General features: G+C 48.1%; 2 protein-coding genes and 1 long non-coding RNA gene across 3 annotated transcripts; 1 reads left to right on the top strand and 2 right to left on the bottom strand.

The window, feature by feature from the left end:
* Positions 1 to 24,481: 24,481 nt before the first annotated feature.
* Positions 24,482 to 25,489, bottom strand: LOC149338998 (uncharacterized). The gene is made up of 2 exons (XM_089550388.1): positions 25,299 to 25,489; positions 24,482 to 24,611 (listed from the first exon to the last, which is right to left on the bottom strand). The coding sequence occupies exons 1-2, from the start codon at positions 25,483 to 25,485 to the stop codon at positions 24,604 to 24,606; spliced, it is 195 nt and encodes a 64-aa protein (XP_089406514.1). The 5' UTR covers positions 25,486 to 25,489; the 3' UTR covers positions 24,482 to 24,603.
* A 7,532-nt stretch (positions 25,490 to 33,021) lies between these two features.
* Positions 33,022 to 45,665, top strand: LOC149338997 (uncharacterized). The gene is made up of 2 exons (XM_089550387.1): positions 33,022 to 33,208; positions 45,548 to 45,665. Exons 1-2 carry the CDS (start codon positions 33,022 to 33,024, stop codon positions 45,553 to 45,555), a joined length of 195 nt encoding a protein of 64 aa, XP_089406513.1. The 3' UTR covers positions 45,556 to 45,665.
* Positions 45,666 to 57,346: 11,681 nt separating this feature from the next.
* LOC149338996 (uncharacterized) lies at positions 57,347 to 64,617 on the bottom strand. Its single transcript, XR_016283773.1, has 2 exons — positions 64,169 to 64,617; positions 57,347 to 57,678 (listed from the first exon to the last, which is right to left on the bottom strand). It is a non-coding gene; the product is annotated as an uncharacterized LOC149338996 (long non-coding RNA).
* Positions 64,618 to 71,930: the final 7,313 nt, after the last annotated feature.

The raw sequence follows: 71,930 nt of genomic DNA, 5'->3' as shown, positions 1-71,930 counted from the left end.
TCTTGCTGCATGATCGTAGGATCTGGTGTTGCTCGCACGTGACATCTGATGTCGCTACCATTCAATATCTGTCGGGCAGTAAACATAGTGTGGAGTTCATTTACCATTACTGAGCCCTGTATAACGATATCAGAGAGAAGTAGGTTTACGTTTGTTAAGACTGCAAGCAGCGACAGCGATAGGCACTGGTCGGCTCGACCAATACCTAATTGTTCTTTCCCTGTTTTGCAGCTTTTCAGTCTGGAGAAGAAAGCCAGACTCAGCATCACACGGAAGACTGGCCATCGTATTGGACAGTTCACACTTGGTTAAGTGGAGTGCCATCGACTACGTCACATGACTGCCGCTAAAAGACAAGAGATCCCTTCAGCCCTGGCATTATTGCACGCAGCGGCTGCGGTCAAAGTGGTGTATTCCCTGACAAGATGAAAACTGCTCGCGTCTGTGCTACCTAAAAGCGGATCTAGAAATGTCTTCACAACCTACAGACCTACCTCTATATTACCTGTTTTTTCGAAGATTCCTCAGTGCATAATCAATAGTAGGCTTTAGAGCTTCGTGTCAAGGAAAGCCATATTAGAGAAGCAGGAGTATGGTTTTCAGCAAGGAAAATCAGCGGAAACTGCGTTGCTGGGTATTAAAGAACAAATACCAAAGGATCTGAAAAATCAGCTTTGCGCTGTGGGCCTATATTATTGTTTTAGTAAACCATCTCATCCGGTTAAACGTGGTTGTACAATAAACTTCGTAAGTACGGCATTCGCATAATCCGGCTTTACTTAATCAAAGTGTTATTTGCAAAACCGTCGTCACTTTGTAGAAATTGACAACTTTACATCACCTTCCAAACTGATACAGTACGGTCTGCCACAGGGATCAATCTTGAGTCCTCCTTTACTTTTTTTAGACATCAATGACATGTTATGAATACCACAAATAACGGATACATTGTACGCTTATGATATCAGTATTTTTTTTTCAAATACCCGATATAACGAGCGTATTAACAGATGCGAATAAATTGTGGGCGCAGCTATCCATCTAGTTATCTCTCAATCAGCTAGCCATTAACACAGATAAAAGAATCTATATAACCTTTTTAGCCAAAAGAAGGAATTAAACTCTTACCTAAGGGTGGAATTTTTGAGGCAACAAAGGCAGTACAGTGAACATGCAAACATTTCTAGGTTTGCTTTTTATTTTAGCCTTAACTAGGCACAAGACACTCACAGCATTTGCACCTGATATCGCAGAGTCAGGGTGCGCTAAACAAAGTCAGGTACATGTTGCCCACGTGATTCAAGCGAGAGTTATATTACGCAATGATTTACTCACTGCTGCCATGATGCATGTTAGTCTGGGGTGCAGCTTCGAAAGGTCATAGAGAATGCCTTCATATCATGAAAAATAAAGAAATTCGTTTAATCGAAAACTTGTCTGTACGTGAACATACTCAATTCATTTTGAATAAAAACAAAATGCTCGCCTTTACAAAGATATTTCGCCAACTCATAACGGTACGAGTAAAGAGAGGAATAAACAGTGATCAATCGGGATTCCACAGAAAATAGCAATGTTCTGAATGTGTTCACGACCTCAGGGATGTCGCTTAGAACATCAAACAACTGAGAACATCTCACGCGATGCAGTAAATGAAATGTAGCCGACGTGCTCAAGCGCCCCATCGTACGCCCTTCTTGAAGTTCTTGGTCTTCACCGGTTGTGTTGGTCCAAACCAAGAATGGGTCCGTATGTTTTTGTGTAGACTATCACGCCCAGAATAACATCACTCGAGCGGATATTTATCTCCTGCCTCGGATTGACGACGCCCTCGACTGTCTGCAAGGTGCTCAGTTTTTCTTTCTTCTCGACCTAAGATACATCCCTGCCTTTCCCTCTCTATCCATCTATCGACCTCAGATAAGAATACTGGCACAACCCAATGCATGAGGATGACAAAAAAAAGACAGCTTTCGCTACACCCGATGGCTTGCACGTTTTCCGCGTCATGCCATTATGTCTGTGCAATGTCCCGGCCACGTTTGAAGTAATCACGTAAACCATTCTCTGCGGCTCGAAATGGAAAACTTGTCTCTGCAATCTAGACGGCACTGTCATGTTCTCCTCGACTTTTGCTGAGCACCTTGTTTGCTTCGTTGAAGTTTTATGCGCACTTTCCGGGCGTGCCTTCAGGTAAACATGAAGAAATGTTGTTGTGCATCTACTTCTATCAAAGTTCTTCGGCCAGTACAGTCAGATGGCTGTGCAGCCTGACCCTGACAAAGTTGCAGCCGCTCCACAGTCCCTCCGCCCAAAGCGCGTTAAAGACCTGGGCAGTGTTCTGGGACTAGCGTCATACTTCCTTCCCTAAATCTGCTGTTTCGACTACATCGCTGCCCCTTTTCATGACCTGTTGGCGTCGGAAAGCCTTTCGTTTAATGCAAAGCCTGCGAAACAGCATTTGAGACCCAAAGCAGGCTCTTGCACCTCATTCGATACTGGCGCACTTCGATGACAACACCCGAACAATTTTCTACACGAATGACAGTGGACACTTCATTGATGCCGTTCTTTAGCAGCGCCAGCGCTAATCGAGCGAGCAAGTGTTTGCCTACGCCAGTCGTACCATGACTGCAGCGGTTCAGAACTGTACGATAAGAGAACAAGAATGCCTCTCTTTTGTTTGTTTGGGCCGTTAGAAAATTTCCCCTCAAATTGCAGGACCGCCAGTTTATTGTCGTCACTGACCATCATATCATGCCCTTTGCTGGTTGCCGTCACAAAAGACCTTGTCCGGGCATCTCGGACACTGGATTTTCCGCCTGCAGGAATTTGACTTTACTGTCACACACCAATCGGGAAAAATACACAACGACGCCAATGCGCTCCCTCGCTGCCATCTCGGCTTACCGCCACCTGCCTGCGTGACTGCCCCTTCTCCATCCCTCAACTCTGCTCATTCAACGGCTATGTCGACCTTGACAGCCGCATCCAGTTATATCATTCCAGCACTCAGTCCCGGCGATCTCGCCTCTCCACAGCGGGCCGACCCTCACTTTCGGCCTCTCTTCGTCGCCTCTGTGGCGATACGCGACTTCTCAATGTCCGTCTAAGTCGTGACCTTCTCTCCTTCAAGCTGGTCCACGACATCCTTCTCTGTTCTGGCGCAATTATAGCGCACTCGGTCAACCATGGGTACCTGAGAAACCCTACCTCTTCGCAGAGGTGTTTTGCAGGCATTTCACGACGAATCCATGGCCGGCCTCTTAGGCTTCCAGAAAACGTATGACCGCATCAAGCACCGTTTCTATTCGCCTGGCCTCTTGACCTCTCCTGGCCAATATACTGCCTCTTTCGTCCAATTCACACACCGCAAACGCCCCCCCCCCCCCCCCCCCGCCCATCTACCTTCACCCTCGAAGGACCTTTCTTCCCTGTCGAGCTCCCCCCCCCCCACTCACCTCACGACTTCTTCCCCTCTCTACTACGAAGAATTTACTTCCTGTCTTGCCTACTGCCGCGCCACTGCCTGGCTGTATAGTGACGCCTACCAAGTCGCCCGCAAATGCACCTATGACTTCACACACCGTGCTGTGTCCTTTTCCCCTGGCGATCAGTTGTTGCTGTAGACTCCAGTGCGAACCCCATGCCTGTGTGAAAAATTTCGAAGTTCCTTTATTGTTCGGTACACTATACTCGAAAAATTGTCCCCTGTGAACAATCATGCTGCCCTTGTCAATCCTATAAATGACCATCGTTACCGCTGTGCAGAGATCATCCAGGTTTCGCGCTTAAAGCTCGTTGTCCGTCGCCCTAGTTCGCTATAACCTGCGCTCGGGCCTGTAGTTTAGGCCGTCAGGGAAGAAAGTGTACGCACAGTGCGCGACATCGGCTTCATATGTACATATCAGTCATCATCGTGCGAAAGTCGCCTTTGTCTGTGGATACATGTGTTGGTCATCATTGCGCATCTTCGTCTTTGGAGGAGTGGCCGCCGTTATTTCGAGTGTGAATAAAGCTCACTTCGTCCTTCCTCACGACACTTATATTATTATTTTTATTTTTATTTCAGATACTGTCAATCCCATTGGGATTTTTACAGTATGGGCACATAGTAAGTGGTACAAAGTGAATACAAATGGAATGGTATACATTAAAAACAGTTATTTGCAAGTAATTACATGAGTATGGGAAAAAAAAACACAGATAACAGAAAATAAAACACATAACGAAAGAGCATTTTTTACAGAAAAGGGTGCAATTTTAAACATTGTAAGTAATATGTTCATACAGATGCTGTTATATGCAGTGATACGAGTGGTCTGTTGTACTTGAATAATTATGATTTAATTATCTATTTAATTATCGCGCAACTGTTCTTCTACCAGAGTTACAAATTTCTGCAAAGATGTATTAGTAATGATAGACGGATTCAAACTATTCCATTCTCTTATGGCAAGCGGGAAAAATGAATATCTGAAACAGTCGGTTCGGAATGCGTACTCTTTAAGGGTTGATGGGTGCTTATGCCGGGAGGGTCTGGATTCATCTACAGATATATATAACGAAGTATCTATGTTTAATGTGTTATGAACTAATTGGAACAATAATTTTAGTCGTGCTAGCCTGGCGCGTTTCTGTAAAGTAAGAATACATGCTTGATTTAGTAGTTGGGATGGTGAATCACTGGTCCTGTATTTCTTAAAGATAAATCTAATTGCCTTTCTCTGCACTCCTTCTAGTTTGTTAATGAGCTGTTGTGTGTAGGGAAACCAAATCGTATTTCCATATTCGAGAACTGATCGTATAAATGTGTTATATGCTAACAGTTTGGTCTCCGGTGGCGCTTCTCGAAGCCGTCTTCTAAGGAAGAACAATCGTTTTAAAGCAGATGATACTATGTTGTTAATATGTGATTCCCATCTTAGATCATGTGAAATTATTAATCCAAGGTATTTGTGTTCATGAACTCGGGTGAGCGGTATGTTATTGATGCGGTACACATAATCTGACCTTTGTTTTTTACGGGTTACAGATAAGAAGGCTGTTTTTTTTAATGTTCAATTCCATTTGCCATTTGTGACACCATATTACCACTTCTTGAAGGGCGCTGTTTAAATCATAGTGGTCATTTATAGAGTTAATTTCGTTGTAAAGGATGCAGTCATCGGCAAAAAGTTTAATTTTAACTTGTATGTTAGAGGGCAGATCATTAATGAAGATAAGAAATAAAAGTGGAGCAAGGACGCACCCTTGGGGTACTCCCGACGTAACGAGCGCAGTAGAAGAAATTTCATTGCTAACTACAACATACTGAGATCGGTTAGTTAAGTAGTCCTCGATCCAGTTGATAATAGGGCTGTTACCTAAAGTTCTGTATCTGAGGCGCCATGGCTATAAAGCAGGATATGTTGCAGCAAAATGAACCCCGTTTTGCCGTGCGCATAGCAATAAAATACAACACTGGAATACAGCTCGGCTGAGAGCCCGCAGCCCCAGTGGGCACTTCGAAGCAAACAGCGGAGGTTACATGTGGGTGCTACGAAGCGTCAGACGTGTGCCACAGCAAAGCGCTGCACATGTCCGCACAATGCAGTGTTGTAGCTGAGCAAAGGGATTGTTTAGGCGTGTTGGTGAGTCATTTTAAAAAGTTGAACCGCAAAAACAGAGAAGGCATGGAACGAAGACGTTAGAAACACGAGTCTTCTACGTCCTCTCTGTTTGTGCGCTTCAAACTTTTGTAGCACTGTATCCTGGACTGCTTAGCGACTGTTCGATTTGACAGACCCTTTTTTTGTTCTTCAGAGCACCCACTCAGAATAAACATCAAAGAATAATGTACTATATACAGTTTCGCCGTGGTACACGACCAGAAGCTAAAAAAGGGAAAAAGCCCACCAAAAGTGAGCTGGAATGTGTGTGACAAAAGGGTCATAAAAAGATTGTTTCAGTCTTTCTTTTATTTTTGTAGCGTTAATACGTTTGAAGCATATGACCCCATTTTAATTTGTTTATAATTAAATTAATATTATAAAATACAGGAATTCATTTATGCTGTTCTTGATTTGTTGAAGAGTCCATTTGCAATAGTTGCATTCGCATTCCGTCGATATGGGAAGAGTGTTGAATGTTTTCTGCCGCTAACTGCGCCAATTCCTTTGTTCTTACTGACACAGAGGTTGCTTTAACTGCAGCACGCAATCAAAGTGATTGCGCTGGAAAGATAGGAAAATGTTTTTAATGCCAGTGACGTTTATACATCATATATACCTCGTATAAAGTAACTACGTCCAAACATTGTGTTGTTTTTTTGTTTGTTTAGTTGACGGAAGCGCACTCCGGGAATCCCGGAAACGAGGCCGCCAACCTTTTAGCCCGAGGTTCTTTAAACCGGGCTCAGGTGGCCTCGGATCGGGGATTCACGAAGGATCGCATGCACTCATTCAGTGAGCTGACCCAGGCATACAGAGCCTCTCGCCAGCTCTACCCCCCGCCCCACCCCTCCCTAGATAACAGACACGCAACACTCTGGCGCAGATTACAAACACATACTCTCCCCTCGCCCCTTACCCTAACCCACTATCATCCCTCCTTCCCCACTCCTGCTTGCGCCCTATGCCCAGAACCCTTCGCTTCTTCCCTCCACATCCTTTCCCTCTGCCCGGCGGACCCTCCCCCGCGGGACCTAGAGAACCTCAAGACCTGGGAGGACTGGGAGACCCTGCTGCATTCGGAGGACCCGGCCGTGCAGACCATCGCCACCGGCCGTGCTGCCAGTGTTATGGACCTCAGGAACATAAACACTTGAGTGCAGTGGGGTCGTGCGGGGACCCTGGGGCGTGCCCCGACTTCCTTTGTAAATAAAGTTTTCTCTCTCTCTCTCTCTCTTCGTCGAGGCAAACGGCGTTAGGGTGCGCCTCCCGAGGCCTCGTATCCGAATTTAATAGCACACTAGACACAACAGCGGTCATTCACGCGATAGGAAAGAAAACCATAAAGAAGCAATCTCATTGAAAACACAAAATTAATCAAAAGCAATGAACATTAAAAGCCAAGTTGACCAATCCGTTATGCAGCATATATATAGTCAAAGAGGCCGGGCAGAGGGGCTCAGTCCAAGTTAGATAGCCGGCTTCTTACAGCCGGATGGTTCTATGAACTGTTTCGAAACATTCTATATACAAGGGAACACAGTATATATGAAAAGAAAGCTGATAATATAATTTATCCGGGATATAATTTTTATTTTTACTGAATAGCTTCTTCTTAAATGCGTATTGCAAATCATTCTAATTCTGGAAACAAGTTCTATAGTGCGTGAACCTGGTATTTCAATGACTGCATCGCGCAAGGTGTTCGGAGTCGTTTCGTGGTATTAGTCACATTCCCGAGGTCGCAGACACTATCAGAACGTGACTATTTACTAAGAATTCTCGGTTGACCAAAATTTATTCCTCAATATACTCGTAGCGCTAAGTGTTGGCGAAATATGTTTGCAAAGGTGAGCATTCCGTGTTTATTGAAAAACACTTGCGTATGTTCGTGTACATATAAAGTTTCCATAAATCAAGTTGTTTTGTTTTTTGCATGACATGAAGACGTTCACTATAACCTTTCGAAGCTGTACGCCAGACAAAAATGGCTGGAAGTGCAGAAGGGAAAAAAATCAGGGGGCACATTGACTGTCTAAAGTTCGTAGAGGCGAAAGCGTTTTCCGCACCACTTTCAGTGCTTCTGTGGCACTGGTGGCGTCACATATAATTCAGTACTAATTACTAAGTGATGACAAATCACTAATTAATGGTTACTTACCGATTAATGCCTGAATACTAATTAACTGCTAATTAAGCTTAAGCTTAAGCTTCGCCTTTAGGAGTGGAACGCGACAGCGTGTTGTAGCGCTGCCAGGGAGTCCACGGAACGCCACCACCCGTTCGGCGCGATGCCTTGCCGTTTCAACGCAACGGTTTTTGAGGAAAGGAAATGGCGCAGTAAATCTCTGTCATCTCGGTGGACACCTGAACCGCACCGTAGAGGAACGGAGGAAGTGGGAGTGAAAGAAGAAAGACGAAGATGGCCCGTAATGAAGAAAATGAAAATTGTATTTGAGGAAAGAAAATTACGCAGTAACTGTCTCACATATCTCGGTGGACACCCGTCAAAATTCAGGGGGGGGGGGGGTGCACTTTTTTGACCTAAAGTGTGGTCACTGATGTGTGGTTAAGATGTTAAGCTTCGCCTCTAAGAGTGGAACGCGAGAGCGTCTTCCAACGCTGCCAGGGAGTCCATAGAACGCCATCGCCCATTCGGTTCTACGCCTCGCTCGTCGGTAAATTGGTTTTTGAGGAAAGGAAATGTATTTCTCTCTCATATCTCGGTGGACACCTAAACCTCGCCGGAAGGGAAGGGAGGAGGATGGCAGTGAGCGAAGACACCGTATTCACTAGACATGCCTTTGTTCATTCCAAACCATCGAGCTGGCATGGCGGAGTGGATAGCATGCTCGTCTCGCACTCCGAAGACCGGGGTTCGATTCCCGAGCTCGACCAATTTCTTACTAGGCTTTATTTATTTGTATGGCCTGACTAGAGAAGTTAATTAGGCTAATTGGGTAATTAAGCAATTAACTAAGCTCTGTCCCACTTACTTGGAGCATCACTATATGGTCCCTTCAATTGGTTGAATGGTTACTAGCCAAAGTACAATTGGCCCCGTTTGAAATTGGCGCACTGTGACGTCACGATCGTTTCGACCAACTGAAAAGCGTGACATTCTCTGTCGACAAGTGCTGCTTACAACGATGAGACATTAAAGGCTTTCGCCTTAAAAAGGCGGGGTGTTAACCAGAAAATTTTCCGGCTGGCTACTCTGCACTGGGGAAGGGAATGGGGGGACTAATGACGGAAGAGAGAAGGAACAGGGAACGCAGTCACAATCTGTCAATCAAGGCAGTCTCTCTCGCAAAAAATCAAAACAGTTCCTTGTCAATCTTGATGACAGTCGACTGTTGTCACCACGGACCGAGGATCTTCGCCTCCGTGAAATGGCGAGGATCAAGGCGGTCCAGAGCACAACGCAGCTTACGTCTTTCGTTCACTGTGCCCTCGAGGGCTGGGCGTTGCCTTCACAAATCAGTATGTTTTCCGGATCGCGATGGCCGACAGCCTTTCTTGTGTAAAATGTGTCTGTGAAGAGACAATTTTTTATCTCCTGCATACGCCAGACTAACCTGCAGTATAGAAGCAGGGAGTAAATCAATGCGCAATACAACAGTCGCTTGAACCACGTGGGCAATATGTACAGCCCCTGTCAAAAGTATACAGCCCAAGGGGTTTGCTTCTAAGCTGTTTAGCGCGGTTCCCTAAGCACATCTAGCAGTCCAAAGCTTCGGAAAATTAAGGACGCATAGCCATTCCTCTTTCGTGAGATTACAGTCGCTGAGGATGCATTACGAGGCTTACTGCAGGCCTCACAAGCAAACCGCTTGGGCTGCATACATTTGACGGGGCTGCACGTGAGTTTGTTTAGCACACACGAGCTTTCGATATGCAAATGCAAAATGCGCCTAGTTAACGCCAAAATGCAGCAGCGAACCTAGAAATATTTGTTTATTCCCTTGTGGTGCAGTTTTTGCCTCAAATTACATATTCAGTCAAGAGTTTACCGCCTTGTGTTTGGCCCAAAAAATTATATATTCTTTTATCTGTGTTCATGACTCCGTTTCTGAGAGAACCAGTTTGCTGCACAAGCAATGTATTAGCATCGGTTAATATGCTCTTTATTACGGAGCCTTGAAAAATTAATTTGGCTTCAACAGCGAATATTGAATCACGTGTTCGTGGTATGCATCCATATCAATAATGTATAAAATAAATAATTTGAACCCAAGATTGACCCCTGTGCCACACCAATCTGTTTCAGCTCGGAAGTGGTTGTAAAGTTGTCAAAGCCTACCAAGTGACGACATTTCTGCAAATAACTTTCAGCTAAGCCGAGCGGGGATTATGGGAATGTCCGTAGTTATGAAGTTTATTCTATAATATATCCTGCTTAATCGAATCAAATGCTTTCCTAAAGCCTAAAAATTTGCACACCGTGTAAAGCTGGTTTCTAATATTCATTACTATTCACGCTTTATTGCGCAGCAACGCTGTTTCCTCTGATTGTCATTTCTGAATATCGTACTGCTATTTCTCTATTTTGTCTTTCTATGATACGAAGCTGTAAAGTCTACTATTGATTCTGCACTAATGAAACTGCGAAAACACAGGTAATATGGAGGTAAGTCTTCAGTTTGCGAGAACACTCTTAGATCAACTTTTATGCTTTGCGCAGACGCGAGCAATTTTCATCTTATCGGCGAATACACCACTTTAACCGCTGCCGCCGCGTGCAGTATTGCCAGGCCAGACTGGATGTCACTTATTATAGCAAGAGACATGTGACGCATTCGATAGAGATCCAGTTGATCAACAGTGAGCTTGTCGATACGGTGGTCAGTGTTCCTCGTAATGCTGACTCTATCTTTCTTCTCCAGACTGAATACCTTCAAAACAGGCCAGGAACAATTCGTTATTCGACGAACCGGCCGCTGCCTTTCGCTGCCACTGCGTCCAGTCATACCAACCTTAACCATACTTCTCTCTCATAGCATCCTGCAGGGCTCAGTGATGGTAAATGAAGTCCACACTATGTTTACTACCCGTCAGATGTTGAAAGCGAGAGGCACCAGATGAAGCAAAACTGCTAAGCCTAAGCCCCTACGCCCCTGCAGCAAAAGGTGGCGTCCCAAGCGGTGCGCAGGGAACTGGCGGCATGTCATGATGAACTGACAACAATATTTATTCTGATACCAGACATTTCTTGCTGATAAAGTGGGATATTTCCTTTATCGTGAATCTCCGTTCCACTGCACATAGCCTCAAAATGCGACACTAGTATAGGAGTCGACGGTGGGCTCAAGGACACTGCGGGTGCTTAAAAACCAGACGGCGGAAGGGAGATGTTACTCCGACGCCGGATCAGACGTGCGCTAAGGCGAAGCGCTGTAGATTCCCACAGATTGATTTTGTTACGTCGGATAGAAAGGACATAAAGTGTCCTAACAGCGGCTGTTCGACTTGCCAGCTCCTTTTTTTTTGTTCACTGAGCATTCATTCGGAATAAACTTCAAAGGATAATATGATCTATAAAGATTTGCCGTGATCGACGGCCAGGAGCCAAAAGCACAAACTGCACCGAAAGTTAGTTTAAATCTTTGTCAAGTAGGGATCACAACGATGTTGTTTCACTCGTTGTTTTATTCTGTGTAGCGTAACTATCTGTGCAACTAATTAAGATATTATAATTTGTCTGCACCGAAACTAACATGACAGAATATGGAGTTTCGCAAGTACTATTGCTGGTTTCGAGAAAATTGCAGTTCCAAGTGGAAGGGTTCGCGTGCCATTAGCATACAACCACTGTGTAATTCTCTCTGCCGCCATCTGCAAGCACTGTTTTCTCTCTATAACGAAGTGGACGCTTTATCTCCAGACATGTAATGAAACCGAATACGCTGGGAACAACAAACGCTTTCATAGCAGTGATAAATACGTTTTATCCCTTAGGATGTAACTGCATCCTATTAAAATTCCCGATCTCACATACCATAGTATAGAGGCCTTATTTATACCAAATGATGTCCGCATCATTTTTACTGTCTCTCAGACACTGAATGTCAGCGACAGCAGATGTTGCAAAAATTTTGTCTAGCTTCATTCAAAAATTTTGCAATGGCTTATTTGCTTTTCTGCTGGTAATTACATTAATGATCTGCAAGAGAACAGTTTTTGATGGAAAATTTTGTTTCCCAACGCGGTTTGCAGGTTAGTCCTAAAACGGCGTAACTTGTCTCTTTTCAAGGCGCATGAGACGAGCTACTAGGATTACAGCTTACTTTCAAAGCCAGGGTTTGCTTCAGCTCCTAATTTCTTGTGAATGTCGTTGCCGGCTTCCATAGAAGTGCAAGGTATGGAGGGTCTCAAGAATCATTGGAGCGGAACGAGAAGAGACAGATCTGGGGAAGCAAACGGAATTTGGAGCATGCATGCGCGCACGCGTCAAAAATTCGCAATCGGTATTTCTCTAGTTTTCATCTTGCGGCGAACAAAGGCGCGTCTAGTGAATACGGTGTCTTTGTTCATTCCGATCTTCCTCCCTTCCCGTTGCGGGGAGGTTCAGGTGTCCACCGAGGTATGCTAAACAGATACATTTCCTTTCCTCAAAAACCAATTTACCAACGAGCAAGGCATAGAACCGAACTTGCGATGGCGACTCCCTGACAAGACGCTGTCGCGTTTCACTCTTAGAGGCGAAGCTGAACATCTTAACAACACATCAGTGACACAAGCGGCAACACCACGCTTAAGGCTTTCGCCTTACCGCACTTTAGGTGAACAAAGTGCCCCCCTGAATTTTTGGTTACAGTTTATAGTCTTTCGAAAACGAAGTTATCCTCTGCGCTGTGGCCAGAGAAATTTTGGCATCATTCCGCTAAAAATACATGTGCAGGGAAAGCAACCTATGCAGAGCACGTAACTCGTCGAAATAGCCAAAACATGTCGGGACAGCTCCGACTGCAATCGAATTTTCGAAATTCTGAGAACTTATATGCATATTACCAACGGTGGGCTGCGCATGTCGCAGTAATTAAGGAGCAAAACAGTAAAGGCTAAGATGATAACTATTCAACATTATAGTTAAGCATCCAGCTAGTTGGGACATCTTAGTTATATTCTGCTGTACTACGTCATCTAGAATGCAATGCTAAAAATCGGCGTTCTAACTCAGGAAGCCTATCTATAAACATTGTTGGAAGTCTTATGTGAGGCACCCTGTATGATGCTTCCGATAACACAATGGGGCTTATGAGTGAAAAGGGAAAAGCATATCCACTCTTCATGCCAAATAATCCATGACGAAAGGCAATGCTATATGTCGTGCGTCGCGTTTTATCAATTCGAAATTTTTGCTTTATAAATATGAGGATTGACGCTGACCGCTTGCTTTTCGACAAGCTGGTTTGCAAATCATCCTTCGGCAGCCAAGCATCTTCAGCTGCTCTTTCGTAAAAGTTCCTGTGGACGCACAAAAAAGATGAAAACTAGCGAAATAGCGATTGCGAATTTTACACGCGTGTGCGCATGCATGCTCCACATTGCGTTTCCTTCCCCAGATCTGTCTCTTCTCATTCCGCTGCAATGATTCCAGAGACCGTCCATACTTTGTACTTCTACAGAAACCGGCAACGACATTCAACAGAAATTACGAGCTGAAGCAAATGCTGGCTATGAGAGTAGGCTGCAATCCTAGTAGCACGTCTCAGGTGCCGCGAAAAAGAGACAAGTTAGGCCGGTTAGGACTAACTTTCAAACCGTGTTGAGAAAAAAAAAATCCATTAAAAGCTGTTCTCTTGCAGATCCATAAAGGTACCAGCAGAAAAGCAAAGAAGCAATTACAAAATTTTTGAATGAAGCTAGATCAAATTTTTGCAACATCTGCTGTCGCTGTCATTCAATATCTGACGGACAGCGAAAATGATGAGGACATCATTTCGGATGAATCAGCCCTCTATACGATGGTATGTGCGACAGGTAATTGTAATGAGATGCAGTTACTTCCTAAACGTATATATCACTGCTATGAAAGCGTTTGTTGTTCCCAGCGTATTCGGTTTCATTACATGTCTGGAGATAAAGTGTCCACTGCGTTAGTAAGAGAAAACGTTGCTTGCAGTTGGAGGCAGAGAGAATTACACAGTGGTTGTATGTTAATGGCATGCGAACCCTTCCACTGGAACTGCAATTTTCTCCAAACCAGCAATAGTACTTGCGAAACTCCATATTCTGTCTTGTTAGTTTCGGTACAGATAAATTATAATATCTTATTTAGTTGCAGAGGTAGTAACGTTACATAGAATAAAAGACACAGTGAAACAATATCGTTGTGATCCCTCCTTGACAAAGATTTAAATTAACTTGCGGTGCAATTTTTGGTTTCGGCTCCTGGCCGCCGATCACGGCAAATCTTTAGAGATCATATTATCCTTTGAAATTGATTCCGAATGAACGCTCAGTGAACAAAAAAAAAGGCGCTGGCAAGTCGAACAGCCGCTGTTCTGTTCAGGGTCTATTCCTTTAGATCCTACGTAATAAAGTCATTTTGTGGGAATCTGCGCCCCTGTCTTAGCGCACGTCTTACCCGGCGTCGGAGTAACATCTCCCTTCCGTCGTCTGGTATTTAAGCACCCGCAATGTCCTTGAGCCCACCGTCGACTCCTGTACTTGTGTCGCATTTTGAGGCTATCTGCCGTGGAACGGGAATTCACGATGCAGCAAAAAATTCCACTTTATCAGCAAGAAATGAATGGCATCAGAATAATTATTGTTGTCAGAAACAAACACTTGTGCTGGCTTCATCGTGACATGCCGCCAGTTCCCTGCGCACCGCGTGGTACGCCAATTCTGGCTGCAGGGTCGTAGGGGCTTAGGCTTAGCAGTTTTGCTTCATCTGGTGCCGCTCACATTCAATATATCATCATCATCATCATCATCATCATCATCAGCCTGACTACACCCACTGCAGGGCAAAGGCCTCTCCCATGTTTCTCCAATTAACCCTGTCCTTTGCTAGTTGCCGCCACTGTATCCCCGCAAACTTCTTAATCTCATCCGCCCACCTAACTTTCTGCCGTCCCCTGCTACGTTTGCTTTCTCTTGGAATCCACTCCGTTACCCTTAAGGACCAGCGGTTATCTTGCCTTCGCATTACATGCCCTGCCCAAGCCCACTTCTTCCTCTTGATTTCAACTAGGATGTCATTAACCCGCGTTTGTTCCCTCACCCACTCCGCCCTCTTCCGATCTCTTAACGTTACACCTATCATTTTCCTTTCCATAGCTCGCTGCGTTGTTCTTAACTTAAGCTGAACCCTCTTTGTTAGCCTCCACGTTTCTGCCCCATAGGTGAGTACCGGTAGGATACAGCTGTTATATACTTTTCTCTTCATGGATATTGGTAAGCTACCATTCATGACCTGAGAGAACCTGCCATACGCACTCCACCCCATTCTTATTCTTCTAGTTATTACCCTCTCATGATCCGGATCTGCGGTCACTACCTGCCCTAAGTAGACATATTCTCTTACTACTTCTAGCACCTCGCTACCAATTGCGAACTGCTGTTCCCTTCAATATATTATGGGTAGTAAACATAGTGTGGAGTTCATTTACCATCACTGAGCCCTTTAGGACGCTATGAGAGAGAAGTATGGTTGAGGTTCGTATGACTGGACGCAGTGGCAGCGGAAGGCAGTGGCCGGTTCGACGAATAACGATTTGTTTCTCGCCTGTTTTGAAGGTATTCCGTCTGGAGAAGAAAGCCAGAATCAGCATTACGAGGAAGACTGACCACCGTATCCACAAGTTCACTGTTGATCAACTGGATCTCTATCGAAAGCGTCACATGTCTGTGGCTTTAAAAAGAGACATCCAGCCTGGCCTGGCAATACTGCACGCGGCGGCTGCGGTTAAAGTGGTGTATTCGCCGATAAGATGAAAATTGCTCGCGTCTGCGCAAAGCATAAAGGTTGATCTAAGAGTGTTCTCGCAAACTGCAGACTTACCTCCACCTGTGTTTTCGCAGTTTCATTAGTGCAGAATCAATAGTAGACTTTACAGCTTCGTATCATAGAAAGACAAAATAGAGGAATAGCAGTACGATATTCAGAAATGACAATCAGAGGAAACAGCGTTGCTGCGCAATAAAGCGTGAATAGTAATGAATATTAGAAACCAGCTTTACACGGTGTGCAAATTTTTAGGCTTTAGGAAAGAATTTGATCCGATTAAGCAGGATATATTATAGAATAAACTTCATAACTACGGGCATTCCCATAATCCCCGCTCGGCTTAGCTGAAAGTTATTTGCAACACATTCGTCACTTGGTAGGCGTTGCCAACTTTACACCTTCCGAGCTAATACAGATTGGTGTGCCACAGGGGTCAATCTAGGGTCCAATTTTATTTATTTTATACATTATTGACATGGATGCATACTACGAACACGTGATTAACTATGCGCTGTTGAAGCGAACATTTTTTTTTAAAGGCTTCGAAATATAGAGCGTATTAACCGATGCTAATACATTGCTTTTGCAGCTAACTGGTTATCTCAGAAAGCGGTTTTCATTAACACAGATAAAAGAATCTATATAATTTTTGGGGCCAAACACAGGGCGGTAAACTCTTGCCTGAATATGTAATCTCCAGCAAAAACGGCAGCACAAGGGAATATACAAATAATTCTAGGTTCGCTGCTCGATTTTAGCCTTAACTAGGTGCAATACACCCACAACATTTGCACCTGCCTATCGAAAACTCTGGGTGTGCTAAACAAACTCACGTACATAATGCCCACGTGGTTCAAGCGACAGTTGTAATGCGCATTGATTTACTCCCTGCTGCTATGCAGCAGGTTAGCCTGGCGTATGCAGGAGATAACAAATTGTCTCTTCACAGACACATTTTACACAAGGAGGGCTGTCAGCCATCGTTATCCGGAAAGCATACTGATTTGTGAAGGCAACACCGAGCCCTCGACGGCACAGTGCGCAGTCTTTGTGAACGCAAGACGTAAGCTGCGTTGTGGTCTGGACCGCGTTGATCCTCGCCATTTAATAGAGGCCAAGATCCTCGGTCCGTGGCCACAACAGTCGACTGCCATCAAGGCTTACAAGGCACTGTTTTGTTTTTTGCGGGAGACTGCCTTGATTGACAGATTGTGACTACGTTTCCCGTTCCTTCTCTCTTCTCTCATTAGTCGCCTCATTCCCTTCCCCAGTGCAGGGTAGCCAGCCGGAAAATGTTCTGGTAAAAATCCCCGCTTTTCCCTCCTCTGTTATTTTTCTCTGGCGTACAGCTTCGAAAGGTTATAGTGAACGCCTGGATGTCATGCAAAAACAGCAACTTGACATAACAGTATCGCATTAGCGTGGTTCTCCTCAGCTAAAGTGAGCATAGCTAGTACTCGTATGAAAATCCGGCACATTAATGCGTATTCACGCAAGTCACTCGTTTCAAAAAGCAATGTTATATAGACATGTTTCAATTGCTTAACATGTTTAGGAAAACGGGAGGGGAATGCATGAGACAGAAGATTTGACAAGGGTGGAAACTTGGGGCATTCGGTAAGAGCGTATAACTTTGGCAAGATTGACAATCTTGAATGCAAGTACGCCTATATACGCAGTACAGATGATACAAATGCATGCTTGAATGCAAAATGGCACAGGAAGATGTATGAAAGCAAACGCTGGGAAAGAAAATGAAAAGTTGGTTGGTTTATGGGGGTTTAACGTCCCAAAGCGACTAAGGCTATGAGAGACGCCGTAGTGGAGGGCTCCGGAAATTTCGACCACCTGGGGTTCTTTAACGTGCACTGACATCGCACAGTACACGAGCCTCCAATTTCTCCTCCAAAGAAATTCAGCCGCCGCGGCCGGGATCGAACCCGCGTCTTTCGGGCCAGCAGCCGAGCACCATAGCCAAAAGTGTTGGTGAAATGGCTAAATTGGTAAATTGCTTTTTGAGGAAAGTAAATGGAGCAGTATGTCTGTCTTGCATACCTCGGTGGACACCTGAACCGCGCCGTAAGGGAAGGGAGGAAGGTGGGAGTAAAAGAAGAGAGAGAGAAAGAGATGCCGTAGTGGGGGTCTCCGGAATAATTTCGACCACCTGGGGATCTTTCACGTGCGCCGGCATCGCACAGCTCATGCAGACGGCCCCTGGGCGCCGCCTGCTAAACCGCTTACACATCCAACACGACTGCACTCCAGAGGAGGCGGAGCGTATCCCAGTACTGTGGCGCCATATGCTCTGGGTCTCCCCGCTCCCCCGTAACATGGACACCGACATGCACGTAAACAGGCGACAAGCGCGGGCTCGGGCTCTTGAGAGACAACACGGCTCCCGACCCGGTGTATATTATGTAGACGTAGCAGGCAAATCGCCCACGGGATTTTACACGGCCGCTGTCGTTCACCAGGAAATGCACGTTGATGGACTCTCTTTTCGAGCCCCGAATTCAATGCGAGCCGAGGAAGTAGCGATAGCGCTTGCTGCCGCCCACGCCAATTCGAGAATCATCATTACGGACTCCCGAAAAGCATGTGATCATTACTTGGCAGGGGAGATCTCCCCCTTAGCTGCTTCCATTCTTAGACGGACTGCCACTGATCCAACACCCAAAAGAATCATTTGGGCTCCTGGCCACCAGGGCTTACGAGGTAATGAGGCCGCTGACGCGGCTGCCCGAGCGCTTACTCACCGGGCTCCTCATCCCAGCTCTTCTGGCTCGGAGACTAACCAGCCGCTGCTGCGATTCAAGGAAATTATAACGCATTATAGCGACATCCACCGCCTTTTCCCGGCCCCTGCAAAGGGGCTGAGTAAGACGGAGGAGCGAACTTTAAGGCGCCTGCAGACAGGTACTCTACTCTGTCCTGCAATCTTAAAGCATTACGATCCTAACACGGATGGGCGATGCCCACACTGTGGGGAGACCTGTGATATCTTCCACATGGTGTGGGCATGTACTCAAAATCCCCACCTCCCCCCTTCCCCTACCCCTTCCAGAGAGGCATGGGAGACTGCCTTTCTCAACTGCTCCTCGCTTGAGTCCCAAAGGGCTCTGGTGAAACGGGCTAGAGACGGGGCATTGACATGCGGTGTCCCGGACTAGGGACGCCGACCATGCAGCGGGGCCACTCTGTGGCTCCCAAACTCTATTTCAGTAATTAAAAGTTTTCACCACCACCACCACTACCACACGAGGAATCTACAGGGAATATTTTTTTATTTATTTTTCTCTGAAGGCCTTGGGCATAATGCAGAGGGGAGTGAATAATTGGAACAATGTAACACAAAAAGAGAGAACGCGAAGCACAGAAGTCAAAGATCTAAATATACCTACAATGTTTAATGTTGTTCGAAGACGAGGAATGTCTCTAATGCTGGCGATTGATCCAGGAACGTGGTTGCAGTCTTTGCACACTGAGGTATAGAAAGAATAAATTGGTTTTTTAGGAAAGGGAATCGCGCAATATCTGTCTCACATATTTCGGTGGACACCTGAACCGCACCGTAACGGAAGGAAGGAAGGTGGGAGTGAAAGAAGAAAAAGAGAGAGACAAGCAATTTTGCTTTCCGCTGCATGTTCTTGTCCTGATGGTGCTTGCATGTTCTTGTCCTGATGGTGCTTGCATGTTCTTGTCCTGATGGTGCTTGTCCTGATGGTGCTTGCGTGCGTGGTCCAGGGGAAAGTTTAGTTAGTTTATGGGGTTTAACGTCCCAAAGCGGCTAAGGCTATGAGCGACGCCGTAGTGAAGGGCTCCGGAAATTTCGACCACCTGGGGTTCTTTAACGTGCACTGACATCGCACAGTACACGGGCCTCTAGAATTTCTCCTCCAAAGAAATTCTAGCCGCCGCGGCCGGGATCGAACCCGCGTCTTTTGGGTCAGCAGCCGAGCATCATAGCCGCTGAGCCAGGCTGAGCCACCGGCAGTCCAGGGGAAAGGATGAGTGGGCTGCGAATCTTTGGAGAAATATGAAAATCTTATGGAATAATAAAAATGCGATAAAATACTAGTAGTATACTAGTACTGGTAGTACGATGATACTAGTAGTATCACGATAGGCATGAGACTGAAACGAATGAAGTTGTTTTGAACAAGCTCCAGGCCAAAGTTAGGTTAGCACAACTGGTACCTTTAATCAATGCAGCGTATGCTAGTTTGCTACGAATTAGTGTTTTATAGAAGAAGGCTAAGTGAGGTTGGGCCAGAATAAAAATTACGGAGAAGATAACCAAGCGTGTGATTATCATTATTGATTATGGTGTTACTGCGTAGGAACCAAATAAAATCACAAGAGATTTCGATTTCGAGATAGACGACACTTTTTTCTCGCATTTCTAATTTCATCACATGCAGTTAATGGTAAATAAATGGTAAATTGGTTTTTGAGGAGAGGAAATGGCGCAGTATCTGTCTCACATATCTCGGCGGACACCTGAACCGCGCCGTAAGGGAAGGGAGGAAGGTGGGAGTGAAAGAAGAAAGAGAGAAAGAGGTGCCGTAGTGGAGGTCTCCGGAATAATTTCGACCACCTGGGGATCTTTAACGTGCACTGACAACGCACAGCACACGGGCGCCTCTTGCGTTTCGCCTCCATCGAAACGCGGCCGCCGCGTTCGGGTAACCTGACTTTTTTTGCAAGACATCTTGTATAAGTGCATGCACCTCACTAAGTATTTTAGAGCCTAAACTAACGATTAATGGCGGTGCCCAAGTCCATGCTTAAGAAGAGAGTGGTCAGCACACGAGAAACATGGAAGATGTACAAAGAAATGAACTCACTGAAGTGCCAGCCATTGATCACCGTCTTGTAAAGAATTTTTGGGCAAGATGAAAACGACGTTGATTCGCTGCTGTATGTGCGAATTTCAGGAAGAGGGAATGGGATGAGGCTGGCATGCCAAGAAGATGCGAGGTGCAGTGTGAAATTCGCTAGCCTAGGTTGATTGAAGGTGCGCATTGAACAGTTGTATTTATCGACAAATGCCTTTACCCTCCCCCTCATCCATCGCTCACGGTGCCGGAGGATCGCCTTCTTCGGCACATCCAAATGAATGCAGTCATCACCCCGTCTCGCCTCTTTCTCTATCGCTATCGATCGGACCCTTCCTGTCCCAACTGCCCCTGTATCTATGCGGACCTTGCCCATTGCCTCTTCTATTGCCCGGCTGCTCAGCAGTCGGGTTCCTACCCCCCACTTTCTTTATCCATCACCACCTGGCTCGACTGGCTTGGCGCTGAAGGGGAGGAAGAACAGCGACTTCTGGTCGCCCAGGCGGTCGACATGCTCGGCCAGTAAATTTTGGCCGAATAAAAGTCTTCTACTACTACTACTACTACTACTACTACTACTACTACTACTACTACTACTACTACTACTACTACTACTACTACTACTACTACTACTACTACTACTACTATTTATTGCGTAAATATGCCCTTCGGCATTATGATAATTTGATTTACTATTTCGTCAAACAGTACATCACAGTCTGCAGCTATCCGCTTAAGCTATCTGCTTAAGAGAGTTATACCTACATGTGCTGGCCGGTGTCGGCTATAAATGCTAACAAGGCCCGATAGAGGGGCCCATGGATCCAGATTCGAATGTCTGGTGGTCGGCTGGGGTGGCAACACTGAATGCCTCGGTATCGCTTACGTGCCGCCCGAAGTACGGGGCAAGTTGGCATAAAGTGAGCTAACGTCGTAGTACGTAGATATGCTTTTTAACTACATTGGTTTACACGCTTACTACCAAAATGTTGAAGGCAAAGCAGCGCCCGTGGCATTTATTTGGGTAGAACGCGCAGAAAGCCGTTCAAGGAAATATTTAGATTATGATATTTCCTATCGACAGGAGCCTGGTGCAATTTTATATACAAATTGCTACGAATATAAATGCGCCATTTCACCTTTCTAAGGTCGCGGTAGGTTATTTATGCGTAATTTACACGGCAGAAATTGTTGCGAGAATTTTTAGCCGAAAGTATGAATAAAACTTTATGTTCTCAGTTTTGGAGATGGCGTACATAGCTGTATTTGAAAAATTAAAATAAGGTAAGTATTACTGCCACGCAGATTGCAGTGTGCCTCTCCTACTAATACCCCACCCGCTGGCCATGGACTCTTATCCCGACTGTCGGCACCAAGCATCAAGTCCAACTGCACTCAGCACTGCTAGGGCCCTTTCTTTGAGCACCTATTAGCGCACAAGCGCGTCCCGTACCCTCAGAGACTACGACACAGCCATGTTGCAACCACGCTCGAGAAGCTTCCGCTACATGCCAGCATGGTGGCATGGCTGTGAAGGGCTCTTTACGCCCTGACCCACTATGTTCCCTAGTGGACCAACCTGGGCCTACCCAATCTGCTGGGTGGCAAGACGGATGTTTTTTGTACGCTGAGGAACATACGCTCCATCACGGCTTTTGTCTGCCACCTGCCACGCGTGGAAGCTTAGTCAAGTCGACCACGTTGTGGTGACATTACACATGCCATTCAGAATATATATTGTTTCATGATTTTATGCTGAAACATCCAACCAGTATTATGGAGGTGCTACTTGGGTTCGAACCATGGCTCCACTTGTAGCTAATGGCCAAACAGTTGCCACTAGCAGGAGCATCAGAAAGGCGCATGGCCCCTTCCGGAGTAAGAAAACTCTCTTCACGCCTTGACCTAAAAAACCTGCTTGCGGTTTAGCATCTCTAAGCTCGAAATATTGTGCGAAAGCAGTTTTTCGCAGGCAGACATCACCGCCACGTACTGTACCTGAAAGTGCGCCTCGGGTGCCCGCTGACCCAGGGAACCAGTTATGCGGCTCGCCTAAAATCAACGGAGTCAACAACGCTGTCTACGCCAACGACAGTGAACCCGATGAACACCGGCGGCCTATTCCTGTAGTACCACGTTTCTGCCAAACGCTGGCAACGCAAGTAACGCACATCTCTCTGTCACCACCGCCACGCTGCTCGAAGAGCATGTAATTCCGCTATGGCTAATGCTGGGCGGTTGCGGCGCAAGCGGAGAATAAAAACAATCGCAAATCGACACAGTGCATAATACGACACACCTAAACAACCAAGCTCGAGAAAAGACACGGCACAGGGTAGATCACTACACATCATAATACGACACACTTCAGTAACGAGGCACTAGAAAGATGGCATTGAAGAGCACAGCACTAGGAGTGGTTGCCACTCTTGTTCAAATTCAGTCTGGGTATGCACGTTTTCCAATGACATGCGGGAGATAGAAATATACTTTTAAAAACAACGAAAGAGGATTTTTTTTACAACTACACTAAGAAAAGAAACACTCGCCGGAGAGCGTCGAAAACGAGGGGCGCGCTTCTCTGGGATCACTGAATTTCTATATCCGACCTAAACGAAGCAATCGTTCCCTCCTCGCACCCACCCTCACGCTAATATCACTGTCACGCATGGACATCGCTTTCCCTTGGGCGAGTAATGGGCGCTTACAACTTTTCCAACTATAATTGGTTTATGAGCCTTGCTTCCCTTGAGAAACTACAAACAGAGGGAAATGCAATTTCACCTATACTCAAGCTTGCGTGGAAAAGCATCTGTTCTCAGTAAAACTGAGTAAAATACTTTTTCCTTAACTCCTTGAGTTTTGTACATCAGGGGGAGATATACAGTTTGTTGCAAGCTCATCTTCATATCTTTCATATATAGGTTTATCTTGTTTCGTGAGCTCTGAGTTATGTGTCACCTGTACATCCAATGCGAAGGCAACGTAAAATTACTTCAACCAAGCGTTCAACGTTGTTTTTTTTTCCCTATCCAAGGAATTGCCGCCGAATTCAGCTGTGAAAACTGATGCGCCCTCAGGCAACCTTGCTGCCTTCTTCCATTTATCTTGTATTACAGCACTTACGACGTAATACGCTGTTTCGAAGCCATCTGTAGAAAGCTGAGTAGTGTTCATAATCAAGCACTCCTGGAATATGTGTTCATATGGTGTTTGCTTTTTGTGAAAGCGAGTTAGTGCATAATAAAATACAGAGGGCAGGCTGTTCGAAGGTGGGAGATGATCAGGTCTGCGGGCGCCAGTCGGCAGTATGTATTCTTGACATTTTTTGCTCAATGCGGAGGACCAAAGGCCTAATCTGCTGGTGTTTTCCCAATAGTGTTTTGCAAGTGCACTTTGTAACTATGCTGCAACAAATATGTTTCGATAGCGACCTTAGTTTCAGTATGTATCTGCGTTGAGGATTCCGATTCTGTCTGCTAGGGCTGGTTCATTTGGTTATATATAGACTTTTTATGGGGTATGCTCTGTATGCCCCATTTGAGCGATGCAAATCCTGGCTAAGCACTTGGTCCAATCTATTCTACTTATTTATTGAGGAGACGGGCAGCCCAGTTTAATTAATATCCATATCAGCTTAAATAATTCAGAAAATGCCGATACCTTCAGTGTTGTATTCCAACAAAATATGCCAACATTGTGCCAAAATACATATGCTGTAGAAAAGCTTGCAGGCGAAGCAACCTCTCCAGCGCACGTAACTCCTAGAAATAGACAAAAGTTTGAAGCAGTTTGTAGCATGTCCACCTGGTAGGGGAGTGACAGTCATGGTTATTTCGTTTTTGATTTGCACAGCTAACATTTCCTAGTCATCGGTCACCCGAGCAAATTCCGCTACCATGACGCATTTCTTTCTCGTCGTAATATGGATCGCAACACTGCCACCTCGTCGTCTTTTCGCACGATTGAGAAAAAATAAAGAATTTATACCCAGACAGTCCTGTGCCTACACTGTTTATTGTACGCCGATACAACAGGAAATCATTTCTTTATGCGCCCTCTTGAGCTCCTTGTATGTCGGGCCGGAGCTAGGATCATAGGAGACGTTGCGGACAGCAGGCGTTACTAGCCAGGCATCAGGAGATGGGGCAGCTGGTTACACTCCTGCGAGCAAAAAAAAAAGGAAGCAAATAAGAAAAAGGACAATGGAAAAACATAAGCAGTCGAAGAACAACGCCGATGCTTTATCACGGAACTTCATGGGCGAGTGAACCCAAATAGTGGTAGCCTTCGTCCCATTTAAGCATTATGTTTGGCCAGTGCTGTTCTCAACCATGAATTTCTGGTGACGCAGTATCTCATGAGCACTTTTATTTGCTGTGAGAAACGTATTTTGTCCAGTACGTGCGCACGCTCTGATTTTTTCTTTTCAGAACAAGAGCGACAAACGGAGAATAACGTCATTGAAGTCAGTTTTAGCACTCAGCATCGCGAGTAAAATAGTAATCTGCATTTGTAGGCACGTGTTAACCGCTACAAAAGAACCGCAAGTCCGAAACAGTGATAGCGAAAAAATCATTAAACAGTACTTTTTGCTACCATGAAAGCATAATACGTATTGTACGCGTGATCTTTCAGGAAGCCCGTAAAACAAAGGCCGTGGGGAAGTTAGCGTACCTGCAAGCGAACCACGTACGGCACTTGAGAAACTCTGGTGCTGTTTTTCATGGCTTCGCCTTGGTAGCTGTACCACGATGCAGTAACAAGCCATAGATATTCTTTTCCCAAGCTTGTTGAGATAATAAATAACCTACACACAAAGCCTGTGTTATGAGTAGAGGCCGCCCTTACCTTTGACGCACCAGGTACCACCGCATGGCTTAGGGCAGCATTCCAGACCCTGGGCTGCACATTCTTCAGCTGTGCAGGTGGTGTGGACACAGTCGGACGAACCTGTAGGCTCCGGGCACTTGGCCTCGCTCACGGCTGTCAGCGAACCGGCGGCGATAATGACGAAGGCGAGGAAGAGGGCGTGCATCTTGACTGCGGTTTGTCCAGAGAAGGTGGCATGAAAGTCAGAACCTGTGGTCTACCTTTTATACTGTCGCTGTTGCAATGGTTTGGGCAAGAAGAGGAAGTGAAACACCAGTTCGGCGACCTTCCGGTAGTTATGCGTCACGATGACCCTGTCGCAGTCCGCTGTGTTTGCCCTTCACAGAATAGTGAGCAGAGCAGGAAAAATACATTTCAATTCCCAGAGCTAGTGATGTTTCGGCAGTGTACTGTTGAATGCGCGTGCTATAGCCTTAGTCACTTTGGGACGTTAAACTCCATAAACGAACCAAACCAACGGTCATTTCAATTTTGTTTTCCTGCGCAGCAGAGCAGGAAGCCAATGCAGCTGCCGCTGTGTTATCAGCACCCGGGCACTGACAGTGCCGAACTCGGCGTATAGCTTAGTCAAGTGACATCTTTCTTTTGCTAAAAAGCAGGTTTTCTTTCGGTTCGTTTTAGTGCCTTGACTCACATCCTGTGTGGAAACAACCAGTTTTTTTCAAGGGAGACACGTGTATTCACTTATTTGCCCTTTTTTTTTTTGCTTTCATTTAGTACGTTTTCTGAAACAAAATCATCAGGTTTTAAGCTAACGCAAATCAGACAGATTGAGTAAAGCATCCAAGGTACTTTTTCACGCTTCGAAGCCTCTTTTCTGGTTATGTACCCCATTGTAATGCGGATCATGCCTACAGTATTTCTATGAGCAGGCAATGATAGCGGAAAATGAGCATAACTTTCTTCCAAGTAATTGTGACGACCCAAGTTCTGCGTGGGTCCGCATGGGAGGGAGAAGCATAGAGACACCGTTTGGCTTAGTTGGAACAAAACAGATATATTAAAGAACTACATATTAGCGAGTACCTGATGCAGAGGCTTGGGTACCTATGCTTACATGCTGCTCCGTTGGCGCCGGAATCTTCATCAGAAGGAAAGGAGGTGCTGCGGAGTGCACCCTGTTCGATCGCTCAGGTTCGCCCTTTACTCCGATGGTCTGGGCGCTTCGGTCACCAGAGAACCGATTGCCAGCGGTGTGTCTCGGGCCTTCCTGGTCACCAAAACTTGCTGGCTTCTTCCCTTTTTTTCCCGTCCATTCGGGCGATCTTTCTTTCCAGACTGGCGCGGCTCCCTCGCCTTCCTCTCAGCGCAGGCGACTGCGGCATATACCGTCTTCCTTCATTTTCCAACCGGCTCTGGCCTTTTTTTCTCCTGTCAGCGCCTCTGCAACTCTTGCCGGGGGATGTGCTGGACCAGTTGAATGCTTATAAAGATGAAGGACCAGCTGTCGGACTTCAGACCTGTACTGAGCCTTGGACCCCGACAACCGGAGACTCCTGGCGCTTACAGTCTGTTGTTCAGGTTCGTCCGGGGTCTCAAAAAGCGAAGATGTCGCTGGAGATAGCGATCCTCCGAAGAAGCGCGGCGCACTGTCACACTCGCTCACCGTCCGAAAAAATGTCCTCCGAACATTTGATGTCCACATAGCGAAGCCACTCTGAGTACCCTCGAAGCAAACCCTTTCACTCCGCATAGCATTTTCGCAGAACACCACGAGTCGGCAGTCACAACTGCGCGTATCACAGAGTAACACGGAACTTGCGCATATATGCACGAAACCCAGCACCTAAGCCTCTACCTTTAGTTCAAACAAGATGACATAAGCATTACGATATTTACCAAGGAGCTCCCACTTACAGCGCGATCATGGCACAACCAAAACGAAGAAAAAAAGGGGAGGGTGTAGGGAAAGGAAGACAAATGTTATAAAACAGTGCATGCTCTCCTGCACAGGTACTACGTCGTCGAAACAAAGACTACAGTGCCTTGCAACTCCAGTGTCTTAGCTTATAGACATCAACATTGTTATTAACTTCAATATAATACAGAGCTAACCATTTCCCACTCCCGCTTGGTAGATGCCATTAGTCCGATTAAGCTTTCTGCTTTCTTCACTGGTATCGGCATTCACAAGTCGTACCAGGTAGGTCTATGCCTTTTTGTGCGCTTTGGGACTCGGCGGTGGTCGTGGCAGGGGCCTCCCCATGTGTTACCTGCGCGGAAGCCTTGTGCGCTTCGTCTTCCAGTAGTGCATAAATATATCAGGCGGCATTCCTGCCGTAAACCCTTGTACCTGCGGAACAAATGCAGGAGAGGGCTTTTCCGGCGAACTATCTGCACGCTCCGTCCCAGTGCGGTCCCCATCTAAATCTTGGCTTATTACCTCGCTCACATGGTGACTACTTAGCTGCTGCCAACTATATTTTTTGCACACATCGTGATCACAAGTCTGTTCACGTCTTGGATTTTGAAGGTTACTGGAGACAGCATCTCGACAACCTGACATGGTCCTCTCTACTTCGTCAGAGCTTTCTAGCTAACCCTGTGTGCCCTTGGCAGTTCTCAGTGTACAGGCTGTCCCCTGCATGGGGCGGCGTGTCTCTGGCACCGCGATCATGCGTCTTTTTCCTTCTTTTCGCCGCTTTCATTAAAGTCACCCTTGCGATGTCCCTTCAGTAACAGATGTCCCTTGCAGCCTGCAGTGGCGATTCCATCTCAACCTCATAGTCGTCCAGTCAGGCGTATGGGACGCGACGGGGACCCCCTGGTACCTCGCTGGACTGGCCTGGTCTCTGGCGTATAGGAAGAAGAATGGTTTGTCGCACGCGCTTTCATACGCTGCTGAATTATATGCAAACATTGCATAGGAGAGCCACAATTCGCTGTCACGCTGGTCGCGCGCGACAAAATTCAACTTGAACCCGGTCACAGTTTCGTTTAGTCGCTCCACTGCGCCGTTGCAAACGGGATGGCATGGTATTTCCTGCCTCTTATTTATCTTAAGCAGCTTGCATACTCTCCTCGTTAGCCGCGACACCAAGTTGCCTCTTCGGTCTGTTAAGAGTTGCCTTGGAGATCGATGTCGGAGCAAGCTCTGTTCGACAAACGCTCGTGCAACCGTGTCTGACTTTCGAGATGGGATTGCATCGGTTGCGCGTATATCGGAAGATTATCTACAAATACTAGTATGCACCCGTTTCACGAAGTGGTAGCGGGCAACGGGATGACTATGTCTACACTTATTCGTTCGAAAGGAGCCAAAACTTAAGGGAACGCCTGAATTGGCGCTGCCCGGCGATCCTTTGGTGTTTTTCTCTCTAATCAGGAACGGCGCTTTTTTAGGTAATACATACCACTTTAGCCCATTCCACCTGTCTTATAGACCCTCTTGAGAAACTATACTCATGCACATATTTACTTCTCTTAGGCTCTATACACCCGGTGTTGATTTTAACATGTCCCATATTTCAGCCTGAGTCGATCAAGAAGCTTGCATATGTGTTTGGCGCTACTTGTCCTTAGATGCCCTAGCGCCAAAAAACCTAGCATCACCATAAGAACGCAGTCCGAGAAGGATGTATACACAGACAATCCTGCTTCTGTCTTTTTTTTTTAGTTAGAGAAAGCCTATTACACCACATCAAAGTTTTGGATTCGGCGCGATGTTGGACACATCGGCATCCGCGGCAGAATAGTCAAATGCTTGAGTGGCTTTTTGTCCACCCGTTCATATCAAGTATGTCTCGGTGTCACGCTTTCAAGTAATTTCACAAAGAGAACCGCGTGCCTCAGGGGTGCACTTTAACTACTACGCTTTTCATATTAAAAATGAACTCAGTTGCGAAGATAAATCCAAAGCCTACTATGTATTCGGTTAATATGGGCGGCCCCCAGATTTATTGCGCGTCCTCTAAGCCTATCATAATGCGAGAGACAAATACAACTGACAGTAACGGTGGAAATTGGTTCAAGTTCCCACTCAGAAGTCAGCAGGTGTTCTGCTAATGCTAGAAGGGACTATACACCAATCCGACCCTTTGTCTGAATGAACTCACACTGCCAGTAAAAGAGAAACACAAATTTTAAGGATAACTTTGCACAAAAAAATTCACATTCATTGCTCATTTAAACACCGTCGAAAGGAAAGCCTCCTGGTTTCTCAGCATACTCAAAGTCCTCTCAGCTAAGTAGTGGGGGTCCGATAGGACATCCCTTTTTCACATTTATCGCTCTGTTTTACGTTCTTGCCGAGATTACGGGTACATGTTGCGTGGGTCTGCAAGACCGTCATACCTAAAACGATTGAACCCAGTGCTCCACCTTGCTTTACGTCTCTCAGCTCGTGCATACAGAACCTCTCCCGTAAAAAGTCTCTATGTCGAAACAAATGATGTCATTCCAAAGACCGAAGAACCATGCTTACATATTTATATGTCCTGAAAATACCCTTCGTAATGTCGCCTGAACGCCGACCCAGTGCCCCATTGTAAAGCCTTCCCAAAGTATGTGATATAACATTAAAACAGCTTCAGAAAAAGAAAAAAATCCCAGGAACACTTTTTTACAGGAATACTTGGCAGTAGAGTGCGTATCTCATAGCCTTAGTCGCTTTGGGACGTTAAACCCCATAAACCAAACCAAACCAAACCAAACCACTTGGCAGTACAAGTAAAGTATCTGAACTACACAGAGTTTTGCACTGACGAATCAAGGATTGTCGATTGCGTTGGAAACGCGGAAACTGGTAAAAAAAGCAGTAAGGTTGCTAAACTGCGCATCCATTCTTACATCAGAATGTTCTGGTGCCTGTAGCTATAGCTGAGTACCACCGTCTCCTCATCTTTAAATGCGTTCGAAAATGAGCATGGTTCTGACTATGCGCCTACTGTTTTTCTCCGGCAAGAAAAGAGAGAGCGTTAAAAGCGCTAGGATGACTTCTGTGTACCAGCTATCATTGCGAAATGTCTAGCTTGACGGCGTGCACAGAGGAATGCATCCGCAATGGTGATAACTATTTTTCGTAGTTTGTGGAATGGATTCACCGAACATTCACCACCATCTCAATGAGCGGAAAGGAGTGTCATGTAGCCTAACAAGATGTATTCAGGAAGACGTTGGTCCCCTATCGTTTGTGCAAGATGGGAATCAGACATGTCTCTTTTCACTGCAACAGGCCAGTCATAATATGTTTAACAATTCCATACCTTTGTTCATAGACTTGCAAGTTTGCAGGCGTACCATAAAATACTGAATTCTTTACTCCAGCGCATTTGTCCAAGTTGTCTCCGACATAAAAAGCCTTGGACTCTCAGAGGAATGTCGTGTGGTTTTCAAATAAAAAGTCCATCTCCCATGTTGTATGCATGCGAAACGACGCAGATAAACTGTTTACCTTTTTTTTTTCTAAACAAAACTGCCCTAGTCTCCGGCTTTCAACGCATTTGGTAAAACTTTGCAGGCCATCTTTGCACCGAATAATGGAAGCTTCGTTCAAAGCTGTTGTTTTGACATCCATTGAGGGGAGATGCTGCCACCTGTGGCACATTACCGACAATGTCTACGGAATGTTTCCGGCAATTCTGATACATGTATGTGGTGCCCTACATGAATTATTCCACTAACAGGAGATACAGTTGAAGCACGACTTAATAAATGATTAGGTTTATTCCAAGCTTAGCTGCGTCCCTTATAGGTTTTGAATTGGTCATGGAAAAATGCTCTTTTTTCACGCTTTAAAAGCTCAGCTTTTCACATATGCCAATAGAACCGCGGCTTTTCAGTTATGACAGTAACTGAAAAGCCGCTATTCGGGCATATTAGGCCATGCTGTGGGCCATTGTTGGCAGTCACCTTAGGTCCATTGACCTTAGGGCCATTGTTGGCAGTCAGAGTGGCTGAACATCGGCCCTTTCTGGCGTGAATGATGGGCCATGTTTAGAAAATGAGTAATTCGCACTGATGCCAATGAAGGACCGGTTCTGGATCCAATTTTCGCCGCCGTTAGGTCCTCGGTAGACCATTAATGGCGTGCTGCTTGGGTAGAGAAGTATAAAATTTGTACATAGAAATATGAAGGCTAAATGGCAGACAACTCGGGAAAACGAAATAAACAAGCTGCATTTTGTAAAGCCTGTTCTCAAGCAACGAACGACCTGGATGTACAAGAAAGGTTTTAGAGAATTAATATTACGTCGCCTCTGAATTGGACGCACACAGTTTACACACAACTTCCCACTGACAAAACAAGATAAGCCTGAATGTGAAATATATGGAGATGAACTTAAACCACATTTTATTCTCATGCAAGCTAGAAAAGCTATGACAAAAGTACTTGAATCACTTTTATGTTTAATGCATTCTTTTTCATCCAACACCGCTCAAGGTGGAAATGCAATTGTTTACATGTTTTGCTAGCGTGACAATGCAGGTAACGGCACCACAATGGAGAGAGTGGTCTATCCCAGGCCATAGAAGGAAGGGATTGCCCCTTTTCATCTACCAATCCCTGCTTTGTTACACTACACAGTCATGAGAATCGGCCGACGCCATTGGCTGGAAGAAGGGGTCCTTTGACGGAGAAAAGCCGCTGCATTCTTGAGTTGTATCCGACTGTGGTCGACGTTTTTTTTTTGCGTTTTCTCACCACTCTCTAATCCTTCTTCAACCATACTTAAAATGCCTCGTGGGCTTTATTTCTCCGCGGGACCCCATTAAAACAATGAAAAAATGTGCTTTTAGGTTGCCCTAATGAAGTAATAATTCATTAAATGAAGATCATGTGTTCCCTTTCATGCTTGACCTGCCTGTACGTCTTGGAGAGCTGGATGCGGCTTTTCCTATTCGTGCAGCACAATATTCAACAACGTTGGTAGACGTTCAGGTAACCAACAGAAAGGTATACTCATTTTGAATTTCCAATTTCCAATTTCTATGCATGAAATTTGTGCAGCCAAAATGTGCATTACAGCATTAAGATTGAAATGGCATAGCTCGAAAAGATGTTTCGAGCTTTACAAACATAGCTTGGCAGCTTTAATAATTGTGCCTTATCTGTGTTAACCTAAAACCTCACACGTGTTTCAGAAAAGAACTCAGACTGCAGAGATGATAAATTCGAAGGAGGACCTACTTCAGTGAATCCCAGAAGGGAAAATAATATAACGGAACACACGTGTATCCCTCAACAAAGCTGGTTGTTGGCACTCCAGGACGTGCGTCACGGTACTAAATCAGAACGAAGGGGAGAAACAAAAAAATAAGACGCATGAAAAATACACAATAAACAAGCCTAACGATTAAGCATAAAAAATATTAACTTGACTCAGCTATACACTGAGTTCAGCACTGTCAGTGCCCGGGTGCTGATAACAGAGCGGCAGCTGCATTGCCTTCCTGTTCCGCTAGGCATCAAAACAAAACTGAAACGAGCACGGGCATGCAACACAACGCTGCAGAAGCGGCATTAGCTCTGAGAAGTCGTTTTTTTTTCCTGCTCACTATTCTGGGAAAGGCAAAAGCACCGGAATTCGACAGGGTCATCGCGACTCAGAGCCGCCGGAAGTGTGCCGAATTCATGTTTCGCTTGTTCTGCTTGCCCAAATCATTGCAACGGCGGCAGCATAAAAGGCAGACCGCGGCTTGTAACTTTCATGCCACCTTCTCTGGACGCACCGCAGTCAAGATGAACGCACTCTTCCTCGCCTACGTCATTATCGCCGCCGGTTCGCTGACAGCCGTGAGTGAGGCCAAGTGCCCGGAGCCAGCGGACGCCTCGGACTGTGCTCACAGCACTTGCACAGCTGAAGAATGCGAAGCCCAGGGTCTCGAATGCTGCCCCAAGCCGTGCGGCGGTACCTGGTGCGTCAAAGGTAAGCAAGGCTTTTGTGCTGTGCACAACGTACTTTTTTTTGTGGGTTATTTTTTACCTGAAAAAGATGGGGATAATAATCTCGGCAGTGCCTTTCCATGCTTTCAGTTACTGCTATGCCCTGCAGCGGTGGCTCAGTGGTTACGGCACTCGGCTGCTGACCCGAAAGACGTAGGTTCGACCCCGGCCTCGGCGGCCGAATTTTAATGGAGGCAAAATCCTAGAGGCCCGTGTACTGTGCGATGTCAGTGCTCGTTAAAGAGCCCCAGCTGGTCGAAATTTCCGGAGCCCTTGACTACGGCTTCCCTCATAGCCTGAGTCGCTTTGGGACATTAAACCCTAATTAACCAAACCAGTTATTGCTATGTGCGAATTCAGCTTCTGTAGTTTTGCGACGGCATAATCAAAATTCTGCAACTGCATCGAGGTTCTGCTGCTGAGGCGTAGCCCCGAAAAACTAGCCCAAAGCGTCGTCCATGAACCCCAAATGATGCCTGGTAGCAAAAGAAAAATAAAGAGATCCCCTTAGCTCACGCACTCAATGTACTCTGCCAAACGTAACATGCCAGCGAAGCTCATTGAGAGGTTTGTCGACGTCAGCTCTACTGCTTTCGTCTCAACCCTTCAAAGCACATTGCATACAGTTTTACTGGTTTATAACTGCCACATCTTGCTCAGAATGTGCTACTCGCAGAACACATTTTGTTTCTTTAATTTCAGGCATACTTAGCCCAATTCAAGGCAGTAATGGGTTTTTATATAAACAAGCGAACGCAGCAAATAATTTTCACCGAAGCAGGAAGGTTAGATGGAAGCCATTCGCACTTTTAATACCTACTAATTTTGTCGCCGATCTTCTGTTTTCCTGAGTTTTTAGTGCTATGTGTGTCTTGAAATCAAAAGCGATTCCGTGACACCTCAGGTGTCTACATGACAAGCCCTGGCATCTCAACGACACAGTTTGCCATAGTTTTGACGTTCTTACCCGAATTTTGTGCGCGCAGGTAAAGAATTAACAGTGTGGGATTGGCTTTGCAAGACTAGTTGCCTAGATGTACTGGATGTACTGGATGTAAGGTCTGGATGTACTAATACATACAAAAAAAAAAGGTTCGAACCTCACCCGGTCACTGAAGGGGCTAAATACAGCGAAGCAGACACAACGGCTCAGCTCTAGTCTCTTCGAACAGTCAAATGTGCAGCGGCTTGTGAGCTCGTCTGCACCCGACCATGCTTCTGGGGGCGTCGAAAAAGAAACCGTAGGGTGCAGCGCTCCTTTCAGCCATTTGGCATTCGGAGAGACGGAACCTGCATCGTGGGCCGGGCGCGCCATCTGGACGGATGCCTTGGAAGATGAGGAATCATTCTCCCTAGGACGTGCTCATGAAGATGAGTTTTTATGGCGCAAGGGCAACAGTGGCCAAAGAGGGCCATGGTAAAGGGTTTTAAGCATGAAATGCTTTTTACTCCCGTTTTCGGCAGTGTGGTGACGTCACGCCGAGACCGAGAGCCAACATCCGGGCACTGAAACGTCAGCATCCGGGCACCGTACGAGATTTAACGAGACTCTCTAATGTTGAATTCCAATGGCAGATCGGGATCAATTTTTTCTGCTCGGCTTGGATCAGTCGTATTCCAATGGTAAAATGGGAGCGCGAGTTGTATGTTCCAATGGCAGATCGGGATCAGGCTTAAATCCCGGATCGCTCCGTGGAGCAGCGATACTTGATCCGCCGAAATCGGCGGATTTGACCGGAACCTCGCATGACGTTTTCTTTTCCGCCGCGTCTGCTTCCTGTCGCGACCGGCAGCAGCCGCTTCGTTCCTGTCGTCGCTACGTGGTAAGCCGGGCGAGCCGGGACAGCCGGGCACTTTCCAGTCAACAGTGGACGGCAATGATCTTGCTTCGAGCCGTGCGGCACTAATTTTGCTTCATGGAAGTGACAGTTCCGACTCGGGCACTGAAAGCTCAGAGTCCAGCAGTGAAGATTCGTCTGAAATGGACAGCGAGTGTGAAGCTGCCGGCCTGTATATGTGCCTGCCGCCGGCGTCAGAAAAATGCGCTAATATTCTTTGTTCGCGTTCATAACAAGCCCTGGAGTAGAGGAATGTAAAAAATGAATCATGTTTGAGGATCGTTGGCCAATACCGAGTTGCTGGTAGAAGTGATAACTGCGATACAAGCAAATTTCTTCCTGATGCCCAGTGCGGCTGGCCTGCTGTCTGCTAGCTCCGCTGTTGGAGGCGTCGCAGAAATCGATCATGTCTTTATTTTATTATGAGACGAGGAACACAGTAAAACGGTGACGCGAGTAGCACATTTACTAAAGCGCTGGCCAATTCCGAAGCGCCCTCAGCTGCGGCATCGATGAAAAACAGGCTTAGCGACGACTACGGCAGCCAGGGAGAAACGTTGGCCGGGGGCAGCGCAGTTCGTCGCTCGGCGTGTCCGCGGGCGGCGTCGTTGCCGAAAGCTCGACTGTCTCCCTGATTGGTTCAGCGGCTTGCGTCTCGCAGTCGCAAGGCTGGAAAATCGAGCAGCGAGCAACTTGCCTGCGCGTCGTCCGGCACTTCTTTCGTGAACGTAGGGACAGGCTCACTGGCTCTCGGAAGACCGCGGCCGCATACTCGCGTGTTCACGGAGAGTGGACCATCCTGTACATACGCTTTGGTTTTGGTTTTACATTACGGCCTTCGTAATACCTCCTTTTTGTTTCGCCGAGGCGGCGTCTGTCAACGCGGAGATCGCGCCTCGCGCAACTCCTGTCGCACTCGAACACGAAGCTAGCAGGGCGTCCGCTCCGGCGGCGTGCCTAGTTTCCGCGGCTCGCCGCTGCGGCGCTGGCGTCGCACTCCCGAGGGAGCACTGGCATTCCAATCGCAAAATGGGAGGTGGCAAACCTACGTGCTCCGACGCGCTCCGTACCAACGTTCTAGTAACGTTGCTCCGTACCAACGTTACTAGAACGAACTCAGTTTGTTCTAGTAACGTTGCTCCGTACGCGATCCGACGGAGCGGTCTCGATCTGCCATTGGAATTCAGCACAAGAGAGAGGGCCGCTTAGAGCAAGAGGGGAGCTCCAGGGCGAGAAGGGCTTTGGGCAGAAAAACTGCTTCGGCGCCGTCTCCAAAGATGGCGCTGCGGTCCCACACTCACGCATGTAAAAGACCGGCCGCTGGGCCTTCAGCTCATGTCGTTTCCCCCTTTGCCAGGCAGATGTATACACGCTCGCGGGGCATTCGAACGCGCTGCATATACATTCTTGTCAGGTCTGCGTCTCGTCGTGTCCGCGTACGCTTCTGCATCGTCCTGCATTTCGATGCCGCCACCCTCACAGCTGCTTAAGCCGAGCAATGGAGCCTGATGAAAGGAGAGGTAGGAGCGTCTTGCGGAAAGCGATCGCTTTGCGAGTGATACGCCACAGCAGAAGACTGTTCGCCGTAAATATTTCATGCTTACCCTACTCTCGATCACGGGAGAGGCAGAGATTTTTTTTTTCGGTTTTACACAAGGTGGGGTCAAAGACCCATTCCCAAGCCCTTCACCCTAAAGAAGCCGAGCACTAGGCAGGGGAAAGCTTATACCGATTGTATCACCGGTGGGTACCCGGCAGCACTGGGGATCGAACCCCGCACCTCCTGGTCGCGAGGCGGAGGCTCAAATGACTAGACCACCGCTGCGGTACTCTAGAACGTTCTGAGGGCCGCGCGAAAGTCAGCACAAGCAAATGTCACATCCGGTCATTCTGAAGTACCCCCTGCACAGCTGCTGTCTTATAAAATCTTTGGAACGCACTGCAAGAAAACCTTTTAAGGCGAAAGCCTTTAATGCTTTATACTGTCGTTAGCAGACGCGTCGGCAGCCGTGTCGGCAGATGTGTCCGCCTTTCGGCGTCACTGCTTAAAAAGAAACTGCGCCGAGGATGGGAGTTGGCATTTGAAGCGGAGACGCTACCACTCCGCCACGAAGGCTCAAGGTTCGAGCATGAATAAAGGCGCATCTAGTGAATGCACGGATTTCATAAATAAAATAAAAGGAATGAAGTCAAGAAAAGGAAAAATAAAAAATAAAAATGACGAAATAAACAAACATAAAAACAAAATAAACCATAAACCATAAACCATAAAATAAAGATAAGATATGAAAATAAAAAACAATAGCAATAAAAATAAGAAAAGAAGCACAAATAAAAATAATAGAAACAAAATATAAAAAATAAAAAAGTAAACGAAAACAGTGCGCAAGGAAACGCTTTCGCCTTGCAGCACTTTAGAGAGCCAAAGTGCCCCCCGAATTTTTCTTTCTGCTTCAGTTTTTAACGGTCCAGTAGCACTCCTGCTTTCACAGCTCTAACAACCTCTAAACAAAACTTCGGGACGACTCTCTTGTTACGAGCTCGGCGACAGTTCACGTACAATACACGTTATGCTCTTCCAGTAGAAAGAGTGTTATTTGGTGACTTTTTGCTGCCATTGCTTCAGCCTTGCTTTGTTTTGTCACAGTGAACACCTGCCCGCGAACGCAGGTTACCATCTTACTTGCGATGGTGGTTTCTATAACTCATGGCAACAGCACTGTTTTTTGCTTGTCCCTCTTGTACTGAAATGGGAAAAAGACTCACAGCGCACGCACTTAGCGGGCAACTTTCGTCGCTCACAGGAAGTGAAATCGCTATTAGACATACAACGGGAGCCGTCGCGGTGACTCAGTGGAGGAGGAGGAGGTAAACTTTATTAAATAAGAGGCCTTAGGCGCGGATTGGGGTCATGTTCCCCTCCCCGCGGTGGGCTCCTCTTCTAGGCCGGACGCCAGGTGGCCGACCGACGATGTCGTTCGGCGACCTCTTCGGCTCGCTCTGTGGCTCGAAGTTGAACCTCCGGGTCCGAGCTGAGCAGCGCGGCTTCCCACTGAGATTGGGTAGAGAGCTGCACACTGTGCGATGGCTTGTCTTGAGTACATGAGTATAGGATGTGCGGCGTGTCTGCCGTTTGGTGCCCACAGAGAGAACAGACGGGGCTGTACTGCTCCGGGAACCATATGGAGTACATGTGCGGATTAAAGAAAGTGTCTGTTTGGAGCTGCCGCCAAATGACTTGTTGTGTTTTACTGAGGGATTTATGTGGTTCTGGGAAGATCTGTCTTTCTTTCTTGAAGTGGGTAGTAATTTCTTTGTAGGTTGTCATTCGCTCCTTGGCCGACCTGAGCTCGGGGTAGCGCACCTCCCGGTTAACCACGAATCCTCGGGCAAATTGGTGCGCCGCCTCGTTTCCAGGATGGTCCGAATGAGCGGGGACCCAGATCAATGTTATCTGGCGGGTATTGGAGATTTTTTGTAAGATTTTGATGGCTGCTGAGTGGGCCCTTCCTTTCGCAAAATTTCTAATTGCTGGTTTGGAGTCACTTATGATGTATTTGGCAGTGGTGGAGGTGATGGCTAAAGCTCAGTGGTTATGGCGCTCGGCTGCTGACTCGAAAGACGCGGGTTCTATCCCGCCCGCGGCGACCGAATTTCGACAGAGACGAAGTACTCGCCGCGGTGTTGTGTTTCTACCCCCCCCCCCCCCTTAACTCTCTTTGTGTGTTCCCGTCACACCTGTGTCCACTCGGACCACGTGGGCCCGATCAAACAGCTACCGTGAACAATCACCAAGGTCGACAACCCCGCCACGACCATGGGAAGTGGGATGTTTGGAATGCCCCTCCGAGCCTCAGCGGATTAGTGTAGCAAGAATGTCGAGGGCCATTGTCAGCAGAAACCCCAGCGACCACAGCGGAGATGACCACTATAGCGGCGACGAAGGCAGGCGAGGCCCAGGAGCTTTTGTCCGAGCAACCACCGTGAATGCGGAGGCGACTTGGCGGCGCCGGTCACGCTGGCGGATAATTGAAGAATTCTGTGTCCCCGACTCGCGTTCTGGGAAATCGGCGGGGAGGCAAGTTCATTCCCCTGCTGGAAGACTTCGGGAGGTTCCTTTCCCGCTGGGCTGGTTGAGTCAGCATTCTCCCCCTCTCATCGACCCAGCTGCGTTAGAGTGGAAAAACCCGCACCTGCCCAGCCGTGGGTGGTAACAAGAACGTCCCCTTCGGTCCATCCGATTGGACAGTGTTCGTCGACCATTATTCCCCAGCCAGGGATCTGGGGAAACCGAACGATATTTAACTCGGCCGTGAGTGTGGCCGAGGGAAGCCTGCTAGCTCCAGTCGACTACGGTTGACGAAGACGTTGCCCTTCCACTGAGAGCCATTCTCAGTCCCGCTCTATGTAAATAATGTAAATTTGTGAATACAGTTTTTTCCTTCTCTTCCCCTACTCCCCGTCTCCGGCCCACGTTCCCTTCCTCCTTCGGCAATGCGGCGGTGATCCTGGATCCGATGCCTGGTGGGACACGCTACGAGCTCGACAAATATATCAACTGGTTGGCAGCGGCGGGATCTTCCACGCTTGGTCCTGGCTTCAGCAGTGGTGAGCGCTTGACTTTCTTTAAGAATCTGCCAGGCTTGATAACTCTGGAAATTTATCACTTCCTGTAGATTGTTTTTCTGCACGTGCTCGCTTATGCATTTCACGTAGCAGCTTGTATTGAAAGCCCTCGTTCGGAAGTTGCCATGGATTTGAGCAAGCTAAAGAAGCCAGAGTTGATGTTGCTGTGTGAAAAGCTGGGTATTGAGGCCAGGAAGAGTCACAGAAAGCCGCAGCTGATTGAGGCTATTAAGGAATGTGGTGCTAAGGAGGAGGGTGACAAAATTTGGGAGACCTGGGAAGTCATTCAGGAGGGAATCAGGAACGCTAAGGAGGAGGCCGACAGGGTTGAAAGGGAACGCAAGGAGAAGGCCGACAGGGTTGAAAGGGAACGCAAGAAGGCCGTTAGGGTTGAAAAAGAACGCCTTTGCCGCAAGGAAGCCGCTAAGAAGGAGGCTGACAGGATTGAAAAAGAACGCCTTTGCCGCAAGGAAGCCGCTAAGAAGGAGGCTGACAGGATAGAAAAAGAACGCCTTTACCGCAAGGAAGCCGCTAAGGAGGAGGCTGACAGGATAGAAAAAGAACATCTTCGTCTCAAGGAAGCCGATGAAAGGCAACTTGCTTTAATGCGTTTGGAGTTGCAAAATTTACTGGCGAAGCGCGCCGAGAGGAATTCGACATTAAATCAGGAGGTTTCGGCGCGAAGTGAAATTAAAATCGTGAATGAAAACTGCGTGTCTTTGCCCATTGCCCGCGTCGCGATCGAGAGCCCGCTCGTGGTGCGTCTGACCGAGGCAGCCATCTCCCAAAACCTGCCTAAGCAGCATCACTCGATTTCCTCAAATCGCTCGGATATGCTGCCCAAAGAAAAGGGCCTTTGTTTTAGAGATAACGCTGCGCAGGTCCTTACCACTTCGAAGGCTCGTGAATTCGCAGCGCCAGCAGAGCACGTAGTTGAAGAGGGCAAACCTGACAGCGACTGTGGAGCTCCAAGCCAGAGCGCGGCGTTAGCTGAAAAGCGCGATGCCGCACAGATTTTCCTTGCAACCCAGATAGGCGTAGGCGCAGCGCAAAAAGGCAGTCCTCCAGAAAGCAGTCGCGCGCTGAAAGTGGCAACTGCAAGTTCTATTGTAAGCGAGGAATGCGCCTCAGCGCTGCCTCGAAACAATGATCAGTTCAACGATCAGGGAACGACAGCCGCTCGCGACCAAACACCCGAAAATGAGTTATGCTCCACTGAAACCAGCGTGTCTTTGCCCATTGCCAGCGTCGCGATCGAGAGCCCGCTCGAGGTGCGTCTGACCGGTGCAGCCGTCTCCCAGAACCTGCCTAAGCAGCATCCCTCGATGTTCTCTAATCGCTTGGATATGCTGCCCCAAGAAAAAGGCCTTTGTTTTGGAGATAACGCTGCGAAGGTCCTTACCATTTCGAAGGCTCGTGAGGTCGCGGCGCCAGCAGAGCACGTGGTTGAAGAGGGCAAACCTGAACCTGTAAGCCCGAAGCCTGTAAATTCTCACGGTGATGAGCTAGAGCAGGCTTTATTGCAAACTGGCGATGAGGCGAACGCCGGCGACTTTACCCGTGACGGCTCCGCGCTACCTAATGACGAGTAAGCCCAGGACTTACTCACTTCTAGCACAGGGGTTAAGAGCACCGATAGTAGTGCAAGCTATAGTGAGTCTTCCGAATCGGGCGCCAGTGATGAGCTGGGGCTAGGTGAGGAACTGATTACGAATCTAGTGTTGCCCCACTCAGATGGCTTTCTCGAACTCCTTCGTGTGGACAGGGAAACGTTCACCGCTGAGCAAGAGAAAGACCAATCTCTACGCAACTTGAGTCACCAAAGTGACATAGGTGTGTCACGGAAAAACATACCTTTCCAGCTCCGTTCTGGCCTGCTGTACCGCCAGTATAAGGATAGGAAAGGTATCCTACACGACCAACTTACTGCCCGCGTCGCGATCGAGAGCCCGCTCGAGCTGCGTCTGACCAAGGCAGCCGTCTCCCAAGACCTGCCTATGCAGCATCCCTCGATTTTCCCAAATCGCTTGGATAGGCTGCCCAAAGAAAAGGGCCTTAGTCTTGGAGATAACGCTGCGCAGGTCCTCACCAGTTCGAAGGCTCCAGAATTCGCAGCGCCAGCAGAGCACGTAGTTAACGAGGGCAAACATGACCCAGTAAGCGTGATAAACTCTCACGGTAGTGAGCCAGAGCAGGCTGGATCACAAACTGACAATGAGGCGAACGCCGACGACTTAACCTGTGACGGTTCCGCGATGGCTAGTGACGCGCCCCGCAAACCAACAGCGAGGGTTTCCACGGAGCGGAAGCGTATAGAGGTGGCCAAACGGGAAGAGGTAATAAAAGGGAAAGTGCGGCTCTTGTTGTCTGCTCGACTGAAATCCAAACCGCGTAGCCGCCCCAATTTGGCACCTCGGTCCTCAAGAGTTCGCACCCGCCCCGTGGGAACACAAGCCAAGAGAACGCAACGCGCGAACCCAATCCGAGAGAGACGGATACGCTGGCACGGCATTCGCACTCGTTCGTTCCCTTCTCGCATTCTGCTTTCTGAGCGTCAGCTAAACTTCAGAACCGCGAGACTTGGACGAAGAACAGTGCAGGGTCCCAAGCTGAAGTTCCTAGCTTTGTGTCATTTTGCACCTGCTAGAGTAGCTATCGGACCGCGGCCGCGCAGGGGGCGGCTGAAGAATAGGAAGCAGTAAATTCCTCTGATCGCAACGCTGTTTGCAGACGGATTCGAGGAATAATCCCGTCTTGAGTTGAATGCTTGTTTCTTTTTGTTCATTTAACTCTCCTGTACAGAAATGCAAGCTGAACTTCCTAGCATTATGCAATGTCTCATCTGCTAAAGCAGCTGTCGGACCGCGGCCGCGCAAGGGGCAGATATGACGCATAATCTCATATTGAGTTTAATGCTTGTTTTTTGTCTTTTGTTCATATCACTCTCCTATGCGAAATGAGAGCGAAAATTTGGAGATTGGCATTGCCGGACTCAGTTTACATGCGTTGCAGTAAAGTGCGAGGTAATGGAAACGCTGATGGCCTCAGCCGAAGCTTTCCCGTGTAATGCCCTTTCCTGACTCCCCAGACGTTATTCCGCTATGCAAATTTGTATTTTGTTTTTGCTTTAGCGGGAATCATTTTTGTCTGTTTTGTATGTGTGTTCAGCAGCTCCACCTTCCCTTTGTGCTCTCACGGGCGGTGGCTTTCTGTGACATACACCGTGCTACGGCACCCCCCAAAATTTTAGAAAATTTTCCTCCCTTTTGGCTAAACAAGCTCTGTGTATTCTGGTTTGGTCAAACATGTCAACTTTCGGAGGAGGACGTAAATTTCACGCTACAGCTCATTTTCTCTAAAGAGATTTTGTTGACCGAAAACAGCTTGGCAGTTCTTGAAGTCAGTTTGGCGCTTTCTGCTTGTTGGGCTTTGGACTTTGCTGGTTGAGCTCGTTACAGCTGTCAACGAAGCAAGAAGAACCTTTGGGCCCAGCTGTGACCAAAGGCCGAACGGACACAACTCCAGGTCTCTGCGCGCAGCAGCGTTGGCTGCAACCACTACGAGACCTCTTCGGGCGGCGGACGTGCTGTTGTGTTTCTACCCCCCCCCCCCCCCTTAACTCTCTTTGTGTGTTCCCGTCACACCTGTGTCCACTCGGACCACGTGGGCCCGATCAAACAGCTACCGTGAACAATCACCAAGGTCGACAACCCCGCCACGACCATGGGAAGTGGGATGTTTGGAATGCCCCTCCGAGCCTCAGCGGATTAGTGTAGCAAGAATGTCGAGGGCCATTGTCAGCAGAAACCCCAGCGACCACAGCGGAGATGACCACTATAGCGGCGACGAAGGCAGGCGAGGCCCAGGAGCTTTTGTCCGAGCAACCACCGTGAATGCGGAGGCGACTTGGCGGCGCCGGTCACGCTGGCGGATAATTGAAGAATTCTGTGTCCCCGACTCGCGTTCTGGGAAATCGGCGGGGAGGCAAGTTCATTCCCCTGCTGGAAGACTTCGGGAGGTTCCTTTCCCGCTGGGCTGGTTGAGTCAGCATTCTCCCCCTCTCATCGACCCAGCTGCGTTAGAGTGGAAAAACCCGCACCTGCCCAGCCGTGGGTGGTAACAAGAACGTCCCCTTCGGTCCATCCGATTGGACAGTGTTCGTCGACCATTATTCCCCAGCCAGGGATCTGGGGAAACCGAACGATATTTAACTCGGCCGTGAGTGTGGCCGAGGGAAGCCTGCTAGCTCCAGTCGACTACGGTTGACGAAGACGTTGCCCTTCCACTGAGAGCCATTCTCAGTCCCGCTCTTGTAAATAATGTAAATATGTGAATACAGTTTTTCCTTCTCTTCCCCTACTCCCCGTCTCCGGCCCACGTTCCTTCCTCCTTCGGCATTGCGGCGGTGCTCCTGGATCCGATGCCTGGTGGGACACGCTTCTAGCATCGACGAATATATCAGCGGTGGCTCAGCAATTAGGGCGCTCGTCTACCGAGCCGGAGCGCCCGGGTTCGAACCCGACCACGGCGGCCGCGTTTCGATGATGGTGATGGTCTAAAACAATTAACTTGTACTATTTACAACATAAGTATTTTGATGGAGGCGGAACCCAAAATGCGCCCATGTGCTGTGCGATGTCAGTGCGCGTTAAAGATCCCCAGGTGGTCGAATTATTTCGGAGACCTCCACTGCGGAACCTCTTTCTCTTACTCTATCACTCCCACCTTCCTCCCTTCCCTTACGGCGCGGTTCAGGTGCCCTCAGAGATATGCGAGACAGATACAGTGCCATTTCCTTTCCTCCAAAACCAATAAACCAATATACCGGAGCCCGGAGGGCCGTGCACTGTGCGATGCCAGTGCACGTTAAAGAGTCCCAGGTGGACAATATTTCCAGAGCCCTTCACTACGGCTTCCTTCATAGCCTGAGTCGCTCTGAAATGTTAAACGCCCATAAACCATAAACAAAAAATTAAGGGGCACTTTGTTGACCTAAAGTGCGGTGAGGCGAAAGCCTTAGGCGCGGTGTTGCTGCTTGTGTCACTGATGTGTTGTTAAGATGTTAAGCTTCGCGTCTAAGAGTGAAACGCGACAGCGTCTTGCAACGCTGCCAGGGAGTCCATAGCGCGCCATCGCCCGTTCGGTTCTACGCCTTGCTCTTCGGCAATTTGGTTTTTGAGGAAAGGAAGTATCTGTCTCGCATATTCTCGCATAACTAGGTGGACACCCGAACCTCGCCGTAACGGGCAGGGAGGAAGATGGGAGTGAACGAAGACAGCGTATTAACTAGACGCGCCTTTGTTCATTCGAAACCATCGAGCTGGCATGGCGGAATGGTTAGCATGCTCGACTCGCACTCCGGAGACCGGGGTTCAATTCCCGAACTCGACGAATTTCCTTAGCGGTTTTATTTATTTATCTCGCCTGACAAGAAATGTTAATTAGGCTGATCGGTTAATTAAGCAATGTAGTAAACTCATTCCCATTTACTTGGAGCATCACTATACGATCCCTTCAATTGGTTGCACGGTTACTAGCCAAATTACAATTGGCCCCGTTTGAAAATCGCGCACTGCGACGTCACGACCGTTTAGACCAATTTAAAAGCGTGACATTTCTGTCGACAACTTCTGCTTACAACGATGAGGCATTAAAGGCTTCCGCCTTAATATATCACGAGAATTACAGGACTGCAAACTTCGCTGACGATAACTTAGCATAAGGGAATTAAGGAAGCGACAACTGTCGGAGTTCACTCCCCAATATAGTTCCATGATACAGCAGCCGCGATGCTTTTCGACTGTTTAACACATTTTAAAACATGATTTTCCTTATCTCCTTCATTTTTCTACACGCAGGAGTGTAAGCAGTAGCCGCATGTCCTCACGACACCGCTGACGCGTCCTCAAGACGCCTGATGACGCCTGCTGTGCGCGACGGTCTGCTGCATTCGTGGTTGCGGGACGACATTCAAGATGGGCAAAAGTACGCAGAAAACAGCGATTCTCTGTAATACTGGCACGCAATAAACGGTGTATGCTGAGGATTGCGTGACTGTCGATAGTCTGGTGCGCTGTTTCAAGCGGTCTGGAGCAGCAGTGATGAGTGGCTCGGGCACGACTAACGCCTCGTGACTCTTCAGCCACTGACTGACTGACTTACTGAGACTGATTGAGACTGACTGACAAACTGACTGATTGTGAGAGAAGCCAACAGCCACAGAAACCAAGGGGCATAGGGGATTTTTAATTAATTTATTTATTTTGTGGTGTTGATCAATTTATAATATTACTGAATATGTTACCGGATCCCACCGGCGGCATGGGGTTGTTTTTTCTTCTGCTTTTCTAATCAATTAGCTTTAAGCGGTAACATATTCAGTAATATTATAAATTGATCAACACCACAAAATAAATAAATAAATTAAAAATCCCCTATGCCCCTTGGTTTCTGTGGCTGTTGGCTTCTCTACATTTATAACGAGCCCCTCATCCCCCTTCCTTGTCTGCTTAACTGCTTAACGAGGGCCTCGGTTCTGGCAGCCTTGATGCCTTAGGAAGCATAAGAGGGTTCTCACACAGCTTCCACCCTCGCCCTTCGATGACGTTCTACGTCACATCAGCGGTAACTCAGGACGTTCTACGTCCGTGGGTGGCGCTGGTGAACACTCCCAAGTTAGGTTATTTGTAAACATAAATACCCCCGAAAGCAGAAGGTTTGACAGCCGTCGCCGTAGCTCAGTGGTAGAGCACCGGACGCGTAATTCGGAGGTCGTGGGTTCGGATCCCACCGGCGGCATGGGGTTGTTTTTTCTTCTGCTTTTCTAATCAATTAGCTTTAAGCGGTAACATATTCAGTAATATTATAAATTGATCAACACCACAAAATAAATAAATAAATTAAAAATCCCCTATGCCCCTTGGTTTCTGTGGCTGTTGGCTTCTCTCATTTTATAACGAGCCCCTCATCCCCCTTCCTTGTCTGCTTAATTGCTTAACGAGGGCCTCGGTTCTGGCAGCCTTGATGCCTTAGGAAGCATAAGAGGGTTCTCACACAGCTTCCACCCTCGCCGTTCGATGACGTTCTACGTCACATCAGCGGTAACTCAGGACGTTCTACGTCCGCCGCTTAAGAACGTGGGTGGCGCTGGTGAACACTCCCAAGTTAGGTTATTTGTAAACATAAATACCCCCGAAAGCAGAAGGTTTGACAGCCGTCGCCGTAGCTCAGTGGTAGAGCACCGGACGCGTAATTCGGAGGTCGTGGGTTCGGATCCCACCGGCGGCATGGGGTTGTTTTTTCTACTGCTTTTCTAATCAATTAGCTTTAAGCGGTAACATATTCAGTAATATTATAAATTGATCAACACCACAAAATAAATAAATAAATTAAAAATCCCCTATGCCCCTTGGTTTCTGTGGCTGTTGGCTTTTCTCACATTTATAACGAGCCCCTCATCCCCCTTCCTTATCTGCTAAACTGACTGATTGATTGACAAGGTTGGCTGAGCTCTTAAAATGCTTTTGCGCTTTACGAGAGGCCGCGAGTGGAGTCCTTACTCTAGGGCCCAAGCAGGTTTGGCCGTCACTGTCTACTACTTACTCCAGTCGGTAAAGACATATGTCCATGTGGAGTACATACGCTGTAGGACATACCAGAATCCTGCATACGGCCGGAGCGGACCTTTAATCGGACAGTTCCGCATGACGCAATAACTTGAATTGCTTAATGTCCTTATATGGACAAATGGTTATTCTCTACTTAGCATTCATATGTCCCTGGGAGCCTGGCGCAGTGGTGCAGCGACTAAGCGATGCGCTATACTGCATTTCGATGGCAGCTGCTGCACGGGCGGGACTGGTGGACCCAGGTTGTTCTTCCCAATAAAACACTCGCGATCAGTCATTCATTTAGCTGCCACATGCCACAGTAGGCAGCTTGCTCGCAATCCGGTGGACTGGCTATGATGATACCACAAGGTTGCATGGCCTAGGTGGCCTGAGATACGAGCGACAAATATGCTGTGCGAGTTATTTTTGGTAATGCCGGCGACAACATTGCACAAACTGCGTGCAGCAAGGTTTCTTGAAATGATCCTCACTATATCAGCAGATCAGATGAGGTAGAAGTACGGAAACGCTTGTTTAAACCGTCCTCATCAGCGCACTCGAAAGTGACGAAACGCAGCATTGCCAGATCTCATCTGAGGAACGCACTTCAAAGATCGTGTGCCTATGTGCCCCCACCAGCTTCCAAATGCAAACTGGGCGGTTGATAGCGGCAAGGTTCCCTAAGTCGCTCTTGGCAAGCTTGACGCGAAAAATTGGAGGGGTCACTTAAGCTCCGTCTTAAGGGTATGACGCATAGCTGAGTGAGATAATTCCCATATATGCAGAATCTCATTCTCTATTTTGCATTCATAGATCGCTGGAAGTCCTCATTCCATCTTTGATTGAAGGACCGCGCAGAAAAAGGAGGAACTTTCAAAGAGAACTTTCAACCGCCTCCTTGTAGACGTACTAAATGTGTTTAAGGAACGAGCATTCGGTCTCAACTTCACTGTTGAAGTCCCCAGGGGCAACGTGCTACAGTTTCTCGACCTGTGCCTTAAATTTCTGCACTTTCTGGATGTTTCCTGGGAATACAGCCCAAGGTCGCTCAAACAACTGCTGCACTTCTCCTCAGCACTCTCGAAGCCTGTGTTGGTGGCATTGCTAAGTCATTTATTAGAACAGCATTATTCAAGTTGTGTCACTATCCAGTCAAGGCCACTGTCTAAGCACAGGTCTCCCGGTTGTCAACCGCTGGCTACCACAGTATGTAATTTCGTGGGCTTGTGAGAAGATAGCAAAATTGGTAAAAAATGCCAGTAGACAATCCTAGCATTCCTGAGAGGATAGGCAACGGAGGAAATTTACAGTCGTACCTTGTATTTATGGCACGGCTCATGGGCTTAAAGAGGTGGCTGCCTGTTACAACGCTGACATTTTCTTTTCTGTTCCGAATAAACTAACGCGAATTTGCAGTGATGTACAACAAAAGGCCGCCGGAAAGGACAGCGCGAGCATGCACAGATAATGGGACATAAGACATGCAAAGCCGATGGTAGCTTGCAAGAAAAATATTGTCTGCAAGATTCCTGTGTCATGCGGTGCGGTGTACATCGAACAAACCGGCCGTTCCGTCAATACAGGCTTCACTGAACACATAGAGATATAAAGAATGGCACAGGCACTCAACTCGTGTGTCATGTGCGAAAAAACCGGGAAACTGATAAAACTTGTGAAGCCCTCCTGGACCAAACATCAGTAATATTTACTAATCGGGATAAAAAGGCTCGGGAGATTGCTGAAGCATACCACACTGCCAAAACAGATCACTGTATCAGTGAGCCATCGGTTGCGCTGACGGAGAAAGAAATTTATTTTCTAGATTGTCACAGCCAATCTTTGTTTTGTTTCTGTTCCTTAGTTTCTTTTTCATGGTTTTTTTTTTACCCCGTATTTATTTAGAGTGGTTCGATTAAACGCATTTATTGTTAGTAAGCGCTCGTCCTGCGTTCTTTCAAATATCTCGTCTTTTTCTGCGCTCTCCTTCAATCAAGGTGAACCTGTACCAACATGCCCAACTTCTCGCTCTGCCTATTACCTTTACTAGTGCAGTGGTGCAGTGAATATGTGGTGCGCCACTGCCCTGCGATGCAGGTGCTGCTAGCGGTGGGCTTTGTGCGGCCTAGGTTGATCTTCCCCAGCGGCCAATCATTAATTTACCTGCCACTTGGCACGGTGGGCTGTCAGCTTACTATCCGGTGTACAGGTTGTGATGACGCCACAAGGTCACGTGCCTCCTAGGTTGCTCTCCTGGCACGACCTGTCAGTGTCTTGCTGCTGATTTTTCGCTCACGACGCCGACGGCGGATTTTCTGGACAATAAGGCCTTTAACGGTATTGTGCTTAAAATTACCGAGAGAGCTTCGCGGAAAACATCTCGTTAACCGTGATACTGATCAGCCCCTAGAGAGAGCAGTTATTTCATACGCACGTGAAGTAGACACAGAACTGAGTAGGTCGGCGGGGAGTGTGAGTGAGTTAAAAACTTTATTGAGCTCTAGATTCACTGGTCTTCTGCGGTTTTCAGATGGCTTCGTCCATCTTCTTTCACAAAGGTCGGTTGCCCTTAGCTCAGGGCTCCGCTGGATGCTGCTGCCAGTTGTGCTCGCCGAATCAGACCTTCTTCGTCGACTCGGCGATCGGTGGAGAGCACTCCCTCCCCTTGCTCCGCACTCAGGTTTGGTATAACGGGTACCCCGCTTATCTTCTGGCATGCCCACGTTATGTGGTACAGCATGGGTGGTTCTTGGCACCAAGGGAATTTGTCAGTGTATTGTGTGGGATACATTTTGTAGAGTACGTGTAGGTTCGGGTACGAGCCCATTTGTAGCTGCCTCCACGCGACAAAGTCCTCTCTGCTAAGGGAGCTGTGCGGTGGTGGATACCGCTTTCTACAGCCCTTGTAATAGTTTAGTATCGCCGAATAATCTTGGGGTACAGGTTCGTTCTCCTCGAGGTCGCCTACGTTGGATACTCGGTAATAAGTGTACCCTCGAGCTATCCTGTCCGCCTCTTGGTTCCCTGCTACTCCCGCGTGTCCCTACGTCCATGCTATCGTATGCCTGATTGGTTCTTCGTTTGGTTGGCGTAGTGCTATATGGCCCCCAGAGCGGAGTATGCAGAGCGCGCTGTACCCTATTCTGCCACGTAGGTAGTTGCGGCGCGGAACTCTAAGTCCACGTAGAGTCCGCGTAGGAGTCAATAGCACAAGTTGTTAGAGCAAAAAACGTAAAAAAAATCGTTGAAATAGCGCGGACGTCGTGAGAGGATCGGAAAAGAACTGTGGACGGCAAAATACTGCGAAAATGAGCAATGGAGTGAAAATAAAGTTCGAATGGACTGAAATGTGTTTGATGAGTCATAATTAATCGAACAAAGAAGTCATAATTAATCGAGCAAAAACCATTGGACGTTTGAACAGGCTGACCGGGGATATCGTGGGGTGGACAGGAAACAGAGTTGGCGCCAAATTTGAAAATCCAGGTGTGTGGTCGAGGAGAAGGGATGTATTCAGAGCGAAAGTAAGAGAATCAGAGCTGCAAAGAGTATCAGAGAGCAGCAGAAAGAGACGACGAGTGCCGTGGAGGCGTCAGAGCTTTCGCACTCTCCCAGTGCGGATCGTCGCAGTATACCAATGTTTTCATCCCACAGTTTCAAACTATTGCATCTTGTTGAATTGTGGAATTAAAGCTGAAGACAACCAGGTCAAAACGAAAGCCCGACGCACTTCGTTGCGAAAGTTGCCTCAATGGAGTCGTGTGTACCTATCTTAGGCGTTTTAGTGGGTTTGCGGGTCTCGAAGCAGTGAGCACAAGGCGATGGACCCACAGTAGCATAGTACTTGAACCGGCAACAGAATGAACTGTACGAGCGAAGCGAGCAGAATGAAAGGATGCCATGACCAACGCCTCTACTTTCTCTGCAGGGATGACTATACAGCTGGTGGTAAGCGGACTATCTTGAAGGAAGCAAGTCATGGGTGGCGCGATAACTTTCCATTAAGGCAGTCACGGGACCGGTAGTGGTTATTGTTGGCGCGCCGCCGTTCATTATAGGTCGTATGCAACCCCCCTTGCTTGATTAGCGTCAAGACGACCAATATTTAGTCTGCGCAGTTCTCTACGGACTGCCGGCCACAGCATTAGCAGTGCTGCCCAGCACAATTCCCGGCTATCGACTTACAACACCGCGGTGCTCGCGTCATATCTCAGGCATCCTCTTTCAGTCTACGGTGACTGCACCACCCACGGAAGGACTGAAGGACTTTCCTCATGGCGCTGAGTTTCTTTCGCCAGAGTTTATTTTCTTGCGCATCCGCCACAGAAGAAATATGGGGACGATATTTTCACGCGCTAAATCCACAATAAATGAAGTCAGTATTCGAACACGCCAGCATTGGCGCCGGCAAACACAGCATCCGGTAGCCCATCGCCGGTGACGCATTGCCGGCTGTCCGTCTGCGCACTGCTCTCTGCAACGGGCTCTGTCAGGGGGCTGCGGCACTCGAGGACTGAATCCCAGTCGCTGGAGCCAGTCTCCCAGCACGGAGCCCACATTGGCGCCCCGGCAGCATACCTGTGTTAGAATTGGTTTCCACGATCAGTTAAATTCTCTGAAGCGCGGCTTGCAAAAAGCAGGAATACAACAACGGTTATGCAAGGCGAGCTGCGAAAACACCCACACATATCCCGTCCTTCCGTTAAAGGGAAGAGGAATGTGTTAGCCGTGCGCATCCCGCCTGCCTACCTGGAAGGCCCAGTGACAGGCCCACAGTAAACACATCTCGACTGCGGGACAAAATTTTCCAACAGAGCCGGAACGCTAAACACGTTCGTTCTTCGTGCCATGTCAGTACACGTTAAAGGTACGCAGATAATCGAAACTGCAACCAAACCCTCAACATGCGGCACTGTTGCGACTTTGGCATCCCACCGCTGCCAGCACTGTTGCGACGCGACATCCCACCGCTGCCACCACAACACTGTTGGGACGCGACATCCCACCGCTGCCACCACTGTTACGACTTGGGCATCCCACCCTAGTCACCACTGTAGGGACTTGAGCGTCTCAGCCTGCTGCCTCTGTTGAGCAGACCTGAGCGATGAACGGTCGATGCGACGGTTAGTTAACTGACGTTTATATACAATATTTACAAGGCTTTTTACATTAATGTACAAGGGCCGTGAGCACAACGGGCTAGGACGAGGCCCTGCGGAGAGCGTCTGTCTGGCACGATGGCGTGTCTGCTGCCCGTCTGCTACCGCGTCTCAGTGCGGCTCTCCTCTTATAGCCGCCGGTGACCGTTGCGTTCCTCTGCACCTGGCGTGCGTTCCTCTGCTCCGATAAGTTCACGCCACAGGCCACCGCTCGGATTGGCTCGATCCGACGCTAGTGAGGAGTAGGAGGAGGAAGGGTCAGCCGGCCAGCCAGGATGACGCCGTGCCATGGCGGCGAGTCCGTGCCTGCGTTGCGCGACGGCGGGCGCACAGCTCTGGTTCCCCGACAGGCCAGCGGAATGAGGGTTCAGGCACAACAGCACATATTTCTCTTCCACCTTTCACTCCCTCTTTCAATCCTTCCCTTACGGTGTACTTGTGGGCGCCACAAAGGATTGAGACAGCTTTGCTTTCTTCGAAACCAATTTTCATGTCATAATGGCATATTGTCATCAGTGAGCAACTGAAAAAGCAAATTATCTCAAAGTGGTTTGTCGCCGTAGTGTAGGAGTGGTGTTGACGCACGCCCAATATTATTACAGCAACTACTACTATTGTTACTATTACTATTTCCATAATCCGAAGTGGACGAAAACAGAAAATCTATACGAATCAACCAGCAGCCGTATTTTATAAGGTATCCATTTCCTGCTGTCCCTTTGGTCCTTTATCACTGGTCACTCAGATATATCCGCTGCTTTTGAAGCCACCTTGAGAAGCAACCGGACGATCCGGTGGAAGGACATCGTCAGCGCAGAGCTCTGACTTAAGCAGGCGAGCGGTTATTACCATTCGCTCCCGTTGGCTGCGATATGCAGCTAATGATGATGTCCGGTCGCCAACTGCCCAGTGGCCAGGTCACTTACAACAGGCGCTAGCAATTTTCAGGTATATATAATTTCCCAAAGAGAGAGGACCAAATTTACAGCTTACACCAGGTCTTTCTGGGAAGAATTAGTAATTTCAAAAAATAAGCATTTTTGCGGTAAAACTACCCCTTTTGTGGCATTATATTAACAGTTTTGTCGGACAGCGGAAAGCCGGTGAATTGTCTTTAGTAAGTCGATTAACTAATTACTGATTACTAACTTTTTAACTACCGCAGCGAGACAGCTAGCTGCAATCACAGGTTTGAATAACACCATTTGCGGGCTAGTTGGTTGCGATCCATATGTATTAGCAGTGCGAACAAAAAACAGGAAGAAGTAGAAGAAGATAGTACAGAGCGCTGAACTTCCAACTTTGGAAAAGTTGGAAAAGGAGGTTTGTAGCCAGTCGTCAGCAATAGCCATACCAGTTTTTAGAATTACGAAAATGCCACTGTCCTCGGCACGGTGGCTCCACAAAATCTGGCTACATCGTGCCGTAATACACGCGATTTCAAAAAGCATGCAGGCTAAGCAACCTTTCCAGTGCACGTAACTAGTCAAAACAGCCAAATTTTGTGGAGCCATAGTGCCAAAGTTAATCACGTTTTCTTAGATTCTAAACGCTGATGATGCTGCTAATATCAACCAGCTACAGGTCTCTGTTGTAGCCAGAAGGCTAACTGAAATAGTTAGAAAGTTCATTATTAAAAATGACTTAACTAGCTTACTACTTGAAACGATGCACCAGTTTTCTGGTGTCCGCCAACACTAGTAATACTATGCTAAAAATGGCTTATTTTACCTCAAAATCATATTATGCGGAATTACTCAGTCTTCCCGGAAAGACCTTTTAAAACACGCTCCCAGAATTCGAACTGAACGCAGCCATGTCCGAACAAGGGGCCGACGCACTTCGTTGCGCACATGACATCAGTGGAGACGTGTGTACCGAGCCTAGGCGTTTTCGAGGGCTTGCGGGGCTCCAAGCAGTGATCGCAAGGCGATGAACCTGCAGCAGCCTCCTACGTGAGCCGACATGACATTGCTCTAGGTCGTCAGCTTTTACCTTAGGCCATCCAAAACTAACCGGACCCCTTCAGGGACTGATGCCCCAGAGAATGAACGGTACGAGCAAAGCAAGCAGGATGAAGGGATGCCATGACGAATGTCTCTACTTACCATGCTGGGTTGACTATACTGGTAGCGGTAAGCGGCATATTTTGAAGGAACTCCGTCATTGGTTATAGTTGGAAAACGCGCGTCAGCACGTCCCCCCCCCCCCCCCCAAAAAAAAAAATAATAAAACGCGATAACCTTGCACTAAGCGTGTCACGTGATCGGTTCTCGTATTTTTTGATGAGCAGCCGTTCATTATTGGTCGTAAGCAGCCCGCTTCACTCTCAGAATTCGCCAGCCGGTGTCTGCGTGAGGCCTTGATCGATCGAAATTATGTCGGTGAGTCCTCCGATCTGAATACACGAGTTTTACGGGACAGTCGCATATCTTACGCCGACCTATATGAAGGTGTGTCAGTCAAAACAAGCGCTCCCCAAAACAAGGACGAGCGCTCACTCCAAACTGAAGTTTTAGTTCAAAAACATGGACATATAAATAGGAAAAAGAAAACAAAACCAGAGCAAGGATATCATCGTGAATATCACGTATCACCCCCTGTATACTCCAATGAGTTGCCAAATAATCGTAACTCTCTATCAGAGAAGCGAACGAGTGTCTAACTGCCCCATTTATCTCCAATGCTAACGCACAAGTTGATCCCTGTGCCTGAATATAATTTTCTTTTTCGAAGAGTGGTTTACACTGGATCTTCTTATCGTTCGTACCACACATGCGGCAACATTTTGCACGGTTATCACGGAAATCTCCCCTCTATAATCTTCGGTGTTCTTCCAACCTTTTATTAACACATCGCAAGGTTTCGCCGATGTATTATACACCACAGGATAGCGGCAACTTACGGACAACTCCCCTGGCACAAGGAAAAAACGGAGCTGCGTGCTTGATATTGCACTCAATTTTTCCTCCTTTCCTTCTGCCGCCCTTTCCTTTTGGCTACGCAGATGCGAGCAGCTTGATGCCAAATAGTAGCTATTAATAAACAGCCACTAACGAGAACAGGGAGGGGGGGTACACTGGGCGGTGGTGGTGGTGTAACACATTTATTTATACTATTTACAAGAGAGGTATTGCTTCGGCCGGGCCTGAATGGCCGGGCCCTCTAAATCACTAGGAGGGATCCCTAGTCCGGGACCCCTGTGGCCTCCGCGGCGGCCCAGGCTCTTGTCACCAGGGCTGGTTGGTCCTGGAGAGTTGAGCAGCCGAGCACGGCAGCCTCCCAGTCCTCTCGGGTGGGGTGGTGTGGGGTGAGTTGAGGGTTGGGAAGGAAAGCAGGATTGCCAGGGCATGCCCACAACATGTGATACGTGTCTGCAAACACTTTCCCCACTGTGTAGACACTCTCCCGAAAAAGCCGAATTGAAACGTTTAAGAACTACCGTGCACAGTACTGTGTTGGTGTAGAGGCGTAGAAGCCAACGCTCCTCCGCCTTCATGAGGCCTTTACAGGGGGTGGGTATCGGCCGTGAGCGGTGTGATACAGGAGAGAGATCTCCCGAAAAGTAATAGCCGGATTGATATTGGCAGCCGGATCAGGCAGCGAGAGAGTCGATGCCCGGTGGTTAAGCGCGCGGGCGGTAGCATCCGCTAAACCTTATTTCCCTCTCTCCCCGCGTGTGCTGGGGCCCAGATGATGGTGCGCCGGATTCGGAAACGCCGGCACTCACATCTATGTAAAATTTGGAATGCAAGATCTGGAATTCGTCCCTGTTTAAAACTGCGGCAAGCTCCCCTTGAGTCGGTGATGATGACTCGGGACGCTTGATCCGCGCCTGCAAGTGCGATAGCAACTTCCTCCGCGTATTTAATATTGGGGGCACGGAAGGTGAGGCCCTGAACTGGGTTGTTTTGGTGGACGACGCCAGCCATGTACCAACCCCATGGTGTGGACCCACCGTGATTCCGCAATGTCTGCAAGACTGCAGAGGTTTCAACCGAGTCAAACGCTTTCTCGTAATCTGTAAAGGCTATAAAAAGGGGTTGTTTATACTCTGTGCATTTCTCTATCACCTGATCGATTGCTTATTCTGCCTGAGAGGAAAATGCGCACATTTCGTTTAATATTCCTTGGTAAATGAGAAGATGACTCTCGTGTGCAGTAGTGTTCTATTTTGCAGAGGTATATAGCTTACAGCAGGTCTATGAATATGTACTCAGTGGCCGCAGAGGTGCCCCATTCGTTTGTGCATCCGCCTCGCATGCGCGGTAGCGACTCTTGTTTTGCGTGGATAAGATTCTTTTCGGTGCCATAAAAATAATTCAGTGATGCTTACGACGCATGTTCAAAGTCTAGGTTTACAGTTTTTACCCCAAGCTTATTCTTTAAATTCATGATCCACGTTAACTTTCAGCGTTTCAATTTCGAAAGAATCTTGTCATTTCTTATGTCATAGTTCATGGTCTTAGGACAAGAAAAATCTGTTATTTTTGGTGTTGAAAGTTACGAAGAGAGTTTTGCAATTCTATGCTTGACACTTTGTGACCTATTCACTGTCTCCTTTCCGCATGCGTACACCGTAAATTATAATTAATTAACAGGTTTCTGAGGAAGCCTGTGCATCTTAAGGGGACACAACCCGCAGTTAACACAGTAAATATCATTCCGAAAAACTTGCTTGGCGTGAACTAGGTCAATCTTTAAACCTGTGCAACTCGGAACGGAGTGCCGTCCACAGTTCATTTCTACGGTCAAAAACTTGCACTATCAGTGCTGTCCACCACAATGGCCGGCTATGAACTCGAAACACAGCAGCGCTCGCGCGCATATCAAAGGGATCCTGCTTCTATCTGTGGCACCTGCACCACCTACGGAAGGAACAAAAAAGTAATATTTCTTCACCCGGCGTTTGCTTTATTTTGCCATAGTTTATTTCATGGCTCATCCGCCACTGAAAAAATATCGATCTCAAATTCAAAGTACACAAAAGGATCCAATTTCAAACGTAAAATAAAATCCGAAATGTTCACGCTGGCCAGGAGTGGCGCCAGCAAGCAGCACAAGGTCCGGCAGCTTGACTCCAGTCGCCCACTGCAGGCGGCCCGTCTGAGTACTGCTCTCTGCAATGGGCTCTGCCTGGGTGCTCCGGAAATGAGGTCTGCGTCCCAGTCGTTGAAGCCGCGGTCCCAGCGCGGAGCAGACCTCGGTGCCCCGACAGCTATCCTGGGTTGGAATCGGTGTCCACATGAGGTCAGATGAGTTCTCTCAAGAGCGGCTTCTAGTGAGCCCGAAGACCGATGGTTATGCAAACAAACCTTGAATAAAAACGACCTATAGTCAGAAGAAATGCCCCCCCCCCCTCACCCCCCAAAAAAAAAAATTCAAAGGGGCACTTTGTTGCCCTAAAGTGCGGTGAGGCGGAAGCCTTAAAGGGGCTGTGAAACACTGCTTGGGGGGATACCGGCTATACTTCAGGTGGGTTCTTTATGCCACACAGATGCTGACTAAAAAAGAATTAAGGAATCGATGCACAGGAACGGAAGTTATTCAGAGAAGAAATTTCAAAATACAAGCAAACAAAACGCTGCCCTCAACTCGATTTTGGCGGGGCTTCCCACTCCTATTTCGCTCTCCCAATGACGGCACCTGGCGCAACCAATCAAAACAGCCAGCCAGAGCACGTCGCGGAAGTTTGCACTCCATGGTTGCCTGCTCTCTGTAACTCGTTCTTGCTGAGACTGGCAGCGTCGTTTCCATGCCAGAGCGCCCCTGGTCGTGTATTTTTATTTTACTTGCTTTGTAGGGCTTTTATCTAAGACAAACAAGTTGTTTTTGTTGATCTAATATAAAACGCAGACAGGTGACAAAATCTCTCTATTTATTCATACAATTTGCAGTATATTTACTGTTTGTCCAATCATCAAGCTCGCGCCAGGTGATGTCATATCCGCTGCTAAAAACCCGCCACTGTGTGGCGACACCATCAGAGCCATGAAGTTGTTTTTGGGAGGACATTGAAATATTAAAAAACGGAATATACTCGGTGTTACCGACGCTAATAGCACCGTTATAACTCACTGTATGCAATCAACAGGCAAAACAGTTAACCAAGATTGTGTTTCTGGGCCCCTTTAAGCGCGGTGTTGCTGCTTGTGTCACTGATGTGTGGTTAATATGATAAGCTTCGCCTGACCGCGAAAGCGTCTTGCAAAACTGCCAGGGAGTCCATAGAACGCCATCGCCCGTTCAGTTCCACGCCTTCCTGGTGGGTAAAGTGGTTTTTGAGGAAAGTAAATGTATCTGCTCATATCTCGGTGGACACCTAAACCTCGCCGTAACGGGAAGGGAGGAAGAAGACCCCGTATTCACTAGACGCGCCTTTGTTCATTCCAAACCGTCGAGCTTGCATGGCGGAGTGGTTAGCTTGCTCGTCTCGCACTTCGGAGAGCCTGGTTCGATTCCCGACCTCGACCAATTTCCTACTCGGTTTTATTTATTTATCTGGCCTGACTAGAAAGGTTAATGAGGCTAGTTGGGTAATTAAGCAATTAACTAAACTCAGCCCCACTTACTTGGAGCATCACTATACGATCTCTTTAATTGGTTGCATGGTTACTAGCGAAAGTACAAGTGGCCCCGTTTGAAATTCGTGCACTGTGACGTCACGACCGTTTCGACCAATTGAAAAGCGTGACATTTCTGTCGACAACTTCTGCTTACAACGATGAGGCATTAAAGGCTTCCGCCTGAAAACCAGACATATCCCGCCCTTCCTTTGCAGGGCAGAGAAATGCAATAGCAGTGAGCCTCCCGCCCATCAATCTGGAAAAAAATTCAGGGGGAACTTTGACTGTCTAAAGTGCGTAGAGGCGAAAGCGTTTTCCGCACCACTTTGACTGCCCTCTCTGGCACTGGGGATGTCACCACTGGATGACGTCACAGATAATTAGTACTAATTACTAAGTAATGACAAATTACTGTTTACTGTCTAATTACTGATGATTAATGACTTACTACTCCCCGCCGCGGTGGCTCAGTGGTTACGGCGCTCGACTGCTGACCCGGAAGATGCGGGTTCGATCCAGGCCGCGGCGGCTGAATTTCGATGGAGGCGAAATTGTAGAGGCCCGTGTACTGTGCGATGTCAGAGCACGTTAAAGAACCCCAGGTGGTCGAAATCCCCGGTGCCCTTCACTTCGGCGTCCCTCATAGCCTCAGTTGCTTTGGGACGTTGAACCCCAATAAACCAATAAACCAAACTAAACTTAATACTAATTAACTGCTAATTAATGACGCTTAAGCTTCGCCTTTAGGAGTGGAACGCGACAGCGTGTTGTAGCGCTGCCAGGGAGTTCACGGAACGCCGCCACCCGTTCGGCGCGATGCCTTGCCCTTCGAACGCAACGTTTTTGAAGGAAGGAAATGGCGCAGTAATTCTCTGCGATCTCGGTGGACACCTGGCGCACTGTACAGAAAGGGAGGAAGTCGGAGTTTGGTTTGTTGGGGTTTAACGTCCCGAAGCAACTCAGGCTATGAGGGACGCCGTAGTGAAGGGCTCCGGAAATTTCGACCACCTGGGGTTCTTTAACGTGCACTGAGACTTAACGTTAACTGAGACTTAACGATACAACTGATCAGGTGCTTACAATACAAGGCCACGAAATACCCAAAGTGGCCGAATACAAATACCTCGGGATATGGCTAAACGAAGGGCAGATATACACGGAAAAGCATGAACAGGCTCTTAGGACAAAAGGACGAAGAGACGCCGGGATAATGAAACATAGGGCATTATGGGAGTACAACAAATATGAAGTACTAAGAGGTGTTTGGAAAGGAATAATGGTGCCGGGACTTACTTTCGGCAATGCGGTTCTGTGCTTAAGGGCAGAAATTCAGTCGAGATTAGACGTAAATCAGAGAGCTGTTGGAAGATTAGCACTAGGTGCCCACGGCAAAAACCACAAACGAGGCAGTACAAGGGGATATGGGCTGGGCATCGTTCGAGGCACGGGAAGCTAAGAGTAAAATACTATATGAAGAACGCCTGAGGAAATTGGACGATAACAGATGGGCAGCTAAGGTATTTAAATATTTATACAGAAAGAACGTTGACTCACAGTGGCGGAAAAGAACTAGAAAACTAACCAGTAAGTATGCCGGTCATGAGCACGGAGAAAGAAAGAGCATTAAACAACAGGTTAAAAACGCGGAAGTTAAAAATTGGATGAATTCAATGGAAAAGAAACATAGTGTAGAACTATATCGATTCTGGAAAAGGCAGATCAGGAAAGAAATTTTCTATGATAACTCAAGAGGCAGTGCCCTACTTTTTAAAGCTAGATCAGGGTGTCTTACAACGCGCAGCTACAAAAAGAAATTTAACGAAGAAGATGACACATGTGCAGTGTGTGGTAGATCTGTGGAAACAATTGAACACCTCATAATCAAATGTGATGGTATCCATCCGGATGTCGATGCAGGCACAGTCACTCTTTCTGAGGCCCTAGGGTTTAAAGATAACAATGGTCATGTAAATAAATCTGCAGTGGAAGTCAGCAAAAAGCGATTGGAGGATTGGTGGCTGAAAAGCAGAGATGTGGCATAAGGTTAGAATTGTAGGAAACCGTAGGCAAAGGTGATGGAGAATCTTAATGAGAATTGCCAACACAGTAAACAAAAAAAAATAATAAATAAAGAAAAGCTGAGCATGGTGGCAATTGCCACCACCCCGTTTCAAAGGGGGCGCTCCTGTCCATCCATCCATCCATCCAGACTGCACAGTACACGGGCCTCTAGAACTTCGCCTTCATCGAAATTCGACCGCCGCGGCCGGGGTCGAACACGCGTCTTTCGGGCCGGCAGCCGAGCACCATAACCACTGAGCCACCGCGGCGGCTCAGCTTGGAAGAAGCATTTGCGGCAATACGAACATCCCCTAGCGGTCCACGCTATCATCTTTGTACCAACAAGTCAAACTACCGGCCACATTCGCTGGCTGCGCACGTAACAACGTTACAGAGCGAGAGCTATGGCGCATCCGGCAACTATAGGCGGCTTGGTGTCTGTAGCATTGAGTGCGTTCCGGACGCCGGATAGAGAACGCGCCAATCCTGCCACCCGAGCAGGTTTTAATGGTTGATCGCAAGAGTTTGCTCACCCAACGAAGGCTGCGGCCTATTGCTGCAGTGCCGCTTGTCAGCCAGTGCGTTGTCAGCGCTAACGCATGCAGCAGAACTGTTGACTGGGCTAGTTGGTCCATTCTGATACAAGTGAAGCAGCGCGAAATAAGCTTGAAGGCGAAACGAAGGGGGGTATAGGAAAGAGCGCTCTTTCCATTACCTCATTCGTTTCGCCTTCGGGCTTCTTTCGCGCTGCTTCACTTATATCAGAACTGTAACGCACGCAGCCGACATCTCTTCCTCACAGCCCACTTATCTCAAAGCGCGACACAGGCGTCCACTGACCCAGGGAGCCAGTTATGCGTACTTCCTTTCCCTAAAATCATCGCGTCTAAAACGTTGTCAACGCGAACGCCAATGAACACAATGAACGCCGAAGGCCTATTCAGTGCCGAGTTTCTGCTATAACGCATGCAGGGCACATCTGTCACTACCGGAACGTAGCTTAAAGCACGACTGAGGCGTCCACTGTACCAGGGGGCCAATTATGTGCCTTTCCTTTGCTTTCGAGGCGTCCGGTCTTCGTCGTTTTCGTAGACTAAAGCGCGACCAAGATGTCTCCTGTCCCAGGGGGGAGGGGGGGGGGGCAGTTATGCACCTTTCCTGTCCTTTGCTCTATCCGAAGGTCAACTGAAGGTGAATCTCCAGACATGGTAAGCTTGGCTTTACCAAGAGTAGTGAAGCTTTCGCTTCACAATCTCGACATTTCCATATTAACGCGATAGCGTTAAGGGCCTCCTGTCGCAGAAAAGCCGGTGTCGTCATCGACGTCGGCGGCGTTGGCCGTGAGCGAATAATCTCAGAAGCATTGATAAACAAAATTATTTCGGGTCGTAAAGTCCAGGCTTTCGTCGGTACAGAAATGCGGCTACCGCGTTCGCCGGGTGCCTCTGCAAGTTTCTAAGCCTTATGGGGGGGGCTCACAACCTGCATATCTCTTACTCTGGGGTTAACGTTAAAGAGACAGCAAATGACATGACGGTCACCACGTGTCAACACGATATTCAGCGACAGCTGTTAATGCGATATGTTGTGGTTGAGAATGTGAGCGCGACTTCTTATTTGAGTAGTTCTACGGCGCTCTTTTCAGTTTCCCACAGAAAGCCGTTTACGCACCAGCGTATACAGCTCTTTCGGTGGAAAAACCATCGGCGTCGGAGTTGCAGTTGCCGGACAACACGTCGGAAAAAATCGTATCATGCCAGCCGTTTCCCGCAGAGTGTTCCAAATGGTGTAATACAATTCAGCCTTTCGAGCAGCATAAACCTGCTGAAGTTAGAGAGCTTCCGGCAAGAATTCGAACCAGCCACCTATAATCGGGGCTGCGGATGTCCACCGAGATGTGTGACAGTTACTGCTACTTCCTTTCCTCAAATATTTTTTCCTTTCCTCCTTTCCGGCACCTCTTTCTCTCTCTCTCTCTCTCATCTATCACTTCCACCTAACTTCCTTTCCTTACGGCGGGGTTCGGGTGTCTGCGGAGAAGTGAGAGAATTACTGAGCCATTTCCTCTCCTCAAAAATGCGTTGCGTTCAAAGCTGTTCCCAACGGGCAAGGCGTCGCGCTGAACGGGCGATGGCGTTCGGTGGACTCCCGGGCAGCGCTACAGCCCGCTGTCGCGTTCCACTCCTTAAAGCGAAGCTTAAGAGTCTTCCAATTTTTTTCAGCAAGTGCGCTAGGCAAGCGCAGTACTTGCTCGGCACGGCTAGCCTAAAAGCGGACCGTCGCGAAAGGGCACGCAATTGAAAATTAGCGGAGTTAGAGGAGCGTGGCGGGGAACGACGCGGGATACTGCGCAACAGTTGCCTCGATCACTGGCGAGTATCGTACTCTTTTAGAGGGCAGCTCTTGCCCCTGCGTTTCGCGGCGTAGCCGTTGTCCCTGGTAACCAGCAGAGGACACCTTAGTCTCCCTTTAAGCTGAGAAACCAATCGAGGGGAGCTTGGAACAGTCGACACCTCAGTTGTGCTTTAAGCTACGTGGCGGCAGTGACATGTGAGCTGCGTGCGTTGGCGTTGACAGTGTTGTGCCAGTCACGCGGCGCTGAAGCCATATGCCGTTGGCGTTGGCGTTTTACACACATCAGTTTAAGTAAGTGCGCATAACTGCCTTCCAGGGTCAACGGATGCCTCAATCTCGCTTATAGGTGAAAGAACCCGCACAGCAGCTTACGCCAATGGGGTTGCGGACTGAGAGCTGCAACCGCCCCTACAACCTCCCAAAGTATTTCATTAAAATAATTTCACCACCGCCATCTAGCGATCAACCACTAACTGCCACCTGACAGGGTTGGTGCGCTACCTATATACAGTGTCCAGAACGCGCTCGTCGTTACAGACGCCGAGCCGCTAACAAGTCTGCATTTGTACATACATGTCTTGCTGGAACTGTTCGCCTCAATCTATCGCAAAACTGAAACAGCTGATGAGCTCCGCTCAAATTTCGCATTGGGGAGTAACGTAATCGTCGGCAATTTGTCCTACGTGAAGCCATAGAGACGATTCAGCACACGGCGTTCGTATCGTACCCACCTCTTATCGCAATCAGCTATGGGGCCAATAGCGTCGAGCTGCCAGTGGTGTGACGTAGTCGCGGGAGTGGCCGACTGCAGCAGCTCCGACGGCGTCCAGGACTGCAGAACACAGAGCAATGAACATGACCCTGCCGAAATGCCCCTCCGCAGGTGGAATACGCGCCAAGAGCAACGATGGCGATGCACGTCGCAGCGACCGGGAACTCGATGGCCGGCTCATAGCGCCACAGGTGCATGGCGTCCGGCAGAAGGGGCATTGGCGTCGAGCTGCATGGAAGATGGCGTAGCTGCGGGTTGGGGTGACCAAAGCAGTTCGGACAATCGCCATGGCTGCAGAGAGGAGTGCAGATCTTGCCGAGGTGCACAGCTCTCTGAGGCGGCGGAAACTGGATAAAAGGCCGCGGCGCCGAGGTGGATGATGGGCGGAGCTGCATCGAACACGACAGCTCGTGCTTGGAGTCACACGAGGAGCTGGTGCGGAACGAGGAGCGCGTGCTGGTTGGTTGGCCTCAAATAAAATGGCACATAACCACTACGAGGGAGTGGCCAAGACCCCCGCGGTGAACTGAAGAAAAGAGGAGCATATATAGAGGAAAGGGAGTAGTATTAGGGTATAAGCTGACAGAATGTATGGCGCAACGGCAGGGGACCTGTTAGCTGGGATATCGTAAAATAGAATACAAATTGATTTTTGAGGAAAAGGAATGGCGCAGTATCTGTCACACATATCTCGTCGGACACCTGAACCGCGCCGTAAGGGAAGGAATGAAGGTGGGAGTGAAAGAAGAAAGAGAGAAAGAGGCGCAGTAGTGGAGGCCTCTGGATTAATTTCGATCACCTGGGGATCTTTAACGTGCACTGACATCGCACAGCACACGGGCGCCTCTTGCGTATCGCCTCCTAGTGTTTGTAAGGGGCGGGCCCTTCCGGCTCGCCCCATCGACCTCTCACTGTAAATAGGAATAAAAGTTTTCCTCCTCCTCTCCATCCAAACGCGACCACCGCAGTCGGGTTCAGCGCCGATAATCAGTGCGCACTTCCACGTCTTCTTCAAGAGCACACTTCTCGTAACAAATTAAGCACTAATTACTGAGTAATGACAAATTACTAGTTATGGCTTATTACTGACTGATAACTAAATTCTAATTAACTGCTCATTAATAACGCTTAAGCTTCACCTATAGGAGTGGAACGCGACAGCGTGTTGTAGCGCTGCCAGGGTGTCCACGGAACACCATCACCCGTTCGGCGCGATGCCTTGCCCTTTGAACGCAACGCTTTTTGAGGAAAGGAAATGGCGCAGTAATTCTCTTTCATGTTAGTGTACACCTGAACCGCACCGCACAAGAAGGGCGGAAGTGGGAGTGAAAGAAGAAAGACAAACAGGAACCGTAATGAAGGAAATGAAAACTGTATTTGAGGAGAGGAAATTAGACAGTAATTGTCTCACATATCTCGGTGGACTCCCATCATCCGTTTGTAGAGGAAGGGAGGAAGTGAGAGTGAAAGAAGAAAGAGCGGCCGTTTGAAGAAAATGAAAATTGTATTTGAGGAAAGTAAATTACGCCGTAACTGTCTGACATTTCTCATTGGACATCCGGCATCCGTTTGTAGAGGAAGGGAGGAAGTGGAATGAAAGAAGAAAGAGAAAGAGGGCCCGTAATGAAGAAAATTAAAATTGTATTTGAGGAAAGAGAATTACACGGTAACTGTCCCACACTCGCTCCTCGCGCATGCCCAGTTGAGGCTATGAGAGAGCGAGAAATCACTCACCATTAGCGTAGTGTTGCTTCCGCAACAAAACAAAATGACTGCTAAAGTATGATTGCACAGTACTATCGGTCAACAGTTGTACTGAGGGCAGTGTGCATACGGCCCTTCGCAAACGCCTCATTGTAGCAGTGGGATAGAAGTCCTGACGCTGGTGTTGTTTTGTCATGAAGGAGGTGCCGGCAGTCGGCAAAACAACTTGCAGGGAACTTTTCCGGCAGTTCACCCAATTGGCTGATTGCGGTGACATCATGGCACACAACCAATTAAAACGGCACTGCCGACATTCTTTCTCAAGCTGTTTTACCCTGCAAAAAAGCTCCCGGCAGCTGGCAATGAAACCTAACCCAAAAAATCCCACAGTGTTACCTAAAGGTGATACAGTCCCAGGAGAAAAAAAAAACCTCGATTTGTTCAGTTTTCTTTTTTCATTTATAAAAACAAAAACAAACAACTTCGCGAGAAGGACAGTGCGCGAGACTACAGCTTGTCATTAAGACGATACTGGCGACTGTGGACGTTATTCTGTCGGTTGACCTCAACGTAACCACTTTATTTTGTAATGCCTTAGCACTCAAGATTGTTTTATGTAAAGGTTAGCTGTGGTGACTAAATTTATCGCTGCCTACTTCACCAATAGGAACTTCTAGCTCTATGCCAGCAGGGCCGCTTCTCTTCTTCTATAAGGAAAAGGTTGTGATCTAGAGCCTCTCCACATATCACTTTTGACTACGCCTTTGCTGCGCACTCTCCATGTGAGGCTTCGAGTGGACGTCTTTCTCTTGCTTGTCCCACTAAGGAGCCACAATGTCTCCACCGACGCCAAAGTACCCACCTTCCAATTTGAATGCCATCGTATTGAATCAATCACCCGCTGTCACCTGAAACATTTCGTCATTCTAACGCAATATCTGCTGTTTTCACCATTTTGAGATGACATTGAAATGTGTCGTTAGATGAAACAGTCATCTAGTTTCAACATGCAAGCGTCAGGAGCTGCAGCGTTCTCGCAGCCTGTAGCCTTGTACTGCTTCGGTTTCTGGCTTCAAATGGAACACCCACCATAGCTTCTGTGACCTTGAAACCTCGTGGTGCGTCGGAACCTTTACGAAGCTAAACCTATTTTCCTCCCAGTGGGAGAGAAAAAAAATCTTTTGTTGCATCTCCAATGTCCGGGTAGCGGTCCCAAATCGGTTGGCTGAGGGTGCAGCTGGGCGCACTGTGCTTGTTTCCCAACACCTTGGGGATATGGACGACGAGCAGTGGCGGCCGTTTTGGGCATAACGCAGCCGGAGGAGTGAGACGGCTCTTCCGCGAATCGGTTAATTGGATAATAGGGGAGCGGGCGGGGGAGGAATTTGTGTTCAAGGTGACGCAGTGACTGTGTGGAGCGTGGTCAGGTCCAAGATGTGTCTGGTTGTCGGGGTAGACGCCACGTATACCTGACAGCAGGCGTGGCCAAGGCAGTTGACGATGTGACGTTTGTGAAGGAAACAAGTTACAGGGTTAGCTTGCCACCCGTCTAATGCGAGTCGATTCGCGGCGAGGAAGGTGCGGGAAAGAGGGAAGAATGAGGCGGCGGGAGCGTCGTAGTTTCTCTGTCAGCCTCTTTGGTTTTTGCGGTACATATACCGCTCGCCTTTTAGGTTGCAATCATCCGGCCAAGATGAAGGGCTGCTCGGAGTCATGTCATGAGCGAAGGCGTATGCCCGTTCTTTCCATTTTACTCCCTGCTGACCGGGTAGCCTTTCCACAAGGACGTAGGGATGCGGGTGCTCGTGTAGGTCTACGTGTTTAGCTGGGCGTGCCGCTCAAGCTTATTTTTGCACCAGAAACTCGTGCCGGTTTTTCCATGGCAGTGTTCTCTTCAGCTTAGCATTCCTGAACGCTCAATTGGCGGTGCTCGTCTTTGCCAGTCCACACAGCTATTCCATTACTTGCACAGCTGGATCCGCATCGCACTTGTACCGCAAAATATCCACCTAGAAGAGCGCCAGCTCCGAACCAAGCTGTTCGTACGTTAGATGCAGAGCAGCAACGCCGATGAGACGGCCGTTATCTCGTGATATGCACAGAAAGGCCCCGTTGCCATGGCACAGGTAGGGAATCATTGCGGTGGCCAGCACGCACTAATCTCTGGCACCATGAACTATGCGCTAGCACTACCCCTTACGTCGTGGAGCTCGGTAAATCTAAGGCCATAAACTGCATCGCAAGTTTCCCATGAACCAATGATACTAAACAACAGATAATTATCAGGACCCCGCACGAAACCTGTAGTCACTTTCTATGAAGCAGACATTGACTGAAAGCACGTTTGATCCACTTGGTGGAGTGATACACGCTGCGATTAAAAGTACAGTTAATTTATTGAAGATACATTTTACTCATATGGCTGAGTTCATAAACGCTGCGGTGGAGGCTATATGTTATTCGAGAGATGAGGTCAACCCCACCGCTCCACTTAACAAATCCGCCGGCCGGGGGTCGTTGGTGGTGCACCGGTACCGGTCCCTGAACGTGTGCGCTAGCTGTGTTGTCGTTCCTGTAAAGTTGTGCAACGCCCTATGTAAGCTTGGTTTTGTGGGGTTTAACGTCCCAAAGCGACTGAGGCTATGAGAGACGCCGTAGTGATGGGCTCCGGAAATTTCGACCACCTGGGGTTCTTTAACGTGCACTGACATCGCACAGTACACGGGCCTCTATAATTCCTCCTCCAAAGAAATTCTAGCCGCTGCGGCCGGGATCGAACCCGCGTCTTTCGGGTCAGCAGCCGAGCACCATAGCCACTGAGCCACCGCGGCGGCCCCTATGTAAGCGGCGTTAGCTTTTCGTGCTTGTTTGAATTGGATCGGTGAGAGCGCGGAACAGGCGCCACGTGTTGCGCCCAGACATCTGGCGCGCAGCCGCGGTGCACCGGTCCATCCAGTTAGTGTAGGCTAGCTGAGTAGCATATTCCGCTGCCTGTTATGTGAGTCCGAGGATGCGTTTTTTTTTAGCTGTCTGTTATGTTTCTGTTTCTTCCATCGTTTATTGAAGCTGCGGCGGGCCTTCCAAGGTGGAGCAGGTGGATGTCCACGTCCATTTGTGTTTCTGTGAGGTGTATCTGCTTTTCGTGTTGTGTGAGTGCAGACGTGAGCGGTTTAGACCAGACGTCGAATCCCGATTGGAGGGGGTCTGCGATAGGTAGAGAGGTGTGGAAAGTCTTTCAGTCCTGGACACGAGCTTGTGTTAGTGGACGTTGCAGGGGATGCATGTAAATGGTTGTGTTGAATATACAGTGATCACAACCCAGAGTGTCCTCTGTATTCAGCCAGTCGGCATGTCGTAAGTTGCGCGTAAGTGTGAGGTCCGGGCGAGTATCTCGTTGAATCGAATTGCCGACACGTGTTGGGTTGGCGGCGGCAGTGTGGAGAGTGAGTCCAAATGTGGAAGGAAGTTCCGCAAGCTTCCTCCCTCGCCTGTCCTCCCCGGGTACCCTCAGAGCATGCTCGGGGCGTTGAAGTCGCCGACGATCAGGAAGGGACCCTTCCCGCCACCTGCATAGCTGTTGAGAAAATTTCATTCAACGTGATGCTCTTAAGTTTCATTGGGCAGTAAATGTTTACTATGTGTACAGATTGGTCAGACCTTTTTAGGGGCAGCAGTTACACCATCGTGTATGGAAAGACAGTGTTGCGGGGAGCTTGACCTCCTCCGTAGCATATTGCTTGTCCACAAGTATACATGTCTACGGGTTGTGTTGAAATGTAGTGCAGTTTGTGAGTTTGGTACCGGCGCTCGTTTCCTGAAGGGCAACCACGGTGCCGAGAAACTCGAGGGTCTCAAGGTAGAGGCGGGGATGAACCCACTTCTTCTGGGAATTGAGCCCTGGGCAGTTCCACTGTGTTAGTGTAAGTGGCTGAGTTGCTCACCCCTCAATATACTCTTGCTCGGCGTCCCCTGAACAGATTCTTGGTTCTCAATGATTATCCACCGCGGTGGCTCAGTAGTTAAGGCGTTTGTCCACTGAGCCGGAGTTCCCGGGTTCGAAGCCGACCGCTTCGAATTCGAACCCGAACAAGAGCCATTTCCTAGCAGTCCCAGCATACCCGACTATCTTCCGTAAGCTCGGGATGCTAGGAAAAGGCTCAAAACCGCACTGATCGTCACAAGATTCTTGGTTGGGGTTGATGGGCGCATGAGTGCTTTCGCACTTAAACATTTATTCTGGGAAGGGCTGCCTCCCACCCGCTCTTGGTGAAATAGGAGGGATGGGAGTGGGTGATGTTGGGGCGGGGGGGGGGGGGGTGTAGGTTTCGTTTTGTTAGCCTCCAAAGCTCCTACCCTACATGAAAGGCCACTCTCAATACCGTATTCTTAGATGGCATATCGTCCTGCGGTGCAAGATCGTTCAGAGGGGCTAAACTGGCCATGTTTTCATGTGGTGTATGCTCAATTTTGTGCCAACCTTACACAGTGCCACTCAGCCTTCCAGTCCCCCTCTTAATCTTTCCCCCCACCCCCACCGTAGCCCATCAGAGTCTCCTCCCTGGATCTGAAACTGCAACACGCCCTCGCCACCTTGACCCAAGACCTATTAAACGCCTAACAAACCTAAGAGCTGCTTTAATAAACGTGTCACACCACCACCCCACAATCTCGAGAAAGAAAGTCCGTAGAATATTGTGTACGTCTTCAGTACAGTGTTTTTGGCAGTGGGTGCATCTGATGTTCACGAGTGTTTCATCTGTGCAAAAGACCACTTTGGGAAGTATGTACGGTGTGTGCAATGTCGCTGCGTTTGTAATGAATCTCTTGTAGCCAAGTGAGCTCTCCCTTATTGTCAGGCGCCGGCAATGGTATTCCGGCCAATAGCAGACGTCTACTCCAGCTTTTAGTTTGTTGCGATACCCCCCACACCTCAACTTTTCGCCGCACCCGGTAAACCGAAATATGTACCGAAAGCTGTTCAGTGAGTGGTGGAAAAGTGATCCTGTATTGCACGATTATAACATTTATAGTCTGTAGTCACATACAACTTATGTAAGCCGATTAAAGAGTTATACTCATTCGAAAACAATATCAGATAATCCATTAAATGGTAAAAGAACCAGTGCCAGATATGCAACACGCTCTCTACTCCTGTAACCTATTGCCTTGAAGCGCATGGGTTTTTGTCGTCGGACCGAATGCCGCTAGAAACATTTTGACTTTGAACGCTTTTGATGAGCAAGAACTTGTCAACGTTGAAAACGTACATTTCTTAACGAGGGAGAGAGAAAGCTTTTATAGCGCCTCCCAGGTCCAGGCCGCTGTCGGTGCTTAATCCGACCCGCTGTCGGTGGGCTGATATTGCAACTCGGCGCGGTGTGATCCTTTCCCAGCACCTGGACGATGTGGGCAACAGGAAGAGCAACACAGCTTTGTCAGCATTTGGTCAAATGGGGAGAGGGAGGGCAGGAATGTATGTTCGAGGGACAGCAGGGATTTGGTGCATAGTGAACTGGTGAAATACTCATGTGAGTTGTTAGGTAGACGCCACATACCTCATAGTGAGTTGGCCAGGGAAGTTGAAGCTCTGGTAATTGCACAGGTCACGAGGTAGACAGTTCTCATTGATCTAATGTGGGTCAGGTATCGGGTTGAATGACAGGCTGCGGATGCGTCGTTATCTATCAGACTGTCTCTTCGGTGTTTGTAGGATTTAGAAGGCTCCTCCGCTTAGTTGCAATAATCCGGCAGAGATGAATGGTTACTGGGAGACCTGTCGCGAGGGAAGGCACATTCCCATTTGTTCTGTTTTATTCCCTTTTGAGATGCTTCAGAAGGCCCCTTGGTTAGGCTTCCCTCGGTAATGTACAAAATACAAACAAGCTGTAATAATGTACACAATACAAACAAGCGGCAACAAGACTAGCAGACATTGCATCACATCTATAAGACCCATTTTCGTAGTTGTTTGACTTTCTTGCATAAGCGGGGCCACCAGTAGAGATCCAGCAGCTTGC

Source organism: Amblyomma mixtum, chromosome 6 (assembly GCF_055824585.1).
Source record: "Amblyomma mixtum isolate Tamu chromosome 6, ASM5582458v1, whole genome shotgun sequence".
Lineage (NCBI taxonomy): Eukaryota > Metazoa > Arthropoda > Arachnida > Ixodida > Ixodidae > Amblyomma > Amblyomma mixtum.
This window is presented reverse-complemented; position numbering and strand designations above follow the sequence as displayed.

What these genes read in the sequence shown, in the direction of transcription:
- LOC149338998 (XM_089550388.1), bottom strand. Translation starts at nt 25,485, where the DNA reads ATGCACGCCCTCTTCCTCGCCTTCGTCATTATCGCCGCCGGTTCGCTG.
- LOC149338997 (XM_089550387.1), top strand. Translation starts at nt 33,022, where the DNA reads ATGAACGCACTCTTCCTCGCCTACGTCATTATCGCCGCCGGTTCGCTG.